Genomic DNA, 72,089 nt, shown 5'->3' on the forward strand with positions numbered 1-72,089 from the left:
CGAGAACTTCCAGATGTTCAAGCTGGATTCAGAAAAGGCAGAGGAACCAGAAATCAAATTGCCAACATCCGTTGGATCATCGAAAAAGCAAGAGAGTTCCAGAAAAACATCTATGTCTGCTTTATTGACTACCCCAAAGCCTTTGACTGTGTGGTTCACAACAAACAGACTGGTTCCAAATTGAGAAAGGGAAAGGAGTACATCAAGGCTGTATATCATCACCCTGCTTCTTTAACTTAAATGCAGAGCACAGCAGGAGAAACGTTGGGCTGCATGAAGCACAAGCTGGAATCAAGATTGCCAGGAGAAATATCAATAACCTCAGATATGCAGATGACACCACCCTTATGGCAGAAAGCAAAGAGGAACTGAAGAGTTTTTTGATGAAAATGAAAGAGGAGAGTGAAAAAGCTGGTTTAAAAACTCAACATTCAGAAAACTAAGATCATGGCATCTGGTCCCATCACTTCATGGCAAATAGATGGGGAAACAATGGAAACAGTGACAGACTTTATTTTCTTGTGCTGCAAAATCACTACATATGGTGACTGCAGCCATGAAATCAAAGGATGCTTGCTCCTTGGAAGAAAAGCTATGACCAACCTAGACAGCATATTAAAAAGCAGACATTGCTTTGCTGACCAAGGTCAAAGCTTGGTCAAAGCTTCTTTCATAGCTTCTAGTCAAAGCTATGGTTTTTCCAGCAGTCATGTATGGATGTGAGAGTTAGACCATAAAGGAAGCTGAGCGCTGAAGAATTGAGGCTTTTGAACTGTGGTGTTGGAGAAGACTCTTGAGAGTCCCTGGGATTGCAAGGAGATCCAACCAGTCAATCCTAAAGGAAATCAGTCCTGAATATTCATTGGAAGGACTGATGCTGAAGCGTAAGCTTAAGCTTAATACTTTGGCCACCTGATGGGAAGAGCTGACTCATTGAAAAAGACCCTGATGCTGGGAAAGACTGAAGGCAGGAGAAGGTGATGACAGAGGATAAGATGGTTGGACATGAGTTTGAGCAAGCTCCAGGAGTTGGTAATGGATGGGGAGGCCTGGCATGCTACAGTCCATGGGGTTGCAGAGATACGACTGAGCAACTGAACTGAACTGAACACTATTTTAGCATTGTACGATTCCTCATTCCTGATTTTTCTTGCACTATTTTTTTTCCTGTTATTTCTTGCACTATTTCCCCCTGGTAGCTCAGACAGTAAAGAAGCTGCCTGCAAGATGGGATCCCTTGAGCCCCACCTTGAGGATCTCCAAGAGCTCCTGGAGAAGGGAATGGCTACCCACTCCAGTATCCTTGGACAGAGGAACCTGGCAGACTATAGTCCATGGGGTCGCAAAGAGTCGGACATGACTGAGCAACTAACATTTCACTTCAACCCTAAATGGTCCTGTGTTCCATATGTTATTTGGGATTCCTTGATGCCTCAGGTGGTAAAGAATATGCCTGCAATGTAAGAGACTGTGTTCGATCCCTCAGTCGGAAAGATCCCCTGCAGAAGGGAATGGCAACCCACTCTAGTATTCTTGCCTAGAGAATTCCACGGACAGAGGAGCCTGGTGGGCTACGGTCCATGGGATACCAGAGTTGGACATGACTGAGTGACTTCCACTTTTTTTTTAATACAGCTCATCATTTTCTGTGATATGGAGTAATTTATGTATGTATTATTTTATTGTGTGTTTTTCCCTGCCAGAGTGTAAGCTCTAGGAGGGCAAGATCTTTGTCAGTATATCCTAAGCGCCTAGGGTTGAGCTTGGCACATAGTATTTGTGCCAAATATTTGCTGAATAAGTGAATTACTGAGATAAACATGGGACATAAAAGAAAAGATATAAAAATCATCTAGGTAAAATATATACCCACAAGCAAATCTCTTGTTTTTTCCCTACCTGATAAAGTCCAAACTCCATATAGTCATTCCTTCTGTGATTTAGACACTGATTGCTGCTACAAGATTGAGCAAGGAATAAGTTTTCCTCTTTTGACAGGTCAGCAGAAGAGGTACTTGACTGTGGTCTGGTGGCCTGTTGCTTGCATGCCTTTGGTTAACCTAACACTGCTATTGCTAAGTCACTTCAGTTGTGTCTGACTCTGTGCGACCCCATAGACGGCAGCCCACCAGGCTGCTCCGTCCCTGGGATTCTCCAGGCAAGAACACTGGAGTGGGCCGCCACCTCCTTCTCCAATGCATGAAAGTGAAACATGAAAGTGAAGTCGCTCAGTTGTATCTGACTCTTAGTGACCCCATGGACTGCAGCCTACCAGGCTCCTCCATCCATGGGATTTTCCAGGCAAGAGTACTGGAGTGGGGTGCCATTGCCTTCTCCGAAGCTAACACCAGTGCACTTTGAAAACAGCTAGAAGACAGCATTCTCCAGTACTCTTGCCTGGAAAATCCCATGGATGGAGGAGCCTAGTGGGCTGCAGTCCATGGGGTCTCGAAGAGTTGGACACGACTGAGTGACTTCACTTTCACTTTTTACTATCACGCATTGGAGAAGGAAATGACAACCCACTCCAGCGTTCTTGCCTGGAGAATCCCAGGGACAGGGGAGCCTGGTGGGCTGCCGTCTATGGGGTCACACAGAGTCGGACACGACTGAAGTGACTTAGCAGCAGCAGCAGAAAACAGCATTAAGCCGGCTACCTCGGCATTTATAGGATTTCAGGACAGGCATGGAGCCCTTGGAGGACAAAAACAGAATCACAGAGCAGAGGTCTTCAACGTGGAAGAGGCATACTCCTGCACATCCTGGAAGACAGTCCAAGGGACTGTGATTTTAAGGAAATTGCTTCCACCTTTCAGCTTCCGTTTTACTCTTGCCTGAAATTGGTCTGCTTGAGAAGTCTGACTACACACTAGTCCTCCTTCCATTTTACAAAAGAAAAACATCTTTTAAAATTCAGAGAAGGATACATCAAAATACTGGTTTCAAAGAAACCTTTTAGAAAAGTAATCAAGGCATTTTGTCCCTTGACAGATGAATGGAAAACAATGTGTATTATATACATTCCTATCAGTTCAGTCGCTCAGGCTCAGTCGTGTCCGACTCTTTACGACCGCATGGACTGCACATCAGGCCTCCCTGCCCATCACTGACTCCGGAATTTGCTCAAACTCATGTCCATCGAGTTGGTGATGCCATACAACCATCTCATCCTCTGTCGTCCTCTTCCCCTCTACATACATATAATACAATGAAATTATTCAGCCTTAAAAAGGAAGGCTGAGGCCTACAACAGAGAAAGCTTGAGGACTTTATATTGAATAAGCTCATCATGAAAGGAAAAAATGTTTCCACTTACATAAGGAACCTAGATGGTCAGATTCAGAGACAGAAAGTAGAAGGGTGCTTTCCAGAAGTCAGAGCAAGCAGGAGGGAATGGGGTGTTTAATGGGTAGAGTTTCAGTTTTTCAAGATGAAGAGTTCTTGAGACTGATGGTGGTGATGGTTTCACCCTGAACTGTACACTTAAAATGGTTAGAATGGTTAAAAAAAAAAAAGTACCAAGGCATGCTAAACCTAGGACTTTCTATCAAATATATATTTCTGTAAAGGACTTGGCTTTAGAAATCGATACTTGAAAGCCTGTATTGAAATACTCTGGAATCACAATGGCCAAAGCAGTATTAAATATTTAAAATATAAGTGCCGATGTTTGATAGGCTTTTGAGAACCAGTGGATAAAACTCACCAATAAGAACTTTACACTTCGATTGTGGCTGCTTTTAAAACGATAAGTTTTAAAAAAAGGTTAAGTAATAAATATTTATTCCATATTCAATCCATATTATTCAATCCAATTATTATTCAATATTCAATCCATATGATTCCACCTATTTAAAAAAATCCGTTTACTATTAATAAGAAAATCCTTTACTTAAAACTTGCATTTAGAAAGTTGCTCCGTCAAGTTCAATATGTTAGATGCTAAGCTGCTAAGTCACTTCAGTCGTGTCCGACTCTGTGCGACCCCATAGACGGCAGCCCACCAGGCTCCCCCGTTCCTGGGATTCTCCAGGCAAGAACACTGGAGTGGGTTGCCATTTCCTTCTCCAATGCATGAAAGTGAAAAGTGCAAGTGAAGTCGCTCAGTCGTGTCCGACTCTTAGCGACCCCATGGACTGGAGCCTACCAGGCTCCTCCATCCATGGGATTTTCCAGGCAAGAGTACTGGAGTGCGGTGCCATTGCCTTCTCCGAATATGTGAGATAGTTTTTCCCAAATGTTCTTGGGCGACACGCCATTAAACCCCTCTCGCTTTCAAAGCTCGGGAAGCTCTTTTGCGCTTTCCTCGGTTCGGTTCTGCCCAGTTCCCAAGCCACAAGGCAGCGCTCGAAGCAAGGAAATCCAGCGGACTCCTGGGCTCGCGTGGGCCCGCGCTTCCGAGGCGGGGGCGTGCCTCCGCGTGACCGCCTCGCCCCGTCCCGCCCCGTCAGGTTTCCCGCGCGTGCGTCCCACCGCGTTCGCTCATTTCCCGCTACATTTTTAAGTTTCATTTCCTACCGCGACTGCCGATTCTTCCTTCGCCGCCAGTTCCCGGAGCTGGTCTCCCTCAGGGGAACAAGAGAACGCCAGCCATGGCCCCACCGCGGCGAAAGGCGACGCGGAAAGCTCCGGAAACCGCCTCCGGGGTCTCGGCGCCGTGTGTGGAGGGCGGCTTGTCCGCGGAGCCCAGCGAGCCCTCGACTGTCCCCGAGACCGCCCGGCCCGGCGCGCGCAGGTGCGGTCCCGCTGGGGTTTCGGGCTCCCGGAGGGAGAAGAGCCGCCTGGACCCTCGGGAGAAGCCGCAGGTGCGCGCGCGGGCGGCCCGCGCCGAGGACCAGGCGGAGGGCCCGGCGGCTCCGACCGCGGACGCAGAGCCTCCCGCGGCTCCCGGGCACCCCCTGCCCAAGGCTTCGGCTCGCAGCCGGGCAACCGCGAGCTCCGCTCGGGCGCGGAGACCCCAGTCCGGGCCCCCGGAAGGCCCCGGCCTCGGCCCGCGGGCCCCCGCTCCGCATCTCGGGCCAAGGGAGGAGGCGCCCGGTGCCTGGAAGCCCCGGGCCGTTCTGGAGAAGTTGAAGCTGAGCCGTCAGGAGATATCCGTAGCGGCGGAGGTGGTGAACAGGCTGGGGGACCACCTGCTGCGGCGGCTGAACAGCCGCGAGTCGGAGTTCAAAGGCGTCGACCTGCTCCGCGCCGGGAGCTACTACGAGCGCGTGAAGGTGAGCCGCCGGACGCCTCCTCCGCAGTTCCCGGGAGAATACCCACCTCCTGCGCGCCCCTCACTTCCTTTCGGAAGTAATGCTTGAGTGGTCTGTGACACCTCATTAAAACGCTGATTTGTTTTGGCTTTCCATTTAGATTGTAAACTGCACCGTCAGAGAATGTTTTACACCATTTTGAACCCTATACGGCTGCTTATTTTTATTGGTCACAACTTGGAACGCTATATGGCTGCTCATTTTATTGGTGTGAACTCAGTGCTATTTGAAGTTCATTGTTAAAGCTGAAACTCCAATACTTTGACCACCTGGAAGAGCTGACTCATTTGAAAAGACCCTGATGCTGGGAAAGATTGAAGGCGGGAGGAGAAGGGGACGACAGAGGATGAGATGGTCGGATGGCATCACCGACTCAGTGGGCATGAGTTTGAGTAAACTCCGGGAGTTGGTGATGGACAGGGAGGCCTGGCGTGCTGCAGTCCATGGGGTCGCAAAGAGTCGGACACGACTGAGTGACTGAACCGAACAGTGCTATTTGAGCTTCCCTGGTTAGCACAGTGGTTAAGAATCCGCCTGCCAATGTGGGAGACCTGAATTCGATCTCTGGATGGCGAAGATCCCCTGGAGTAGTTCTTGTTCGGTCACTAAGTCGTGTTTGTCTGACTCTTTGCCACACCATGGACTGCAGCGCACCAGGCTTCCCTGTCCTTCACCATCTCTGGGAGTCTGTCCAAACTCCTGTCCATTCATTGTGTGATGCCATCGAACCATCTCATCCTCTGTCTCTCCCTTCTCCCCCTGCCCTCAATCTTTCCCATCATCAGTCTTTTCTTATGAGTCAGCTCTTCCAGGTGGCCAGGGTATTGGAGCTTCAGCTTTAGCATCAGTCCTTCTAATGAATTTTCAGGGTTGATGGTTGATGGTTGATGGTTTACTTTAGGATTGACTAGTTTGATTTCTTTACTGTCCAAAGGACTCTGAAGAGTCTTCTCCAGCACCACAGTTTGAAAGCATCAGTTCTTCACAGGTCCAACCTTCTTTAAGGTCAAACTCTCACATCCATACATGACTACTGAAAAAGCATAGCTTTGACTAGATGGACGTTTTTTGGCATAGTGATGTTTCTGCTCTTTAATACACTGTCTAGGTTGGTCATAGCTCTTCTTCCAAGGAGCAAGTATCTTTTAATTTCATGGCTGCAGTTACTGTCCACAGTGATTTTGGAGCCCAGGAAAATAAAATCTGTCACTGTTTCTATATTTTCCCCTCTATTTGCCATGACGTGATGGGACCGGATGCCATCATCTTAGTTTTCTTAATGGTGAGTTTTAAGCCAGCTTTTCACTTCGCTTTCAGCTTCATGAAGAGGGTCTTTAGTTCCTCTTCATTTTCTGCCATTAGGTGGTATAATTTGCCAGATGGTGATATCATCTGCATATCTGAGGTTATTGATATTTCTCCCTGCAATCTTGATTCCAGCTTGAGTTTCATCCAGCCTGTAATCTGCATTATGTACTCTTCATAGAAGTTAATTAAGCAGAGTGACAATATACAGCCTTGACGTACTCCTTTTCCTATTTGGAACCAGTCCGTTGTTCCATGTTCCGTTCTAACTGTTGCTTGTTAACCTGCATACAGATTTCTCAGGAGGCAGGTAAGGTGGTCTGGTATTCCCATCTCTTTAAGAATTTTCCACAATTTGTTGTGATCCACACAGTCAAAGGCTTTAGCATAACCAGTGAAGCAGAAGTAGATGTTGTTCTGGAATTCTCTTGCTTTATCTGTGATCCAGCAGATGTTGGCAATTTGATCTCTGGTTCCTCTGCTTTTTCTAAATCCAGCTTGTACATCTGGAAGTTCTTGGTTCACTTACTGCTGAAGCCTGACTTGAAGGATCTTGAGCATTACTTTGCTAGCATGTGAAATGGATGCACACAGTTTGAACATTCTTTGGCATTGTCCTTCTTTGGAATTGAAATGAAAACTGATCTTTTCCAGTCCTGTGTCCACTGCTGAGTTTTCCAAATTTGCTGCCAGTTTGAGTGAAGCACTTATAACGGCATCATCTTGAAGAATTTTAAATAGCTCAGCTGGAATTCATCATCTCCACTAGCTTGCTTTGTAGTAATTCCTCCTAAGGCCCACTTGACTTCACTCTCCAAGATGTCTGGCTCTGGTTAGTGACCACACCATCGTGGTTATCCAAGTCATTAAGACTTTTTTTTTTTGTACCGTTCTTCTGGAGTAGCAAATGGCAACCCACTCCAGTATTCTTGCCTGGAAAATTCCAAGGACTGAGGAGCCTGGCAGGCTACAGACCACGGGGTCCCAACGGGTTGAACAGGACTCAGCAGGCACACGTGCAGTGATATTTATCACAGGAAGATGTAGTATATGTACCTGGTTTTGGATCTTAAATGCTTGTAGCACTGAAGACCACTCATAATTTCATCTAAAGCTACTTGAAAGCCAAATGAGCAAAACTTACATCAGACTGTCTAGAGCATGATTCTTATTACATAAATATCAAACTGTTCAGTTCTATGCATGGTTCAAAGGAGAATAGAAAGTTATTAGTTAGAACTCAAGGACAATTAAGACATTTAGAGAGCAGTGTCCAGTCAGAATCACTCTCCTTTTTATTTATTTTTTTAAAAACTTTATTTTATATTGGAGTATAGTTGATTAACAGTGTTGTGATAGATTCAGGAGTACAGCAAAATGATTCATTTATACATATATATGTATCTATTCTTTTTCAAATTCTTTTCCCATTTAGGTTGTTATATTGAGCAGAGTTCCTTGTTATCCATTCACAAGTCTCCTTTTTAAAATCAAGCTGATGAAAAGAAATCCAATGAAATTTGTTTTATCTAAAACATATATTGATTTTTAAAAACTGATTATAAAAGGTCTTCATGTTCATTTTAGAGTTGACCCACTGCCTGCCCTCCAGTAGACCATGGCACGGCAGTACTAACCCTCCGTACCTCTGTCCTCAGCCTCTCCTGTATTTGCCACTGTTCTGTGTTGATTTCCCTGGAAAATTCAGAAAAGCACATAAAAGAACAATATTATTGCTTTTTATTTTGTTCACCGTTACTTTGGTGTATTTTTTATTTTATGCATGCACTTGAATTTCAAAATGGGGTTCCAAACTTTGTGAATTGATTCCATTACTTTGAGAAGTAAAAGATACTTCTCATTAACTCTTTCACTTGGATTCATATTGATGCATTTCCATTCATGCATTTTATTGTATGTAGTATCAAATTCTCGGTGAAAATCTGGAAATTTTCTTGTAGAAATTCCCTGTGGGATTGCCAGTTCATATGTTCTTTTTGTCAATCCCCAGCACCTCACCCCCACCCCCATCTAAGCCACCATCTTTCACCTGAACTTTTGCCTTTCTGATCTCCTTATTTGCCTTCTTGTAATATCTTCTCCACAGAGGCCAGAGTAAATTTTCAAAAATATAAAGCTAAAACCTGCATTCTCAATGAACACAGTGGAATAAATCTGAACTCCTTTCCAGGATCTACATGTCCTCGAAGAATCTGGGTCATGGCCTCCTCTTCAGCTTTGTTTCATGTCATCTTCCTCTTGTCCACATGGACCTATTTTTTGCTTATTGAGCTAAAATTTTAAATGTTAAATTTTAAATGTTAAAATTTTGACAATTCCAAGTTTGAGGAAGATGTGAAGCAACTGAAACTCCTTTATGTTGATGATGGGAGGGTAAATTGGTACTTCCTCTTTTGAAAACTAAAATTTTTTTCTAAAGTTAAAGGTTTGCCTATCCCATGGTCCAGCAGTCCTATTCTGGGTGTATATCCAATAGAAATGAGTGCCCATGGCCATCCAAAGATATATGTAAGAATGCTCAGAATAACTATAATAATTAAACTCAGAACTATTTGTAGTTAAAATTGGCAACAATATTCAACAACAGAATACATAAATCTATTTTGGTATATTCCATTAATTGAATGGAATACTGTAAAGAATGAGAACTGCCACTATAGATACAATGATATGGATGAATCTCACAATGATGAAGAAGTCAGATGTAAAGAGTTCCTACTATATGATTTAGTTTATATGATGTTCCCAAACAGGCAAACCTAACATTTGCTGTTAGAAGTCCAGGGTCATGGCTACTCTTGATGGAGGTTTCTGATCAGAAGTGGGAATGCTGCTGGGCATGGCGGTAGAATGTAGAATTTAGAATGTCCACAAGGCTCACTGTCCTTACTGAGATTCAGCCATTTTTCTTGAATAAATCCTCCTTGGATTGTTGCAGGCCATTTGGTTAATTTACAGAGATCTTAAAAAGCTGAATTTGACCATTTCTGCAGGAGTGGATTTTCAGAGGCTTGTACTTCATTCCCATGGATGGCACTTCAAGTGTTTGTTTAACCCTTGTAGTATCTCCTAGTCAGCCTGGGCTACCATAACAAAATGTCATAGACTGAGAGGCTTAAACAACAGACATTTATTTTCTCACAGTTGTGGAGGCTGGAAGTCCATGATTGGGGTGCCAAAATGGCTAGGTTCTGGTGAGGGCTCTCAGCCTGCTTTGCAGACCTTGTCCCTGTAGCCTCACTGTGTTCCTCAGCATGTGTTCAGAGAGACATGACTGATCGCACTTCTTATAAGTCCACCAGTCCTGTCAACTAAGACCCTACCCCTTATGATCTCATTACCTTCATTAATTCCTAAAAGCCCTGTCTCCCAAGTATAGTCACATTGAGGGCTAGGGCTTCAGTGTATGAATTTGGAGAGGATATAGTTCACACAGCACCTGGTACATCTCAATGTGGACTAGCCACATTGATGTGGGGGGCAAAACACATAGGGCCACCAGATAATTGTGTTCGATAAGACAGTCCAGTAGCTGTATTTGAAGCTTACCACTAATGAGTGAAAGACTTGTGCATTTAAAATATTATTTATTTTTAGTCTATTTTGGCTCCATGGGGTCTCCGTTGCAGCACATGGGATCTTATGCGGTGGCACGTGGGCTTCTCTGGAGTTGTGGCGCACAGACTGGCGTGCGCTGGCTCTGTAGGCGAGGGTCTTGGGCCCAGCTGCCCCACGGCGTGTGCACGCTGAATCCCTGACAAGGATTGAACCCATGTGCCCTGCATTGCGAGGCAGAGTCTTAACTCTGGGGAAGTCCCTGCATTTTTAATATAAGAAAGTAATCACCGATTATAATTGCTATCATTATTATTGTGGTGATGAAGAAGATTCTTTGATGCTCTTTATATATATGATGATATTTATTTTTTAGCCATGCTGTGCAGCTTTCGATATCTTAGTTCCCCCCCCCAGGGACTGAACATGTGCCCTTGGCAGCAAAAACTTGGAGTCCTAACCGCAGGACTTCCAGGAAATACCCTGAAGCTTTTAAAATGCTGTGGTTCAAAGACACTATTTAGTTAGTGTGTGACTTGGAGCTAATACTTAATTTGGATGACAGCTATAAGGCAAGGGGCCTTGATCAACTAGCCAGGAGGTAACTACACACATTTTTGAGACCAGTGACAGGAGGGTGGCTCAGTGTGTAGCTTGTGACATAAAAGGTGGCATCTTAAAGGTCTTTCATTTTATCTAGCTTTGAACTCAGGGAAAAAAACTGGTACCGATTTTAAACCTTGAATATTATTTTAAATTGTTTTTAAAAATGAGTATAAATGAGTATAGAACCTGAAAATTGAAACCAATAATATTTTCCCAGCTCTACTAGTCTCAGTGGGTATAAATATTAGGAATCTTGCTTTTCACAGTATGATTTTAAGTGGAAATTTCATGAAAAAGATTGTAGTGGGTTGGAACATATTTACAAGCAAACACAATCAGTGCTATTTTTCCTGTTTCTTAGATTTCTGCTCCTAATGAATTTGATCTTATGTTCAAACTGGAGGTTCCCCGAATTCAGCTGGAAGAATATTGCAACAGTAGTGCTCATTACTTTGTGAAATTCAAAAGAAATCCCAAAGGAAGTCCTCTGGATCAGTTCTTAGAAGGGGGAATCTTATCGGCTTCTAAGATGCTGTTCAAGTTCAGGAAAATCATTAAGGAAGAAATTAAACATATTAAAGGTAAGATCTTTGACTTTTGATTCTTTAAGGTCTAATCATATGCACTAATTTCTTCTCCTGATCTTTTCTGATTTCCCTGCAGCAGACTGTTGACTACATGCATGCCAAGTCATTTCAGTTGTGTCCGACTCTTTGAGACCCTACAGAAACTGTAGCCCACCAGGCTCCTCTGTCCATGGGATTCTCCAGGCAAGAATACTGGAATAGGTTGCCATGCCCTCCACCAGGGGATCTTCCTGACTCAGGGATTGAACCCGTGTCTCTTATGTGTCCTGCATTGGCAGGTGGATTCTTTACCACTAGCACCACCTGGGAAGCCCAGACTACCTTCTAGAAACAAGCTTTTGCTCTTAATTTTAGTCTACTACATTTTTCTGGTATTTATCCTGAATGTTGATTGGCTCTATTTTGTTTGTTTTTGTTTTTTTTAGCCGTACCATGTGGCCCTGTGGGATCTTAGTTCCCTGATCAGGGAACCTGGGCTCCTGGTGGTGAAAGCACAGAGTCCTAGCCACAGGACCACCAGAGAATTTCCAGTTGGCTCTATTTTGATCTTCACTGAATATTTGCTGAGAAGCTGCCTGCACCCTTGGGTATAGGTGGTTGAGTAAAATCAGTGGGACTCCCCTCCTGAATTTGCAAAAACAAATTACAGTGTGTGCTTTGAAGGGAATGAACTGGGAGACGTGGTAGCAGTTGGGATAGAGTGGGTGGTGGAGTAAAGCCCTGTGGCAGAAAAGAGCTTGATAAGCTCAAGGAGCAAAAAGAGGGCCATGTGGACAAGGGAAGGAGTGACATGAAATGAAGTAAAAGTGGCTATGGACCAGATTCTAGGAGGACTTGTGGATCCTGGAAAGGAGTTCAGATTTTATGTCATGTTCCATTGAGAATTCAGGTCTTAATTAGAGGGTAATTGATTCCCTTGTGGCTCAGCTGGTAAAGAATCTGCCCGCAGTGCGGGAGACCTGGGTTCATCCCTGGGTTGGGAAGAGCCCCTGGAGAAGGCAAGGGCTACCCACTCTAGTATTCTGGCCTAGAGAATTCCATGGACTGCAAGGTCCATGGGGTCACAAAGAGTCAAACATGACTGAGTGACTTTCGTTCATTAATGATTGATTGGCTTCACGCTGTTAAAAATTTGCTCTGACTTCTGTGAAGAAGATAGTTTAAGAAGGCAGTTGAGAGTTTGGCTTTGGATAAGTTAAGAGAATCCTATGGTGAAAAAGTATAGTAAAATGAGAGGGTTCAGGAATGCTGGGGATGGCCTGGGGGGAAATTTCAGTATTAAGCAGAGTGATAAGAAGAGGATCTCATTAGGGGCTGGAGAGAAGAGAGGGAGCAAAAGGAGACTATGCGTGTTCTGCAGGAGTGCTCAGTGTTTACAGCACACTAACATCCAGATCATGTTTGCACTTGGTTCGGTTTGTTTTTTGGGGATTGTTGGTAAGTTTGACTCAGAAGTTTCAGTGGAGTCCTCAGCACGTGAGAGAGAAGGGTCGGGATGCTGTAGAAACAGCATAATGGTAATTCTTTAGAAAGTGTTGGCTGCAAAGGAAGTGGAAGGATGGGTAAGTGGGGAGGCAGCATAGATGCAGGGTCAACGGAGAGTGTCCTTTAGGATGAGAGACACTGGATCCCCTTTGTGTGAAGACAGGAATGATCCGGTAGGAGGGGAGGCCACCAATGCAGGAGAGGGAGCGATGGAAGGAGCGAGGTAAGAAGGAAGGGATCCAGAGACATGTGTTGGGGGGGCCTCTGAAAGGTGGATGGACACTCCTAGGTGGTGATAGGACTAAAGGAGACGTCATGGGTAAGAAGGAAGTGGGTTTCTGGATTTAGTGACAAAGAAAATGAGGGTATGCGGTGGGATTTTCTCTTTGGAGATATGTCCTCTCTCCCATTGTGGTCCTTTCCGAAAGTCTTACTGGGAGAGGTCTTTCACTACTGCTTGTACACCCCGCCCCCCAAAGCCAGTATCTCTCCTCTAGAAGCCTTTCCCAAATTTCTAGTCAGTGGCCATCTCCAGTTGGGTGTCCCACATGCACCTAGAACTCAGTGTAGATGAAATGAAGTTCATCTCAGTCCAGTCTTTCTTCCTTCAGCCAACTCTGTGCTGAACACTAGACTCAGCGTCGACCATTTCCCAGGTCAGCATCATGAGATGGCCTCCCCGACTCCTACCTTCTCCCTTACCTCACAGATTCAGTTTTATCTACCAGTTCTATTAATTTGAACCTCTTTATTGCTTTCACTTCCAATACATGGGTCTTTTTTTTTTTTTTAATAAAAATTGTCCATAATCAAGGTGTACAACGTGATGTTTTGATACACATAATGAACTGACTAGCACGGTCAAGCTAATTAGCATCTTGTCCCAGAGTTGCCTTTTTTGTGTGTGAAGTGAGAGTATCTGAAACCTACTCTCTTGGCACATTGCCCGTAAACAGTACAGTTGTATTAACAGTACTAAGAGTACTGTAAGATCTGTCTGTTAGATCTCTAGACTTACTCGCCCTATATAACTGCAACTCTGTACTCTTTGATGAAAGTCTTCCCGTTTTCCCCACCTGCCCACCACTGGTAACCACTGTTCTACAGTCTGCTGCTATGTATTCGACTTTTTTAGATTTTTTGTATAAATGAGGTCATGCATTTTGCTTAGCACAATGACTTCCACTGCTGACCTGTACCTCCGCAGGAGACACTCAAACACAGTTCTGTCTCAGTCTCTGTGGGGTCTTTGGGTCCTGGTGTGCACAAGGTTTGTTTGAGCCCTCTGAGCATCTCTGGCAGGTATGGGGTTTGATTCTAAATGTAATTTTGCCCCTCCTCCCGTCTTGCTGGACGTGGGGTAGCTCCTCAAAGATGCTCCAGCGCTTCTCAGCCTCTGCATTGGGAGCGAGGCATCTTAGCCACTGGACCGCCAGGGCTGTCCCCGAGTGTCTTCTGAGTGGTGCGCATGTTTCCTGAGATGGAGGGGTCATGCTCAAACCTGGAAAACAGGGCTGAGTGACAGCTGAGTTACCTGCTCCCACAAGCAGGGTTTCAATGCGGGCGTTACACACACTGACACATGGGAAGCACTCAGATGGCCTGCCCAGGACGCTGAGACTGGATAGGAAGTGGGGGGGGCGGTGCTCCTGTCTCTCGCCCTGCTCTGCCCCTTCCTTGGGAGGGGACTCCAGCATTCTGGTGGAGCTTTGTTCCCCAGGCTCTAGCTCCCTCTCCCTCTGTGTCACTGGCTGGGCAAGGGTCCATCCTCCCCAAAGGTTTGCTTGTATCTGGTTTACTCTGCTCCCTCTTCCTTTCTTTCCTTTCATACTTTCATCTTAATCCCTTTAAGACCTTGAGGCCTCAAGCCTAGACCGTGTCAGCCTCTCTTAAATGTTCAAGCTGGATTTAGTAAAGGCAGAGGAACCAGAGATCAAATTGCCAACATCTGCTGAATAATCAAAAAAGCAAGAGAGTTCCAGAAAAATATCTACTTCTGCTTTATTGACTATGCCAAAGCCTTTGACTGTGTGGATCACAGCAAATTGTGGAGAATTCAAGAGATGGGAATACCAGACCAGCTGACCTGCCTCCTGGGAAATCTGTATGCAGGTCAAATCTGTATCCAGTTAGAAATGGACATGGAACAACAGACTGGTTCCAAATCGGCAAAGGAGTAAGTAAAGGCTGTATATTGTCACTGTGCTTATTTAACTTACATGCAGAGTACATCATGTGAAATGCTGGACTGGATGAAACACAAGCTGGAATCAAGATTGCTGGGAGAATTACCAATAACCTCAGATATGCAGATACCACACTTAAGGCAGAAAGCAAAGAATAAAGAGCCTCTTGATGAAAGTGAAAGAGGAGAGTGAAAAAGTTGGCTTAAAACTCAACATTCAGATTATGGCATCTGGTCCCATCACTTCATGGCAAAGAGATGGGTAAACAGTGGAAACAGTGACAGACTTTATTTTTTTGGGCTCTGAAATCACTGCAGGTGGTGACTGCAGCCATGAAATTAAAAGCCACTTGCTCCTTGGAAGAAAAGCTATGACCAACCTAAACAGCATATTAAAAAGTAGAGACATTATTTGCCAACAGCAATCCATCTAGTCAAAGCTATGGTTTTTCCAGTAGTCATGTATGGATGTGAGAGTTGGACTATAAAGAAAGCTGAGCACTGAAGAACTGATGCTTTTAAACTGTGGTTTTGGAGAAGACTTTTGAGAGCCCCTGGGACAGCAAGGAGATCCAACCAGTCTATCCTAAAGGAAATCAGTCCTGATTGGAAGGACTGATACTGAAGTTGAAACTCTAATACTTTGGCCACCTGATGCAAAGAACTGAGTCATTTGAAAAGACCCTGATGCTGGGAAAGATTGAAGGTAGGAGAAGGGGATGACAGAGGATGAGATGGTTGGATGGCATGACTGACTCCATGGACGTGAGTTTGAGTAAGCTCTGGGAGTTGGTGATGGACAGGAAAGCCTGGCGTGCTGCAGTCCATGGGGTCGCAAAGAATTGGACACGACTGAGTGACTGAACTGAATGACTTCCACATTCATCCACATTGTTACAAATGGCAGGATTTTCTTCCTTGTTAAGGCTGAATCATATTCCATTGTCTGTATATGCCACAGTCTCTCTACTTATTCATCTGTCAGTGGATTGTCTCCATATCTTGGCTATTGTGAATCATGCTACAGTGAATGACAGTTGCTCCCTGTGTCTTAATGCTCACTGCCTCTCTGTACGACAGGCCTCTGCCCTCTGGGTTGGTCTGTTACTGTGATCTTTTTTTTTTTTTTTTTTTAATTTGGCTGCCCCACATGGCTTGTAGGATCTTAGTTCCCAGACCAGGGTTTGAACCCCCACCCTTGACAGCATCAGCTCGGAGTCCCAGCCACTGGACTGCTAGGGACTTCCTGGTGAGGTCTTCTGAATCACTTCTCTCCTTCGTGCTGCTCATCCGACCTCACATGCAGGCCTTCCTCCAACTGCCAAACACAAATTGAAATGAAAATTTAATCACAGCACTCCCAGATCCCACAATCCTTGGGGGCTCCTTGTTTTATATATGAAACAGAATCTTCATGATACCCCCACTGCATGAGGGGTATCAATCAATACTGGTTAAATGAGTAAAACACTGCCTTGTGGGGTCATTTGCTTCTTTAGAACTAATTTTTGTCTTACAGTTAGTATTTACAGGTCTCCAATTATAGTTATTTTTCCTGTGTTGTCAGAGAAAAATGGATTGATAAGCCCTTTCTTCCTTATTATATCTTTAAACAGATACTGATGTCATTATGGAGAGGAAGAAAAGAGGGAGCCCTGCTGTAACACTTCTGATTAGAAAACCTAGAGAAATATCTGTGGATGTAATCCTGGCTTTGGAATCAAAAAGCAGCTGGCCTGCTAGCACCCAGAAAGGCCTGCCCATCAGTAACTGGCTTGGAACAAAAGTTAAGGACAATCTAAAACGACAGCCATTTTACCTGGTAGCCAAGCATGCAAAGGAAGGAAGTCTTTTCCAAGGTATCTTGATGATGAAGCTTTACGTAGAGATATCCATAGATAAGAGAGTCGTTAATGTTACATTCTAGGGCAGTGAAAGATCAACTGGTGCTGTTGGCATTTCAAGCACCATTGGGCTAAGACGGGAGTTTGGTGAGAGATGGAATTGCAAAGGGCATAATTTTAATAGTAATATCGAATACTCAGCTTTAAAATGTTTACTAGCCCGCGTTTGAATGTTGTTTTTGTTTGTTTCTTGCTAGTAAAGAAAAGCAGGACTGGCCTTGCAATCTGACTGCCCTGGATTTGAATCCTGAGGCTTTTTCCCTCATTAGGTGTGTGATCTGGAGCTAGTTATCAAGCCCCTCTAAACCTGTTTTGGTCATCTGCATATGTGGGTTAATCAAAACTACTTGAAAGATTCTGTGAAGATAAAAACGAGGCGGTGCTTGTAGAATCCCTAGTTAAGTTGATGGCAGCTGTGTATTCCTGATGTTATCACCAGAGCCTCAGCTGTCACCCCAGCCTCCTTCCTCTCTCCTTTGCTTCCACTGCTCCCCATGCCGCTGGTAGAACTTCCTTGCAGCCTCAGCTGCGATTCTGCCCACTGGCTGGGTCTCCTCACCCATGTACCCTGGCCTCCTGGGTCAGGACAGGTTTTCAGGTGGTGGTCTTGGGTAACATTCAAGTTGTGAAGACTGGGCTGAGATAGTCTACAGGTGAAGCTGAATAATGGTGATATCTTCTGAGGGAGAAAAAAAATTCACCGATTCTTTTCTTTTTCTCTCATAAATTATAAAGGACTTTTAGCACCTACTACTGCTGGACTCCAAGGAAATTGGAGGACAGATAACAAAAGAAGCCAAGTTATCTGATAACAAATGAGATCAGATAACAAATGAACATATCCAAGAAATTGTCCATCATGCTTAGTTTGATGGCTTGTTTTGTGGACACACCTCATAACTTTATATTGCATATATGTAGGAGTCATTTTCTGTAAGAAAAGTTGTTTATAAGAAGGAATTACATGTATCATTATGATTTTATGAAAGGAATATAACTTTCTGGAGAAGGGTGTACACTTTCTAGCAGGGCTATCCCAAGAAACCCTCATTGCATGTGATACAGAAATCTCAACAGGACCCATACTGCTCTCTTTGTGGCCCTTGGCCAACTACCTTGGGGGTGACTGGCAGACCCATCAGCCTAGAGATGAGGAAGCATGCTTCAGTGGCCATGTGGCTATACAAAGGCCAGTGTGGTTGGATAGTTCCTCATATCCATGCCTAAGATAAAAGTGGAGGTGGTCAGGCACTCAGCTGACCTCTGCTTTGGTACCCTTGGCTGGTCTCCATCTCTCCTCATTTCAGATTATTCATATTTAGGCAAAACCCTGTGGCTATGTCTGTGTGTATGTGTGTATCTGAGTGGCTAAGAGGGGCAATGAAAATAACTTGTATTATCAATAGATAGGCATGTATTACACCTATTTTAGCTTTTTTCTTTTCAAATATCTTATTAAAAATGTCCTGGTCACAAGGTATATTTTAAAATATATACTTTGATTTTTTTATCAAAAATTTCAATCTGTTTTTTGAATCAAAAATAATATGATTTTGATATTATCAAAAAATGAAAAAAAATTGTTATCAAAATAATAATACAGGTGTTGTTACCAAGAATATAATTATTTTTTAAAAGTATAAACTTTAATTGCAGTTCCTTTTGTTAAGATAAAAAGACAGTCAAAATATTAAGTTTATTTTTGACCTTAAGACTTGAAACATAATAGTTTTTATTACACTAAAATGTACAAACATTAAAATACAAATTCCTTCAAACTGGTAATCATCCATAGTTGACTTTATCTAACAAAAGAGATTGAACATCAACTAAATACAAGTATTATTATGTATAAAATAAAACTAGAAGATATTTCTTTGCATTAAAGATCATTTTCAGAATGATACTTAATGAGCATGGCAAGGACTATACATTTCATCACATTTATCAATACCTCATGTCAAAATGTATGCAAAGAATGCTAAAATAGAAAAAAAAAATCAGTAAAACTGCAGTGTTCTCAAATATCTAAATTGTCTGCCTGCATTTTAAATTCATTTAAATGCAAAAAAGTTATTCATCAATTTCAGTTCTGATATTCCAGTCAATGAACATGAAAAGCTTTATTTAAAAAGAATAATCCATACACTGTTGATGGAAGTGTTAAATGGTACAATCACTTTGAGAAACAGTCTGGCAGTTTCTTATACAGTAAAACATATGTCTTCCCTAATCCAACATGAAGTCCATAACACATTTATACAAGAATATACATAACAGCCAAAATCTGTAAATAGCCCAGAAGTCCATCAAAAGATAATGGATATAATATTTATAAACTAGAATACTACTCAGCAACAGAAATCAATGAACTACTGATAAAAGCGGGTCTTAAAAACATTAAGACAGGTGAAAGAAAACAAACAAAAGGTCCTTACTATATAAACTCAATTATATTACTTTTGAGAACAGGCGAGATTTATCTACAGTTTTTTATTTTTAATTAGAACATTGGTTGCCTGAGGTGACTGCGGATTGATTAGGCAGGGACACAAGAGAACTTTCTAGAGTGATGATAACTTTTTAACTCCAGATACGGCTTAAATTACACAGGTATAGTCATTTGTCAAAACTCATCAAATGCAATATTTAAGATTTGTGTGTTTCACTGTTTGCAAATCTTACTGTAAGTATCAAACACACACAGATAAATACTGACCTCCAAAAATCATGCTGAAATGTTTATGGGTAAAGTATTCTAACTAATTCCACAACTTGTTTTAAAATAACATTTTTCTCGGGCATCCCTGGTAGTACAGTGGTTAAGAATCCACCTGCCAGTGCAGGGGACATGGGTTTGATCCCTGGTACGGGAAGATCCCACATGCCACGGGGCAGCTAAGCCCAGGCACCACAAACTACTGAGCCTAAGCTCTAAGACCTGGAGCAGCAACTACCGAGCTCATGCTCTGCAGCTACTGAAGCCCAGTGGGTTAAGCTAACCAACTCAGCATGCTTAAAATTCATTTTCATTATTGTTTCTAATTTTAGACGTTGGATTTTAGTTTTGTTTTTTAAATTTATAAAGCATTCATATGGTCCCAAAGTCAAAGCTACAGAGAAAAGTATTCTTAGGGAAACACAGCTTCCCTGTATGTTTCTTCTACCCTCTTCTCTCCTTTCCCGATTGGAAATCCATTAATCATTTTGGGTTTACCTTTCGTTTTTAAAAAGTACAAGCATTTTTTGTCTGTAATATATATGCGTATATATATATATTTATATGCAACCCCCTTTTTAAGATAATGAGTACAATTTTTATATTTTTACTTAATATCTTGGCTATCATGCCATAGCTCTATATAGAGATAGCACTCATTCCTTTTTTTGTTTTTTTAAAATACTTCTGTGTATTTATTTTCTTTTGGCTGTGTTGGGTCTTCATTGCTCCTTAGCCTTTTCTCTAGTTGTGGAGAGCTGAGGGCTCCTCTCTAGTTGTGGTGCGCAGACTTCTTGTTGCGGCCGCTTCTCTTGTGGTGCACGGGCCTCAGTGGCCGTGGCCTCCAGGCTCTAGGGCACAGGCTGTATAGTTATGGTGCACGGGCTTGGTTTCTCCATGGCCTGTGAGATCTTCCCAGATCAGGGACCTAACCTGTGTCTCCTGCCGATCCTTCATTGCCAGGCGGATTCTTTATCACTGAGCTACCATGGAAGACCAGCACTCATTTCTTCTTTTAACAAAATTTTTATGCTCTTTTTAAAGGTTACTTTCTATTTAGAATTATTACAAAGTATTAGCTATATATTTCCTGTGTTGTATGATGATACATCCTTGTAGTCTTATGCCCAGTAGTTTGTCTTTCCCACTTCCTCACCCCTGTATTGCCCCCTCCACTGGTAACCACTCATTTGTTGTCTTTTATCTGTGAATCTTATTGTTACTTTCACTAGTTTATTTTTTTAAATTCCATGTATAAAATCATGTCATATAGTGTTTTTGTCTTTCTCTGTCTGACTTATTTCATTTAGCATAATGCCCTTCAAGTCTGTCCATGTTGCTGCAGATGGCAAAATTTCATTCTGTTTTTTAATGACTGAGCAGTATTCCACTGTATATATATCACAACTGCTTTATCCATTCATCTGTTGATGGACACTTGGGTTACTTTCATATCTTGACAATTGTGAACAATGCGGCTGTGAACATTGAGGTGTGTGTACCTTTTCAAAAACCCCACTAAGGGTTTTTTTGAGCACACATTCCTTTTTACAGTCTATTTTTGCAGTTTGTCAAGGAATAGTAAATCCGTATCTAATTTTGCTAGTATTGCCAAAGTCACCTCCATACAGAATTACCAATTTGCATTCCCAACAGCTATGTGTAGGAGAGTGCCCAATTCACCCTCAACTTCATCAACAGAACTCATTAAACTTTGGAATGTTTGCCAATAACTCAAAAAAGGGAGAAATGATACCTCAATGTCATTATTTAAAATAAACTTTTAATTTTAGAATAGTTTAAGATTTGCCAAAAAAGTACAAAGATAGTATAGAGAGTTCCTATATACCACATAACCAATTTTCCATTTTAGCATCTTACATTAATATGACACATTTGTCACAATTAATGAACCAATATTAATGTAGTCCTGTTACTCAGATTTCCTTAGTTTCTACCTGAAGTTCTCTTTCTGTTCCCGGAGCCCATGTAGGATGCTACGTTCCATATAGCTGTCATATCTCCTTAGTTCCCTCTTGACTGTGACGGTTTCTCAGTCTTGCTTTGTTTTTGGTGACCTTGACAGTTTTGAAGAGTACCAGTCAGATATTTTGTGGAACAGCCCTCATTTGGCATGTGTCTCATGTTTTTCTTGTGATTAGATTGCATTTCTGGGTTTGGGGGAGGAGGACTGCAGAAATGAAGTGCCGTTCTCATAACATTGTATCAACGGTACATCATGGGCCTGACTTAACACTGCTGGTGTGGACCTTAATCTCCTGGCTCAGGGAGTGTTGGCCAGGTTTCTTCCCTGTTAAGATCTTCTCTTTCCCCCTTTTCATACTGTGCGTTTTGGAAGGAAGTCACTGTGCACAGCTCACACTTAAGCTCACCTCTTTAAGAGCAGAGTATTTACACAAATTATTCAGAATTCTTCTGCATGGGAGATTTATCTCTTCTCTCTAATCTGTTTACTTAAACCATATCAGTATGGACTCATGGGTATTTGTCTCATATTTTGGGCTATAATTCAATACTGCTTTCATTTTGTTGCCTAAATTGTTCTAGCTTTGGTTTTCAGGAGCTCTTGCAGTTGGCTCCTGTATCCTTTGGACATATGTCCCATAATTGTGGGTTTTTTGGTTTTTATTTTCAGCACTCACTCACTTTCTGGCACTACAAGATGCTCCAGGCTCATCTTGTGTAATTCCTGCTTCAGTCCTAGAATCAGCCATTTCTCCAAGGAACTCTCTGGATCCTTTTATTGTAGAATGTATACTAGAACTGTAGAAGTGTGATCTGGGTGCTATGTGTGTTCTGCTGCTAGGGTGTCATCCCTTTCAGCTAGGGGAGCAAGGAAATATGTGTATGTATACTATCCCCAGGATATGCACAGCTCACCACCTGTATTTGTATCAAGTGGTACATGAGTTCATGCTGATGCCTCTAACTGTAATCCATTACCACGTGGGTCATCCTGCCTTCTCTCCTTGCTATCTGTAACCTTTCATTCCAACAGTGAGAAACCTGGCTCCTACCATCTGCCACCCACCTAGCCCATCGTTCCTTGTTCAATTCCCACCCACACATATGAGTGCTTCAGAATTGCAAACCCATTCCCCCGTGTGCACGGGGCACATGTACCGTTCCTTTCACCTTCAGTCTTACAGACCCCATTTCCAAGCAACTTCAGTCAGCACCTTTTGCCCCCAGCCCCTTCAGGGAGGTTGTGTCATATGTTTGTGATACAGTTAGAGCCCCTTTTCACAGTGTGCATTCCTTCCTGAGATCCCTTGACCATCTAAATGACTTTTTAACAGTTTGTGTATGTTAAGGTTCACTCTTCATGCCATGAAGTCCTATTGGTTTTGACAAATGCATTGCATCATTATCTATAATTACATAATACTTTCACTTCCCTGAAAAGTCCCTCTACTTAACCTTCCCCATCCCAAATCTCTGGCAACCATTGATCTGTTTACCATCTCTGCAGAGTTTGCCTTTTCCAGAATGGCATGAATGGATTGTTGTAAATGGATTTATATAGCAGCAGTGAGCACACCTCTCTCTGTGCCACCTTTTCCATATATTTATTATCTGTATATTATGTATGTATTATATGCTTTTTTCTGTCCCCCCAAAATCTTTGTCTGTCCATGGGCTATATACCATTATGTCATACATAATGTCACTTTATAAGTCTCAATAGTTGCTTTCCCACTCTGTCCTTCTTCAAGAGCATTTTAGATATTCTTGACCCTCTGTTATTTTTATAAAAATGTTGGTATTGTCAAGTTCCACAAACATTTTTTTCTGGAGTTTTGATTGTGAGAGCATTGAATCTACAGATGAGTTTGGGGAGATGTGATGTGTTTATAATAATGAGTCTTTAATTCATGTGCAGGTGCACATCTGTGTTTATTTGGATTGCCTCTAATACTTTTCAGTGAAGTTTTAGAATGTTCTCCACAGAAATTCTGTATATCTTTTATCAGATTTACTCATAGGCAGTTGTAACATTATGAAAAATTGTAAAACAGATAAGTAGACTGAAGAATATATGGAACTCACACATACCTGTCATTATGTTTCTTTTGTATTTTCTATATACACGATTATATCATCGATCAGAAATGATGGCTTTGTTTTTCTCTTTCCAGTGCTATCACCCTATTTTTCCTTCTCTTACTGTGCCTGGTACGATAGCTATTGCATGTCAAGCGGAATGAGGATAGCAGCCTACCTTCCTGTTTTCAAAGAAAAAACTTCAACTTTTTATGTTAGATTATCATATTGCTATCATCAGATCAAGGTTCCATCTGCATTTAAATTACTGAAAGGTGTTTAAACGATGAATGAATATTAAATTTTATTGGCTGCATTTTCTGCATCTGTTGAGTTGGTCATATGTTTCTCCCCTGTTCTGTTAATGCTACAGGTTGTGTTGATTGACTTTTAAAATGAAAAACCAATGCCTGGTATTAAAACTCAACAGTGATAGGATGGGTCAGAGCTATCCATGGTAAAACTTGGGGAGACAGGGGAAATCATTCTATTACGTAAAATTCCAAAAAATAGAAAAAAAGGAAACGTTCCCTGATTCATTTTGCATAAATACTAAAACTTTGCAAGGATAGTATAAAAGAATAAACAATGTAGAGACAAAACATCAGCAAACAGAATTTAGCAACACATAAAAAGCAATAGATCTTACCATAGCTCACTGTGTTAAGCTCTGACTTTTTCCCCTAATTGTTCTCTATCTTGGCCCATTGTTTGCTTGGTCAAATCACTTGCTTTAATATGTAATCACATTATTTATCTGTTCACTTCTTTTGGTCTGTCTCCTCCTAGAAATTTTTCAGAATTATATTTTAATGAAGGAAATCACTTAAATATTTGTTGTTTGTAAATGGATGCTTTTGGTAAAGTGCTTTTCTGTCTTTCTTTTGGATATTAAGAAGAAACATGGCGGCTGTCCTTCTCTCACATTGAAAAGGCCATTTTGACAAATCACGGACATACTAAAACATGCTGTGAAACTGAAGGAGTAAAATGTTGCAGGTAACCTCCTTATTTTGTAAATGACAGACATACCAATAGAATGCTTAGTTCTTTGCTGACTCCATAGTTGAAACCTGAAGATTACCACTGCTGGGTTGAGTTCTGGGGGCAGCACATGGCTGGATTGACCAGGGGTATTGGAGTGTAAACATGAAACCAAGGACGCCAGGTCCAAGGGACTAAGAAAAGAATGTTGTTAGAAGCAATGCTGGGACCTCCCTGGTGGTCCATGGTTAAGGCTTCAGCTTCCAATGCAGAGGGTGTGGGATCAATCCCTGGTCGGGAAGCTAAGATTCCCATGTGCCTTGAGGCACAAAAACTAAAACATAAAACAGAAGCAGCATTGTAACAAAATTCGATAAAGACTTTAAAAATGGTCCACATTAAAAAAATAATCTTAAAAATAAAAGGGACTGCTGGGGAGCATAGACCTGAGCCTGGATGCTATGGACGTCTAAGAGGAGGAAAGAATGGAGGGTGTGAATACTAGCCATGACAGTTGGGTTTGCCTTAGCATTCTGGTTGGTTCAAGGCAATGAATAATAATGTTGCATAATGGGAAGACACCAAAGGACCACTCTTATTGGGTGCTGGTGCTTGCTTTGAGATGGTTTAGCTATGAGGAAGGCCAGGAAATGACAAGCCAAGTTTGAAACAACACTAAGATGTGGGTAATTATTTTTCTTGATTAGCATACATACCATAAAGAACTGAGTTTTGAAAAGAATCATTCATTTCAGTTTCTCAAGTTGGGCTTTCCTGATAGCTCAGTTGGTAAAGAATCTGCTTGCAATGCAGGAGAGCCCAGTTTGATTCCTGGGTCCTGAAGATCTACTGGAGAAGGGACAGGCTACCCACTCCGGTATTCTTGGGCTTCCCTTGTGGCTCAGCTGGTAAAGAATCCGCATGCAATGTAGGAGACCTGGGTTCGATCCCTGGGTTGGGAAGATCCCCTGGGGCAGGGAAAGGCTACCCACTCCAGTATTCTGGCCTAGAGAATTCCATGGACTGAATATAGTCCATGGAGTTGCAAAGAGTCGGACACGACTGAGCGACTGTCACTTTCACTTTCAAAGCTGAATAGAATAAGGGTCACAAAAGTTAAAAGGTTAAACCAAGGATACCCAAAGTGTGAGCACAGAGGGTTCTTTAAGGCTTCACATGCAGGCTTTGAAGCAAGCATTAAGAAAAGTATATTGTTGATAAGGCTTAATAATTTTATAAACATTAAATTTTGTCAGCTACCAAAATAACTGAATGATTAATGAAAATCAAAATAAGACAATGATTTTATAAAAATTAAAACAAGATTTTTCCAAATACTAAACTGGATGAATAATGTAAAATATCTGTTAGTTTTCATGTAGTTGAATTAATCCTAATAGAATAAAAACAAGCTATGAATGGGGAAGAGGGAAGGAGAAAATATGTTTTTGAAACTTTTAAAGTATGTATTTGAAAAAAATAATTAGGTTTTAGAATGACTCTAATTATATTATTTATACATATCTTTGGGCTTTCCTAGTAGCTCAGCAGTAAAGAGTCCACCTGCAATGCAGGAGATGTGGGTTCAATCCCTGGGTTGGAAAGATCCCCTGGGGAGGATATGGCAACCCACTCCAGTATTCTTGCCTGGAGAATCCCATGGACAGAGGAGCCTGGTGGGGTTCAGTAAATAGGGTCAGAAAGAGTCCTACAGGACTGAAGTGACTGAAGTGACTGAGCATGCATGCACACATACATACCTTTATTGTTTTTGTGTGTCTTTATAAAAAATGTATTATATATCTGTATTGATTATTACATCTTTGTATGTTTTTCCTGTAAGATGCCTAAAGTTCTTTGTGGAATGAAAAAGGTTGTAAAGAAATAAAAATAAATGCTTCTCTTTTCTATTCAACAGGAAAGAGTGTTTAAAGCTGATGAAATACCTTTTAGAACAACTGAAAAAAAAGTTTGGAAACCAAAGGGGACTGGATAAGTTCTGTTCTTATCATGTGAAGACTGCCTTCCTTCATGTTTGTACCCAGAACCCGCATGACAGTCAGTGGCTCTACATAGACCTGGAGCTCTGCTTTGATAACTGTGTGACATACTTTCTTCAGTGTCTCAAGACAGAACACCTTGAGCACTATTTCATTCCTAATGTCAATCTCTTCTCTCGAGACGAAATTGGCAAGCCAAGTAAAGAATTTCTGTCAAAGCAAATTGAATATGAGAAAAACAATGGATTTCCAGTTTTTGATGAGTCTTGAAATTTTATTTTTAAGAAGAGCCCAAGAATTAGAGTGACTTTATAATAATTGAAATGTATCACAACAGTGATTGACTAAAATGAATATAATTATTCAGCCATCAGTTTGTCTTCATAAAGTCTAATCAATATAAAAGGATGGATTATCCTAGAAAAGAGATTATTTAATAGAAGCAAAGGAGTATTTAAGGGTCTCCCTGGTGGTCCAATGGTTAAGAATCTACCTGCCAATGCAGAGGACATGAGTTTGATCTTTGCTCTGAGAAAATCGCACATGTCCCGGGGCAACTCACCATGTGTCACAACTACGGAGCCTGAGCTCTGGAGCCTGCAAGTTGCAACTGCTGAGCCCATGTGCTGCAGTACCCCCTAGAGCCTATGGAGCCTGTGCTTTATAACAAGAGAAGTCACTACAGTGAAAGGTCCTCAAACTACTAGAGAAGAGCTCTCATTCTCTGCAACTAGAGAAAGCCCTCATGCAGCAACAAAGACCCAGCCATAAATAAATAAGTAAATCTTTTAAAAACAAAGAAGTATTTAAAATATAAAAGCTTTATCAGAGTGGGGTGAAAAGAAGGACGAAATACAGATCACCTCAATTAAATTCATCAAGCACTTACTGAACGACACTCCTCACCTAGCACAAATGTGTGGAAGGTGGCAAGGGACAATGTTAGAAATGATCATTGCCTCTGTGAACGGGGTAGATTTTATTGAACATACGAATATATTTGGAAGCAGTGTCCTGTCCTATGTGATAGGATAGGTAAAGAAATGAAAAAATCAGTTCTGCATGTCTTGGGAAATTGATTATCTTTTATAGAAAAATATAGGATACTTTACTACATGGCTAAATATAAAACATAACTTATTTTCTTTTACTTTCAGTAATACTTTATATGTATTTCTGAAAAAGCAATAATACACATATGGTACAAAACTCAAAGAGTATGAAAATGTTACCCTCTCTCCTCTGTACTCAGCATTCAACTTGAGGGAGCTGCTGCTTGTTAACTTTTTTCTATTTATGTATTTTGCACATTTTCTTATTGGCTGTTTTATTGTTTTCTCATCGTTATTTAATTTTGTTATCATTTTGTGTCTTTTTGTGAGTGAGGTTTTAAAATTTACTTCTTGAACTTATCAGTCTTTATGCTTATATGCAATTTTATGTATCTTGTTTAACAACCTAATGTGTTTGAACATACTAATCATTGGACGTTTGGAGAAGAGTTTCAGTGATAAATAGAAAATAGTATGATAAATAAATAGAAAATCGGGCAAACAAAAAAATCCAAGCTTCTTTTAACTCCAGGAAAAATTGTGTCCAAGAAAAGAAAATTAATCATAGTCTAGTTTGAGAATATTTCTCAGCTGTATTTATGAAGTCAAAGTAATATTATAACTACTGGCTATTAATTTTATCAGAATTATGATTAGTTATATGGAGAAGATAGGGTAAAACAGTCCAAGTGCTTATGTGTAACAATGATGGTGGAGTTGGGCTATATTGGTTTTCTACTGTTGCATTAAACTTACCATGAAATTAGTGGCTTAAACAATACACATTTATTATCTCACCATTTCTCTGGGACAGGATTCTGGGATGGGTCTGCACAACATCTCACAAGAATTCAATCAAGGTGTAAGTGGGGGTTGCAGTCTTTTATCTGAGGCTTCCCCAGAGAATTCAGATTCTTATAGTTGTAAGACTGAAGACTTCAATTTCTTGCTGACTGTTGGCCAGAGATGGTCCTCAGCTGCTAGAAACTGCCTTCAGTTCCCTGCCATGTGAACCAGCCAGCATTGGCAGCCCCCAGCATGTCAGCAGTTCACTGCTGGCAAGGGAGGGAAAAACTCCAGCAAGAGGGTGCAACAGTCTTATTTCACCTATCAGCGAACATATAATCGTATGTATCTCATAACCTTTACCACATAATTGGTTGAAAGCAAGTCACTATTTCCACCCATATTCAAAGGGAGGGGAATCACTGAAGAGTGTTAGGTCAGTTTAAACAACCGTATAGTTAGGGGGAAGACAGTTCCCCTGAGACCAATCCTGACACCAACTGCAGCTTGAGGAGGTTCTCCAAATCATTCTTAGGTTTGATAAGTCACTGGAAGATAGAACTCAACTGAAACCAGTATATTCATGGTTACAGTTTATTACAGGGTAAAGATACAGGTTTAAATTAGCCAAGGGAAAGAAAATGTCCACAAGGGTACCAAACACTGAGGTTCTGTTCTTTTTTTCCTGGGAAGTCATGGATATGTTTTTATCTCTTGTCATTAGTGAATAACAATAAACACAAATACTGCCAACCAGGGAAGCTCACCTGAGTTGAGAGTTTTTATTGGACCTCAGTGATTGTCTTGATTTAATGCTATGTTTTCAGTTTTGTTATCAGTTATCCTAGCTTTTGGGCTTCCCAGGTGGCTTAGTTGTAAAGAATCCACCTCCCAATGCAGGAGACACAGGTCTGATCCCTGGGTGGGGAAGATCCCCTGGGGGAGGAAATGCCAACTCTCTCCAGTATTCTTGCCTGAAAAATCCCATGGATTAGGCGCTTGGTGGGCCCTAGTCCGTGAGGTCTCAGAGTTGGACACAACTGACTAATACTTTGACATATGTATATGCATATGCTAGACGCAACTGAGCGACTTTGACGTTCACATACATGTATAATTTTACTTACATGTACATACATTATGTGTTGGCAAAATATTTCAAAGTAATTTATACATATTACTATACTTCATCCCTAAGTAGATCAACATCCTCCCCAAACCAGTAATTTCCTACCTCATACTATTCTCATACTAACAATAATTATCTAACATTACCTGATACCCTTTTTTCCAACTCTTGAGATCTGAGAACTTTTAAAGGCAGAAGTCCTATCCATAAGTGATATTTCCTTAAAGTTTAATAAATGCAATTGATAAATCATGGTTGGTAATAGTTGGGTATAATGAAAAATGTTCTGGTCTGTCACAGCACAGCACACAGCACATCCTAGCTTTACATGAGTTGGAAGAGTTTTCATCTTTTATTTCTGGTATGCTAGATTTACCCTCTTGAAAGCCCTTGATTACTTTTCCTGTTTCTTCTGTTTTATCTATTCAATTTAACTACCAGCTTAAATTTGCTAATTTAGGAAGATATAGTCACACTTGTGAGTTTATATTTGACATACAGTGTTCCAGTGGTTAGGAGTTGGCCTTGCAGTACAGGGGACATGGGCTAGATCCCTGAATTGGGAAGATTCCACATGCTTGGGGGCGACTAAGCCCGTGTGCCTCAGCCACTGAGAGCGCAGCCTAGAGCCCGGCTCTGCAGCAAGAGACGCCACTGCAATAAGTCTGCCCGCCCCAACTGGAGAAAACAGGTATAGCAAGGAAGACTCCGTGCACACAAAAATAAAAGGAGTCCGTCGTTTTTCACTGAACTCGTATTTTCTAATTTGTTAATTTCTACTTTGACCTTTCCTTTTCTCTCCAATCTGCCTATCAGTAATACCAGGAAACTTACTGCATAAATAAATAATGTAAGATTAGGCAATGAGGGCCTAACTCATTATACACAAATATAAATACTAAATGTTAATATTAGTAATTGTCATATAGGGAATAGAAAACACACAAAACTTTAGGGGAAAGTAAGGGAACATGATCAGTCATATGTTTTCATGGAGATGAATTTATCCAGGATTTATTCTAGCATGGGGTGCTAGTCTAAAATGTAAGAAATAGCTGTTGCATATTTTGGTCCCATGAAATCCTTTCACTGTTTCATCTCAAAGTAGGTTAAGTATTAAAGTACTAAATACTATTTGGTAAATATAAAAGGCTATTGAAAAAGATCAGCTTGTTTCTTTTATCATAAAAAAATTTATTGTGTTAACAGCTTTTTCACTGCTTTGATAACATTGAAAAAGTTTTTAACTCTAAAGACTGCTATTGAAGAGTATCAATTTGTTTCTTTTGTCATAGAAAAAAAACTTACTGTGTTAGCTTCTTTTTCACTGCTTTGACAACATTGAAGAAGCTTTAAACTCTTTAAAGACTGACCTTAACACAGCAATATAGGAGATAAAATTTACTTTTCTTTAAATATAGTAAAACCCTATGTAAAAATGTACATACTCCTTAAAAAATGCTATAGTCCTTAAGATCCATACAAGAAATTTCAACTCAAATTTAAGTACTTGGGGTTTTACAAAAACATAAAATAACTGAATTCTACATTTTTAAACCCTTGTTTTAAGAATCAGTCAAGTCTCTTCATACTGCCATCATGAATCCAGTACTTCCATATATTATTTAAAATTTCTCCAAGAAAACTTGAGAAATGTTAAAAAAAAAACCCATAAATTGATGTTCCCAAATCCTTTAAAAATTTTTAATTGAGAACAAAGTTTACCATTCTAACCATTTCAAAGTATATAGTCCAGTAGTATGAAGTAGCAGCTATCCTAATTGAGGTGTGGTGATCTTTAATTTGCATTTCCCTAGTGATACGGGCAGAGAAGGCAATGGCACCCCACTCCAGTACTCTTGCCTGGAAAATCCCATGGATGGAGGAATCTGGTGGGCTACAGTCCATGGGGTCGCTAAGAGTCAGACACGACTGAGCAACTTCACTTTCACTTTTCACTTTCATGCATTGGAGAAAGAAATGGCAACCCACTCCAGTGTTCTTGCCTGGAGAATCCCAGGGGCGGGGGAGCCTGGTGGGCTGCCATCTATGGGGTCGCACAGAGTTGGACACGACTGAAGCGACTTAGCAGCAGCAGTGATAAGTGAACATCTTTTCACTTGTTAGCCATTTGTATGTCTTCAGGAAATGTCATTCAAGTCCTTTGCAAGTTTATTATTTTTTACTGTTTTAATTGAAGTTTAGTTGATTTACTATGCTGTGCCAATCTCTGCTGTACAGTATCTTTGCACATGTTAAAATCAGGTTGTTTTTGTTCAGTTTTAGTTCTCCATGTTGGTATTAATCCCTTGTGCTATATGATTTGCAGGAGTATTTTCCCCACAGTTTGTTCATACGGCCCCCTACTGGGCATTTATGTTATAGTCTTCCTGCTACAAATACTGCTGTAATGTGTAAATCTTTACTTGCATATACAGAGATATTTATAGATTACATTCCTAGAAAGGGAATTGCTGGGTCAAAAGGTATATGCACTTAAAATTGCTGCATTACTACCTAATTGCAGACGAGTTTCTACCAAATTATGCCTCCACCAGCTCTATTATGCTCTTAATGATCTTTCTGTACAACTTAACGTTTTTTTTCTCACCTCTGAATTGATACTGCTAAGATATATTAACTAGAATTTGGGTAACAGATAAAGAATAATATCTGTTAGTGACTCTTAGAGATATACTGATTGCAATAAACACACCTAACAAAGCCTAGTTAAGGAAAATAGGTATTTTAAGATCCATGTGTTCAAATTTTACCTCTTTTAAGTAGGCTGGTACCACTTTTCAACAGACAATAAAACTTGGGTTTTCCTTGAGGTCTTCCTAATTTGTTTTCCATTTCTTTTTTCAGTTTATTTGCTTTATATCTCTCACACAAGATCCTCTGAAGCCATTTAAATATATTATTAGGATTGAGATGATTCTTTCAGTGTAACAGCTTTTCTACAATATGCTGAAATGCCTCCAGATCTTGAGAGAATCTCCACAGTGATTACAGGACATCTTCCAAGCAAAGTGAAACATGTCCCTCTGTGCATTAAGCACTGAATCCTCAAGCTCTAAAATCCGGATTGATCTTACAAAACACCCATCAGTAAGTGTACTGCTCTCTTGCTCACATGGCCCATCAGTTGCTTCCCAGTGCCCCTACCTGGGGCCACTGTCTGACTTCTAGGCCTGAGGATGGCCCCTGCTTCCTCTAGAAAATTAATTCACTGGTGATCTTCTAATTATTTCTGGTGATAAGGGTAATAGATACCCTCATACTCTTTCAAAGGGGAAAAGAACTTCAATGTAATTTGATTTATACTCATTATGGTTCAGCTAGCAAAATAGAATAAAAACAGCAGCAGCAAAACTTCAACTCTGCCATTCAAACAGCAATTTGGAATCTAAATGATCCACACTTATTTAAACAGCGTGTTTCAAGGGTTTTATGATCATGCTCACAGGGAAAAAAGGTCCCCTTACATATGCCAACTTTGACACTGAGTATAGCTAAGTTGAGGCACTATAGAAATAAAGCCAAGACTGGAGTCGGACACAGCTACATGCCACTAATCATAGAGGGGTCTGATGGTTCTGAAACAGGCCAAAAAGACAGGAATAACATAGTAAAGCAGGTTATGGGACAGCTAGAGAGTTGGCTTTACTGCTCAGCAGTAAAGAATCCGCCTGCAATGAAGGAGATGCGGAGACACGAGTGATCCCTGGGCCAGGAAGATCTCCTGCAGGAGGAAATGGCAACCCACACCAGTATTCTTGCCTGGGAAATCCCATGGACAGAGGAGCCTGGCAGGCTACAGTCCATGGGTTTGCAAAGCGTTGGACACCACTGAACGACTTAAAATGAAAAAAAGAAGGTAAGAATTGTCAGGAAAATGAAGAGCCAGGGTTAGCTCTTTTTGTGGATAGACTATGCTTACTTAACCTGCTCTTCCATTATGCCCTATTCTGTGCACATATTCATCAATGTTCCGGGGAAAATCGTAATTACAGATGTGTGACATCATGGACATCGAGACCACAAGATGCTAAATCCATAGCAATCAGTATTTGCATTTTACCCAAAGAGTAAAGCCAAAAAAATGTAGACACATTCTGGTAGAAACCAACCCAAGACATATCTGTTGGCCAATATCTAATCTGGTAAACTACTACTAATATTAAAACACTTAATGAAACTGGGAGGTGATGGTTATAGTATTCAATATTGTGCTGGCAAATTACAACACAATAGATACTGCATTCAAATGGTCCTGGATCATCTGAACCATTCAAAGATATATGCCTTTCAGGTAAATTAGGAGAATGTCTCCCACTGCCAACTATTACCTTAATATCCAAGTTTAAACATTAGCCTGAGATATTTCTCAGAATCTGATTAATATTCAGAACTCTAACAATTACAGTTCTTGGATCTGCAAATGAGGGCAGATCTCAGAAATGGATTCTATAAAAAGGTGCTATCACTCAGGCAAGCACAGACACTGTACACTTTTAAACTGCAATATTGTATAACTGTAGCTGGTACAAGGTTTTTAAATGCTCTCTGTCGATCACTCTGTTCTCTGTTACCATGCAGAAACTACTGATAGACATGGATACCCAGATTGCTTGATAAATGATCAGCCCTGAAGCAAAAGATAAAGTCAGGGATCTAAGTGTTTATTCTTTGTTTTTTAAATAAATAAATTTATTGATTTATTTTTGGTTGCACTGGGTCTTTGTTGCTGCACGTGGGCTTTCTCTAGTTGAGGCGAGTGGGGGCTACTTTTCATTGCGGTGTGCAGGCTTCTTATTGCGGGGGCTTCTTGTGTTAAAGAGCACGGGCTCTAGGTGCATGGGCTTCAACAGCTGCAGCACAAGAGCTCAGTAGGTGTGGCTTGGGAGCTTAGTTGGCTGGCGGTTATGTGGGATCTTCCCGGGCCAGGGTTGGAACCCGTGTCCCCTACATTGGCAGGTGGATTCTTAACCACTGGACCAAGAGAGAAGCCCCTGAGTGCTTATTCTAATACCACCATCAAGTCATTAGTTTTACTTTCATTAGCAGGAGTCTGAAGTAACATATTGGGATATGAATTAAGAGTTTGGTTTTGACTATGTTACCTTAGAGATTCCTATGATACATTGAAATGAATGTTGAGAATGTAGTTGGATATGAATTTAGAGATCAGAGGATCCATTTGGGCTGCATGTAAATATAAATGGCATTGATGATGGATGAGACCATCTAGGTAAGAGTGTAGATTCATTTCTCATTAATCAGTGGTCATTGATCATCTGATGTGCTAAGTGTTCTAGGTGTCTGCGATCTAGTCTGTACCTTATAATCATGTAGGATAGACATGCTGTTAGTAACAAATGGAAAAAGAATTATCTTGTAAAGCAGAAAGCAGAAAGGCCTGTGGTGAAACATGAGAGGGTTCAGGCATGCTGTTTGTATAATATTCTCTGGGACACGAGTTCCAGAGAAGATTCCAAGGAAGCAACAGCTATCTGAAGCAGAGGAATACAGCTGGGAAGTCTTGGAGCTTGTCAGGGAGGGGATCAAACTGTGCTTCTCTCTCATCAATTGCTCTCAAAATATAAAGAAATAAGGAAGAACATTAAGCTCATGACCCTCTTACTTAATTATATTTTATACACTACAAAGTAAGCAGCACTCATTCCAGCTGTAAAACATCTGAAGACAAAACAATAGCAATAGATTTGAAATATGATACATCTTGAATATCCAAACAATTTCTTAGAACACAATCTAGTTTCTTAAATAAACGAACCCAAGAATTTTTTAATTTATCCTTTTTCAGAACCTCAAGCAATATATGCTGTTTTCAGATTTTGGCACAAACTTTTTCTTGAAAAACTCTGCAAAATTATTTTGTTTCTAAGTTAGTTAGCTGCTGTAACAGATGTATATGAACATATTAGTTGAACTTTTTATAAACTTCTATTTACTTCACATAACACACCTCAACAGAGGCTCTCAAATAACAAATGATTCTGCTTGTTGATTTCATTCAGTAAGAAAATTACAAATACCAAGGGAACATTTCATGCAAAGATGGGCTCGATAAAGGACAAAAATGGTATGGACCTAACAGAAGCAGAAGATATTAAGAAGAGGTGGCAAGAATACACAGAAGAACTGTACAAAAAAGATCTTCACGACCCAGATAATCATGATGGTGTGATCACTCACCTAGAGCCAGACATCCTGGAATGTGAAGTCAAGTGGGCCTTAGAAGGCATCACTACGAACAAAGCTAGTGGAGGTGATGGAATTCCAGTGGAGCTATTTCAAATCCTGAAAGATGACGCTGTGAAAGTGCTGCACTCAATATGCCAGCAAATTTGGAAAACTCAGCAGTGGCCACAGGACTGGAAAAAGTCAGTTTTCATTCCAATCCCAAAGAAAGGCAATGCCAAAGAATGCTCAAACTACCACACAATTGCACTTATCTCACATGCTAGTAAAGTAATGCTCAAAATTCTCCAAGCCAGGCTTCAGCAATACGTGAACCGTGAACTTCCAGATGTTCAAGCTGGTTTTAGAAAAGGCAGAGGAACCAGAGATCAAATTGCCAACATCCGTTGGATCATCGAAAAAGCAAGAGAGTTCCAGAAAAACATCTATTTCTGCTTTATTGACTATGCCAAAGCCTTTGTGTGGATCACAATAAACTGTGGAAAATTGTTCAAGAGATGGGAATACCAGACCACCTGACCTGCCTCGAGAAACCTATATGCAGGTCAGGAAGCAACAGTTAGAACTGGACATGGAACAACAGACTGGTTCCAAATAGGAAAAGGAGTACATCAAGGCTGTATATTGTCACCCTGCTTATTTAACTTATATGCAAAGTACATCATGAGAAACGCTGGGCTGGAGGAAGCACAAGCTAAAGTCAAGATTGCTGGGAGAAATATCAATAACCTCAGATATGCAGATGACACCACCCTTACGGCAGAAAGAGAAGAGGAACTAAAAAGCCTCTTGATGAAGGTGAAAGAGGAGAGTGAAAAAGTTGCCTTAAAGCTCAACATTCAGAAAACTAAGATCATGGCATCTAGTCCCATCACTTCATGGGAAACAGATGGGGAAACAGAGGAAACAGTGTCAGACTTAATTTTTTTGGGCTCCAATATCACTGCAGATGGTGATTGCAGCCATGAAATTAAAAGACTCTCACTCCTTGGAAGGAAAGTTATGACCAACCTAGATAGCATATTGAAAAGCAGAGATATTACTTTGCCAACAAAGGTCCGTCTAGTCAAGGCTATGGTTTTTCCAGTGGTCATGTATGGATGTGAGAGTTGGACTGTGAAGAAAGCTGAGCACCGAAGAATTGATGCTTTTGAACTGTGGTGTTGGAGAAGACTCTTGAGAGTCCCTTGGACTGCACGGCGATCCAACCAGTCCATCCTAAAGGAGATCAGTCCTGGGTGTTCATTGGAAGGAATGATGCTGAAGCTGAAACTCCAATACTTTGGCCACCTCATGCGAAGAGTTGACTCATTGGCAAAGACTCTGATGCTGGCAGGGATTGGGGGCAGGAGGAGAAGGTGACGACAGAGGATGAGATGGTTGGATGGCATCACCGTCTCAATGGACATGAGTTTGGGTAAACTCTGGGAATTGGTGATGGACAAGGAGGCCTGGCATGCTGTGATTCATGGGGTCACAAAGAGTCGGACATGACTGAGCGACTGAACTGAACAGAACTGAAATGAACCAGCAACCTTCAATGTGTGGATGTGCCATAATCAACATGTGACTTCAACTCTTGTTGCATTGGTTGGGTTTATTCCACTTAGTCCTAAGGGGGATATGAGCCTGTACATGGGTAAATGTCACTTCCACCCCCATTGTCTCACTGAGAACTACTTACATGTAAAATTATGTTTTCCCTCTGGAATCCAGAGGATGTGAGGTACTTAAGAGACTGCATGTGGGAGGACTGCAAAGAGTTTACCTCCTGAGCAGAACAGAGCCCTTGGTCCAGGGTGCGTGTTTGTGCAAGGAGGTGGGTTTCAGATGCACTCACTGTCGTGGGGCCTGTCCGTGGCCACTTGTTTCAGCTGGGACCTCAGCAGGAGTCCTGGCCACTCCTGCTACAGATCTACCTGCATCCGCCCACATTAGGAGGCCTGTGCACCTGTGTCTCCTGAGCCCACACACACCAGCAACCCATACAGTGTTGATGGAGCCTGAGAATATGCCCACCTATGCATGTGCTTATGCAATTCTGTGTCCAAACAGTCTGTGTATAATTGGGAAACTGAGACCCCCAAGAGGTAGAGACTGGTTTAGAGCTCAGTTTGTGGGCAGAAGGGGCTTCCCAGCTGGCTCAGCGATAAAGAATTCACCTGCCAGTGCAGGAGATGCAGGAAATGCGGGTTCAGTCCCTGAGTTGGGAAGATTCCCCTGGAGGAGGAAGTGGCAACCCATGCCTGTATTCTTGCCTGGAGAATCCCATGGACAGAAGATGCTGGCAGGCTGCAGTCCATGAGTCGCAAAGAGTTGGACACAACCAAGCGAGTGAGCATGCATGCACGTGTGTGGGCAGAATCCAGAAGAAAAGTGATGATTCCAGCTTCATAGGCCACCACTCAATCCCTCCGTCATATTTAGTTTGGAAATGAAACCCCTTAAGATCTTGGTGAACACGAGCCATCCCCTTACAATTCAGGCCGTTTATCTCTCTGCATTACCATAACCGCAGAGGTGTGCACAAACAGAAACAGACTCTGCACTTGGGGACCGTGGGAGGGTAGTTAAGGAAGAACAGACACAATAGAAGTGACAAGTGAGAGAGGAGAGAGAAGTTGGAGACAGCTCTGCCATGGATCAGGCACACCTACTGCCCTGGCGATCTGTCTGGAGGTCCACAGCATGACGGGGATTCTCGAAATACTTACAGTCCTGCCTGCGCTTGGGCCATTTCCATAGTGTCCTCCAGGGGACAGGGCCTGGGGCTTTACAGCCCACCACTCTCAAATCTGAGAGACTGAACACACACCCTATCCTAGGATAGACAAGCTACACGCAAGAGGGACTGTTTCTTTCCTTGAATGCTTATGTTGGCTGACCCCAAGGGTTCTGTGTGCTTGAAAGGTCTGTTAACCTTAGTTCTCCAACCATGACCCACTGTACTGTATAAGCTTGGGAAAAAAGCTTTCCGCTCACGGAGGTCCCTCAGAGGAGAGAGAGCTTGGGCCTTGGGAACCAAGAGCGTGCAAAAGCAGAAAGGCAGGCACACACGTGGAGTGGTGGGATGGAGGGGGTCACCTGCCTTGTCAGCCAGGTCAACTTTGGTGATCACTAGGGTGACAGGTGTGCCCGTCAGCTGGCCCTCACATCTGGAGGTAAGACTTTGAATTCATGGATATTATTGATAGTAAAGGTTAGAAAGTGCTCCCTGGGGGTCATAGTAAGAGTCACATCGGGCAGAACCTAAATCTACATTAAAGATCATTTAAAGGCCCAAGGGCAACAGTGGAGTTTAATAATATGGAAGGAGACATACCTGGTTTTCTCTCCAAGCTAAAGGTACTGTTCACGGCATTTTATGTGTAGAAAAATTCACTTAAATAATTCATATTATGGCTATACACATCTGGCTTCTGGATTCTACAAGGCCATGTCTTAATAATTTTAAAACATCTTTTTAATCAAGTGGGCACTTGATTATATGCCCACTGAATCTCAGAAGCACAGACTTTTGGAAAATATTTAGCATCCCTATTCACCCCCATTTACAAATAATTAGTGCAGTCACCACTTTAACAATGACACAAAGTTTCCTGATGCAAAGATTATGTTCCTCGATCACTGAGGAAGGAAAAATGAAGAACTTTCCTTTTTTAAAGTTCAATGAACATATCCTTTAGTGAAAGGATATGCGTCTTATTTTAAAAAGAGTGACATTCAGTAAATATTTGAAAGATACAAACATATTGTCTTAAAGAATAGTTAAGATTTGTGGGTTTTTTCCCCCCAAACACAAAAATGCAAGACAATTTTATTCTTCCCATTAGCATTGAAACAAATGGGTTATTTGAGATGCAGGAACTCTCACTAAATGTTGACATTTTCAGTTCAGCCCTCAATAGGTGTTTTTATTTATTTATTTATTTTATAACTTTCTAATATTCTTTTGGTGTTTTTATTTATTTTATAACTTTCTAATATTCTTTTGGTGTTTTTATTTATTTTATAACTTTCTAATATTCTGTTAAGCTTTTTTTAACTTTAAACTTTTTATTTTGTATTGAGGTACAGCCAATTAACAATGTTGTGGTAGTTTCAGGTGAACAGAGAAGGGACTCAGCCCTATACGTACGTGTATCCAGTCTCCCCCAAACACCCCTCCCATCCAGGCTGGCACGCAACATTGAGCAGAACACCACACGCTACACCATAGGTCTTTGCTGTTTATCCATTTTAAACACAGCAGTGTGTACATGACATTCCCAAAGTCCCTAACTATCCCTTCTCCTCCCACAATCATAAGCTCGTTTTCTAAGTCTGTGAGTCTCTTTAATAGGCGTTTTTAAATGTCCTCAATTTCAACCCCCGTGCTCTTTGTGTGAATCAGGTGCATCCTAATTGGATTGTGAGGCACTTCCCTGGCGGTCCAGGGGTTAAGACTCCATGCTTCCACTGCAGGGGGTGTTGGTTCCATCCCTGGTCAGGGAACTAATATCCTGTATGCCATATGGCCAAAACAAACAAAAAAATAACTGGGTTGTAACACAGTTTTTCCTTCAATACAAGTCACCTTGCTACTACAGGTGTACACCTGACGCCACCTGTAAGTCTCTTCTCAGTTTCCCATTGCACGTGGCACAATCAGTGGTTTTACCTTTAGTGACATCGATCAGTTCTTCACCTACAGGCTGACGGGGGTCAGTGTCCATATCACATTCATAGAGGAGAAATGGCACTGCAGCTCACCTTTACATATAAGTTCATCTCTCCCATGTACAAACTAGAAGAAATCAGTGAAAAAGAACAGGGGCTGATGAGCCAATGTCTCAAGTTCTCACCTCAGTCCAGCTTTGTTGTTGTTCAGTCATTCAGCTGTGCCCAACTCTTTGCTACCCCATGGACTGCAGCATGCCAGCCTTCCTGTCCATCACCATCTCCCAGAGTTTGCTCAGTCATGTCCATTGAGTCAGTGATGCCATCGAACCATCTGATCTTCTGTTGTCCCCTTCTCCTTCTGCCTTCAATATTTCCCAGCATCAGGATCTTTTCTAGTCAGTCAGTTCTTCACATCAGGTGGCCAAAGTATTGGAGCTTCAGCTTCAGCATCAGTCCTTCTAATGAATATTCAAGATTGATTTCCTTTAGGATTGACTGGTTGGATCTCTTTGCAGTCCAAGGGACTCTCAGGAGTCTTCTCCAACACCACAGCTCAAAAGCATCAATTCTTTGGTGTTCAGCCTTCTTTATAGTCCAACTCTCACATCCATACATGACTACTGGAAAAACCATGGCTTTGACTACACGGACCTTTGTTGGCAGAGTAATGTCTCTGCTTTTTAATATACTGTCTAGGTTCATCATAACTTTTCTTCCAAGGAGCAAGTGTTTTTTAACTTCATGGCTGCAGTCACCATCTGCAGTGATTTTGGAACCCAAGAAAATAAAAGTCTCTCTCTGTTTCCATTGTTTCGCCATCTATTTGTCATGAAGTAATGGGACCAGATGCCATGATCTTGGTTTTTTGAATGTTGAGTTTTAAGCCAGTTTTTTCACTCTCCTTAGCGTGTTAATAACATACAGTTCATCCATTGGGCTTGAACTGGGTCTCTTCCAGTCATTCTAAACTCTTTTAAAATTGACTCCATACACTGGAAACATCACACTGAGGAGGATCATGAGTTCTTGGATTTAGGAGTCACCCCACACTCTCATTATTACCCTACAGTTAAGAGATAAGCCCCCCTCTCATGGCATTAAGAAACTCTACACATCAGTGCAATCAGTGAAATGAATGGCTAGCTTTGAAGATGAGCTGACTTGGGGACAATTCCAGCTGTGTCTCTCACAGCTCCCATCATTATGTAGAGAGTATAAACACTGGAGAAGCTACCATTCTCTGTGCACATCTCACATGTGCCCACCAAGCATATTCCTCTCACCATGCTGTCACATGTCATGGCCCCATCCCTCATGCCATGGGCTCTAGAGGCTGCTGTCTCTAGACAGCACCAACCAAACTTTTTTTTTTTAATATCTGGAAATGAAGTTCAATAGTAATCATTTTTAGCAACTTGGCAAAGTAGGCTTTAGTAATGATTTAATGGATAGGACACCCTAGACACAGGCCACAAAATTTTTTAAATGCACACACTGGACTTCATAAATATTAAAAACTTTTGTGCCTCAAAGACATTATCAACCAAGTGAAAATGCAACTGACAGAATGAGAGATCATATTTACAAGTCATAAATTTGATAAGGGCTTAATGTCTGGAACAGAGAACTTTTAAACTTAACTGTAACAAGCAAACAATGTGAAAAGACATTTTCTTAAAGAAGATATGTGCAGGGTTAATAAGCAAATGAGAAGATGTTCAACAGGACTTCTCTGGCGGTCTAGTGGTTACGACTCTGTGATTCCACTGCAGGGGGTATGGGTTTGATCGCTGGGCAGGCAACTAAGATCCAATATGCCATAAGGTGTGGCCAAAAAGAAAAAGAGTGGGAAAGAAGTATTGACAAAGTGTGGAGAAACTGGAACTCTTGTGCATGGTGGTGGAAACATAAAATGGTACAGTTTTGTGGAGATGAGTATGAACATTTCTAAAAAGAAATTTAAAAAATTGCCATATGATCTAGCAATTCCACTATGGATAGTGTACTGTTAGTCACTCAGTCGTGTCCAACTCTTTGTGACCATATGAACTGTAGCCCACCAGGCTTCTCTGCCCATGGGATTTCCCAGGCAAGAATACTGGAGTGTGTTGCCATTTGCTTCTCCAGAAGATTTTCCAGACCCAGGGATTGAACCCCAATTTCCCACATAGGAGGCAGGTTCTTTACCATCTGAGCCACCAGGGAAGCCCCAAACCTCAGGTACGGATATACATCCCAAATAATTGAAAGCATAGTCTTGAAGACATAGCTGAACACCATGTTTATAGCATCATTATTCATAATAGCTAAAACATGGAAGCAACCCAAGGATAAAACATGGAAGCAATCATCCAGGGATGAATGGATAAGTAAAATATGGTATATACATACAAATAATGAAACATTATTCCTCTTTACAAAGGAAGGAAATATTGACATATGCCACAACATGGATGAATCTTTAGGTTGTTATGCTAAGTGTGACGACAGTCACAAAACACAAACTTGTGTGATTCCAGTCGTGGGAGGAACCTAGATAGTCAAATTCACAGAATCAGAAAGTAGAATGGTATTTGCCAGGGGGCTGGGAGGAGGGGGTAATGGAAAGTTGTTGACTAAGTGGTATACAGTTTCCATTTTGCAAGATGAGAGTTTTGAAGATCGATAGTGGTGATGGTTGCACAGCAATATTGATGTATTTAATAATTCTGGAGAAAACTCGTGAAAGTCCCCTGGACAGCAAGGAGATCAAACCAGTCAATGCTAAAGGAAATCAAGCCTGAATATTCTTTGGAAGGACTGACGCTGAAGCTGAAGCTCCAGTACTTTGGCCACCTGATGCGAAGAGCCAACTCATTGGAAAAGACCCTAATGCTGGTAAAGACTGAGGGCAGGAGGAGGAGGGAACAACAGAGCATAAGATGGTTGGATGGCATCACTGACTCAATGGACATGAGTATGAGCAAATTCTGGGAGATAGTGAAGGGCAGGGAAGCCTGGCATGTTTCTGTCAATGGGGTTGCAAAAAGTTGGACACAACTTAGCAACTGAAAACAACAATATACTTAAAATGTACGTAATGACTTGTACACATAAAATAAGATGATAAATTGTACATTATGTGAATTTTACATCAATATAAATATTATTTTTAAAGTACAAATACAGAGAAATGAGGCTAGGAAAATTTAGTCTTGCCATTTTCATTCTTCTGTTTTGACCCTGCTGTTTTGCCCAAGCTCTTTTACTTGAGACAACTTTGATCAAACAAAGTATTCCGATTCTGTACCTACAAAAATCTTAAAATTAGGGTTATATAAAGGAGTAAAATATTTGTTGAAAATTTATTTTTCAAAGGTAACAATAAAACATTTTAATTCATGGATCAATTTTTTTCCCTAGCTAACATACGCTATTTATGTCTTATACCGAATAAAACACAAGCTTAAGGAAATTGGCTTAGGTATTCTGTAATATGTTCAATATACATTTCACACACTATCAAAGTAATGCTCAAAATTCTCCAAGCAAGGCTTCAACAGTATGTGAACTGAGAACTTCCAGATGTTCAAGCTGGATTTAGAAAAGGCAGAGGAAACAGAGATCAAGTTGCCAACATCCGTCTGAAGAGCAGGAGTTCCAGAAAAACATCTACTTCTGCTTTACTGACTACACCAAAGCCTTTGACTGTGTGGATCAAAACAAACTGGAAAATTCTTCAAGAGATGGGAATACCAGACCACCTGACCTGCCTCCTGAGAAATCTGTACACAGGTCAAGAAGCAACAGTTAGAAGTGGACATGGAACAATGGACTGGTTCCAAATTGGGAAAGGAGGATGTAAAGGCTGTATATTGTCACCTTGCTCATTTAACTTATATGCAGAAGACATCTTACAAAATGCCAGACTGGATGATGCATAAGCTAGAATCAAGGTTGCAGGGAGAAATATCAATAACCTCAGATATGCAGATACCACCACCCTATGACAGAAAGTGAAGAGGAACTAAAGAGCCTCTTGATGAAAGTGGAAGAGGAGAATGAAAAAGGTGGCTTAAAACAACTCAACATTCAAAAAACCAAGATCATGGCATCCAGTCCCATCACTTCATAGCAAATGGGGAAACAATGGAAACAGTGACAGACTTTATTTTCTTGGGGTCCAAAATTGCTGCAGATAGTGGCTGCAGCCATGAAATTAAAAGACATTTGCTCCTTGGAAGAAAAGCTATGACCAACCTAGATAGCATATTAAAAAGCAGAGACATTAGTTTGCCAACAAAGGTCTGTATAGTCAAAGCTGTGGTTTTTCCAGTAGCCACGTATGGATGCGAGAGTTGGACTATAAAGAAAGCTGAGCAGTGAAGAATTGATGTTTTCGAACTGTGGTGTTGGAGAAGACTCTTGAGAGTCCCTTGGACTGCAAGGATATCCAACAAGCCAATCGTAAAGGAAGTCAGTCCTGAATATTCATTGGAAGGACTGATGCTGAAGCTGAAGCTCCAATATTTTGGCCACCTGATGTGCAGAACTGACTCATTGGAAAAGACCCTGATGCTGGGAAAGATTGAAGGCTGGAAGAGAAGGGGACTACAGAGGATGAGATAGTTGGATGGCATCACCAACTCAATTGACATGAGTGTGAACAAGCTCTGCGAGTTGGTGATGGACAGGGAAGCCTGTTGTGCTGCAGTCCATGGGGTCTCAAAGAGTCGAACATGACTGAGCGACAGAACTGAACTGATACCAAAAAGTTAATATTAATAATAGATTATTCATTCTAAATTTGGTACGATTTGTCCTCATTGTTAAAATGTATAATTCTGGCCAAAGTAGTTGATACTTGAGCACATAATATATTGCAGCAAATTCTGGATTAATAAGATAGCGTCTTTTTTGTATTACCTTTCAAATATGTTTAATAAATCTTTCCCTTACTATTTTTTGGTTTGGGGCATTTTGATTAACCGTATCATAATGTTTGATTTATTATTAGCTTTAACTTTTCTAAAAACATTCTGTTGAAAGATGAAAATTATGTTAAACTAAATAAAGATTTTACTAAGAGAGCATTAGAGAGAATATCCTGGGGGTTCAGTGGGTATGACTCGAGGCTTTCACTGCTGGGACCCTGGTTTGATTTCTGGTCTGGGAACTAAGATCCCTTAAGCCACACACAGAGATTAAAAATAAAAGGCATTAGAAATTTATAGAGCAGTCCCTAAATTTTGACTATAGACTTGCTTTTACAGTCAAATATCTGTAAAAATGCTTTCCTCTTTTAATGTAAAGCTATGGTTCAAATATATTATTAAGTCATTTTCAATTACAGACAATACATTTCAATTTTGCATGGTTAGTGTACTATTTCCGAAAAAACTTTTGTAGTTTATGACCATATCTAAAATAAAAAATAATCTAGAAATCTTCGTAATAACTGATTCATTATTTATTCATTTTGTTGTCTTAGAACAGATCTTAATAAGGCCAGTTTTCCTAGAAACAGACCTTCTCATAAAGTGTTTGAAATAATGGTGAAATGAGCATGAGAATCAGATGATGCTCCTTTTGTTATATCTATTCTTTCCCTTGTCTTTTTTTTTTTTTTTTACAGAGTATAATATAGTTGACTTACAATACTGTGTTAGTTTCAAGTGTACCAAGAATGATTCAGTTATATATATTTCAGATTATTTTTCATTATAGGTTATTATAAGATATTGAATATAGTTCCTTGAACTATAAAGTAATGAATTGTTGCTTATTTTATATATGGTAGCTTGTATCTATTTATCCCATACTCCCAATTTATCCTTCTTCATAAGTTTGTTTTCCATGTTGGCCAATCTGTTTCTGTATATAGATTCACTGTATATATATTCATTTGCATTATTTCTTTAGATTTCACATATAAATTACATATATATAATTTGCCTTTCTTTGTGTGACTTATTTCATTTAGTATAATAACCTCTAGATCCATTTATATTGATGAAAATAGCAATATTTAATTTTTTTATTGTGTGCATGTAAGGTCACTTCAGCCATGTCTGGCTCTTTGCTACTCTATGGACTGCAGCCCTTCAGGCTCCTCTCTGTCTATGGGATTCTCCAGGCAAGAATTCTGGAGTGGGTTGCCATTTCCTTCTCCAGGGAATCTTCCCAACCTAGGGATCCAACCTGAGTCTCTTATATTCTCTTTAGGCTGAGTAATATTCTATTTTGTGTATGTGCATATATGCATGTATATATATGTATGTACGTGTGTGAGTGTGTATATACACATTTCACACCTTCTTCAACCAATCATCTATTGATGAGCATGTGGGCTGTTTCCATATCTTGGCTATGGTAACTAATGCTGCTATGAACATGGAAGTGCAAGTATGTCTTCTCCATGGTTATTTTCACTTTTTTTTTGGATGCAATACCCAGAGATGGAATTGTGAGATTATATAGTAGTTATGAGAAGAGTGGAGAAACAACTCCAGAAACAATGAAGAGATAAAGCCAAGGCGAAAAGAATGCCCAGTTGTGGATGTGACTGGTGATGGAAGTAAAGTCCAATGCTATAAAGAGCAATATTGCATAGGAACGTGGAATGTTATGTTCATGAATCAAGGCAATTGGAAGTGGTCAAACAGGAGATGACAAGAGTGAACATCAACATTTTAGGAGTCAGTGAACTAAAATGCACTGGAATGGGCAAATTTAATTCAGATGACCATTATAAATATTACTGCGGGCAAGAATCTCTTTGAAGAAATGGAGTAGTCCTCACAGTCAACAAGAGTCCGAAATGCAGTACTTGGGTGCAATCTCAAAAATGACAGAATGATCTCTGTTTGTTTCCAAGGCAAACCATTCATTATGACAGTAATCCAAGTCCATGCCCCAACCAGTAATGCTGAAGAAGCTTATGTTGAACAGTTCTATGAGGACCTACAAGACCTTCTAGAATTAACACCAAAAAAAGATGACCTTTTCATCATAGGGGACTGGAATGAAAAAGTAGGAAGTCAGGAGATACCTGGAGTAACAGGCAAGTTTGGCCTTGGAGTACAGAATGAAGCAGAGCAAAAGCTGACAGAGTTTTGCCAAGAGAACGCATTGGTCATAGCAAACACTCTCTTCCAACACCACAAGAGATGACTCTACACATGGACATCACCAGATGGTCAATACTGAAATCAGACTGATTATATTCTTTGCAGCCAAAGATGGAGAAGCTCTATACAGTCAGCAAAACAAAACCAGGAGCCAACTGAGGCTCAGATCATGAACTCCTTATTGCCAAATTCAGACTTCAACTGAAGAAAGTGGAGAAAACCACTAGACCATTCTGGTATGACCTAAATCAAATCCCTTATGATTATACAGTGGAAGTGACAAATAGATTCAAGGGATTAGATCTGATAGAGTGTGTGAAGCGCTATGGATGGAGGTTCGTGACATTATACAGAAGGCAGTGATCAAGACCATCTCCAAGAAAAAGAAATGCAAAAAGGCAAAACTGTTGCCTGAGGAGGCCTTAGAAATAGCTGAGTAAAGAAGGGAAGCTAAAGGCAAAGGTGAAAAGCAAAGATATACCCATTTGAATGCAGAGTTCCAAAGAATAGCAAGGAGAGATAAGAAAGCCTTCCTCAGTGATCAGTGCAAAGAAATAGAGGAAAACAATAGAATGGTAAAAACTAGAGATCTCTTCAAGAAAATTCAGTTCAGTTCAGTTCAGTCACTAAGTCATGTCCAACTCTTTGCAACCCCAAGAACTGCAGCACACCAGGCTTGCCTATCCATCACCAACTTCCAGAGTCCACCCAAACCCATGTCCATTTTGTTGGTGATGCCATTCAACCATCTCATCCTCTGTTGTCCCCTTCTACTCCTGCCCTCAAACTTTCCCAGCATCAGGGTCTTTGCAAATGAGTCAGCTCTCTGCATCAGGTGGCCAAAGTACTAAAGCTTCAGCTTCAACATCAGTCCTCCCAATGAACACCTAGGACTGATCTCCTTTAGGATGGACTAGAGATACCAAAGGAATATTTCATGCAAATATGGGCACAATAAAGGACAGAAACTGTATGGACCTAACAGAAGCAGAAGATATTAAGAAGAGGTGGCAAGAATACACGGAATAACTGTACCAAAAAGATCTTCACGACCCAGATAACCATGATGGTGTGATCACTCACCTAGAGCCAGATATCCTGGAATGCTAATTCAAGTGGGCTTTAGGAAGCATCACTATGAAAAAAGATAGTGGAAGTGACAGAATTCCAGTGGAGCTATTTAAAATCCTGAAAGATGATGCTATGAAAGTGCTGACTCAATATGCCAGCAAATTTGGAAAACTCAGCAGTGGTCACAGGACTGGAAAAGGTCTGTTTTCATTCCAATCCCAAAGAAAGGCAATGCCAAAGAATGCTCAAACTACTGCACAATTGCACTCATCTAACATGCTAGCAAAGTAATGCTCAAAATTCTTCAAGCCACGCTTCACCAGTAGGTGAACTGAGAACTTCCAGATATTCAAGCTGGATTCAGAAAAGGCAGAGGAACCACAGATCAAATTGCCAACATCCACTGAATTATCTAAAAAGCAAGAGAGTTCCAGAAAAACATGTGCTTCTGTTTTATTGACTATGCCAAAGCCTTTGACTGTGTGGATCACAACAATCTGTGGAAAATTCTTAAGAGATGGAAATACCAGACCATCTGACGTGCCTCCTGAGAAATCTGTATGCAGTTCAAGAAGCAACATTGAGAACTGGACATGGAACAACAGACGGTTCCAAATTGGGGAAGGATTATGTCAAGGCTGTATATTGTCACCCCGCTTATTTAACTTATATGCAGAGTAAGTGTAAATAAGTGTTAGTCGCTCAGTCGTGCCCAATTCTTTGCAACCCCATGGACTGCAGCCCACCAGGCAGGCTCCTCTGTCCATGAGATTTTCCAGGCAAGGATACTGGAGTGGGTTTCCATATCCTTCTCCACATATGTGGAGTACATCATGTGAAGGGCTAGGCTGGATGAAGCACAAGCTGGAATCAAGATTGCTGGGAGAAATATCGATAACCTCACATCTACAGATGATACCACCCTATGATAGAAAGTGAAGAGGAACTAAAGAGCCTCTTGATGAAAGTGGAAGAGGAGAATGAAACAGCTGGCTTAAAACAACTCAGCATTAAAAAAACCAAGATCATGGCATCCGGTCCCATCACTTCATGGCAAACAGATGGGAAAACAATGGAAACAGTGATAGACTTTATTTTCTTGGGCTCCAAAATCGCTGCAAATAGTAACTGCAGCCATGGAATTAAAAGGCACTTGCTCCTTGGAAGAAAAGCTATGACCAACCTAGACAGCATATTAAAAAGCAGAGACATTACTTTGCTAAGAAAGGTCCGTCTAGTCAAAGCTGTGGTTTTTCCAGTAGCCACGTATGGACGTAAGAGTTGGACTATAAAGAAAGCTGACTGCTGAAGAATTGATGCTTTTGAACTCGGTGTTGAAGACTCTTGAGAGTCCCTTGGACTGCAAGGATATCAAACCAGTCAATTGTAAAGGAAGTCAGTCTTGAATATTCACTGGAAGGACTGATGCTGAAGCTGAAGCTCCAATATTTTGATCACTTGATGTGAAGAACTGACTGACTGGAAAAGTCCCTGATGCTGGGAAAGACTGAAGGTGGGAGGAGAAGGGGACTATAGAGGATGAGCTATTGGATGGGATCACTGACTCAATAGACATGAGTTTGAGCAAGCTCCAGGAGTTGGTGATGGACAGGGAAGCCTGGCGTGCTGCAGTCAGGAGTCGCAAAGAGTCAGACACAACTGAGCGACTGAACTGAATTATGTTTTTATTTTTATTTTTTTAATTTAAATTTATTTATTTTAATCGGAGGCTAATTATTTATAATATTGTATTGGTTTTGCCACACATCAACATGAATCCGCCACGGGTGTACACATGTTCCCCATCCTGAACCCCCCTCCCACCTCCCTCTCCGTATCATCCCTCTGGGTCATCCCAGTGCACCAACCCCAAGCATCCTGTATCCTGCATCGAACCTGGACTGGCGATTCGTTTCTTATATGATATTATACATGTTTCAATGCCATTCTCCCAAATCATCCCACCCTCTCCCTCTCCCACAGAGTCCAAAAGACTGTTCTATACATCAGTGTCTCTTTTGCTGTCTCGCATACATGGTTATCATTACCATCTTTCTAAATTCCATATAGATGTGTTAGTATACTGTATTGGTGTTTTTCTTTCTGGCTTACTTCACCCTGTACAATAGGCTCCAGTTTCATCCACCTCATTAGAACTGATTCAAATGTATTCTTTTTAATGGCTAATACTCCATTGTGTATATGTACCACAGCTTTCTTATCCATTCATCTGCTGATGGGCATCTAGGTTGCTTCCATGTCCTGGCTATTATAAACAGTGCTGCGATGAACATTCGGGTACACGTGTCTCTTTCAATTCTGGTTTCCTTGGTGTGTATGCCCAGCAGTGGGATTGCTGGATCATATGGCAGTTCTATTTCCAGTTTTTTAAGGAATCTCCACACTGTTCTCCATAGTGGCTGTACTAGTTTGCATTCCCACCAACAGTGTAAGAGAGTTCCCTTTTCTCCACACCCTCTCCAGCATTTATTAGTTGTAAACTTTTGGATCACAGCCATTCTGACTGGCGTGAAATGGTACCTCATTGTGGTTTTGATTTGCATTTCTCTGATAATGAGTGATGTTGAGCCTCTTTTCATGTGTTTGTTAGCCATCTGTATGTCTTCCTTGGAGAAATGTTGTTTAGTTCTTTGGCCAATTTTTGGATTGGGTCATTTATTTTTCTGAAATTGAGCTGTAGGAGTTGCTTGTATATTTTTGAGATTAGTTGTTTGTCAGTTGCTTCATTTGCTATTATTTTCTCCCATTCTGAAGGCTGTCTTTTCACCTTGCTTATAGTTTCCTTTGCTGTGCAGAAGCTTTTAATTTTAATTAGGTTCCATTTGTTTATTTTTGCTTTTATTTCCAATATTCTGGGAGGTGGGTCATAGAGGATCCTGCTGTGATTTATGTCAGAGAGTGTTTTGCCTATGTTTTCCTCTAGGAGTTTTATAGTTTCTTGTCTTCTGTTTAGATTTTTAATCCATTTGAGTTTATTTTGTGTATGGTGTTAGAAAGTGTTCTAGTTTCATTCTTTTACAAGTGGTTGACCAGTTTTCCCAGCACCACTTGTTAAAGAGATTGTCTTTTCTCCATTGTATATTCTTGCCTCCTTTGTCAAAGATAAGGTGTCCATAGGTGTGTAGGTTTATCTCTGGGCTTTCTATTTTGTTCCATTGATCTATATTTCTGTCTTTGTGCCAGTACCATACTGTCTTGATGACTGTGGCTTTGTAGTAGAGCCTGAAGTCAGGCAGGTTGATTCCTCCAGTTCCATTCTTTTTTCTCAAGATTGCTTTGGCTATTCATGGTTTTTTGTATTTCCATACCAATAATGAAATTATTTGTTCTAGCTCTGTGAAAAATACCATTGGTAGCTTGATAGGGATTGCATTGAATCTATAGATTGCTTTGGGTAGTATACTCATTTTCACTATACTGATTCTTCTGATCCATGAACATGGTATATTTCTCCATCTATTAGTGTCCTCTTTGATTTCTTTCACCAGTGTTTTATAGTTTTCTATATATAGGTCTTTAGTTTATTTAGGTAGATATTTTCCTAAGTATTTTATTCTTTTCATTGTAATGGTGAATGGAATTGTTTCCTTAATTTCTCTTTCTATTTTCTCATTAGTGTATAGGAATGCAAGGGATTTCTGTGTGTTGATTTTATATCCTGCAACTTTACTGTATTCATTGATTAGCTCTAATAATTTTCTTGTGGAGTCTTTCGGGTTTTCTACATAGAGGGTCATGTCATGTGCAAACAGTGAGAGTTTTACTTCTTCTTTTCCAATCTGGATTCCTTTTATTTCTTTTTCTGCTCTGATTGCTGTGGCCAAAACTTCCAGAACTATGTTGAATAGTAATGGTAAAAGTGGGCACCCTTGTCTTGTTCCTGACTTTAGGGGAAATGCTTTCAATTTTTCACCATTGAGGATAATGTTTGCTGTGAGTTTGTCATATATAGCTTTTATTATGTTGAGGTATGTTCCTTCTATTCCTGCTTTCTGGAGAGTTTTTATCATAAATGGATGTTGAATTTTGTCAAAGGCTTTCTCTGCATCTATTGAGATAATCATATGGCTTTTATTTTTCAATTTGTTAATGTGGTGCATTACATTGATTGATTTGCGGATATTGAAGAATCCTTGCATCCCTGGGATAAAGCCCACTTGGTCATGGTGTTTGATCTTTTTAATGTGTTGTTAGATTCTGATTGCTAGAATTTTGTTAAGGATTTTTGCATCTATGTTCATCAGTGATATTGGCCTGTAGTTTTCTTTTTTTGTGGCATCTTTGTCAGGTTTTGGTATTAGGGTGATGGTGGCCTCATAGAATGAGTTTGGATGTTTACCTTCCTATGCAATTTTCTGGAAGAGTTTGAGTAGGATAGGTGTTAGCTCCTCTCTAAATTTTTGGTAGAATTCAGCTGTGAAGCCCTCTGGACCTGGGTTTTTGTTTGCTGGAAGATTTCTGATTACAGTTTCAATTTCCATGCTTGTGATGGGCCTGTTAAGATTTTCTATTTCTTCCTGATCGAGTTTTGGAAAGTTGTACTTTTCTAAGAATTTGTCCATTTCCTCCACGTTGTCCATTTTATTGGCATATAATTGCTGATAGTAGTCTCTTATGATCCTTTGTATTTCTGTGTTGTCTGTTGTGATATTTCCATTTTCATTTCTAATTTTATTGATTTGATTTTTCTCCCTTTGTTTCTTGATGAGGCTGGCTAATGGTTTGTCAATTTTATTTATCCTTTTAAAGAACCAGCTTTTGGCTTTGTTGATTTTTGCTATGGTCTCTTTTGTTTCTTTTGCATTCATTTCTGCCCTAATCTTTAAGATTTCTTTCCTTCTACTAACCCTGGGGTTTTTCATTTCTTCCTTTTCTAGTTGCTTTAGGTGTAAAATTAGGTTATTAATTTGACTTTTTTCTTGTTTCTTGAGGTATGCCTGTATTGCTATGAACTTTCCACTTAGCACTGCTTTTACAGTGTCCCACAGGTTTTGGTTTGTTGTGTTTTCATTTTCATTCATTTCTATGCATATTTTGATTTCTTCTGTGATTTGTTGGTTATTCAGCAGTGTGTTGTTTAGCTTCCATATGTTGGAATTTTTAATAGTTTTTCTCCTGTAATTGAGATCTAATCTTACTGCATTGTGGTCAGAAAAGATGCTTGGAATGATTTCAATTTTTTGGAATTTACCAAGGCTAGATTTATGGCCCAGGATGTGATCTATCCTGGAGAAGGTACCGTGTGCACTTGAGAAAAAGGTGAAATTCATTGTTTTGGGGTGAAATGTACTATAGATATCAATTAGGTCTAACTCGTCTATTGTATCATTTAAAGTTTGTGTTTCCTTGTTAATTTTCTGTTTAGTTGATCTATCCACAGGTGTGAGTGGGGTATTAAAGTCTCCCACTATTAGTGTGTTATTGTTAATTTCCCCTTTCATACTTGTTAGCATTTGTCTTACATATTGCAGTGCTCTTATGTTGGGTGCATATATATTTATAATTGTTATATCTTCTTCTTGTATTGATCCTTTGATCATTATGTAGTGTCCTTCTTTGTCTCTTTTCACAGCCTTTGTTTTAAAGTCTATTTTATCTGATATGAGTATTGCTACTCCTGCTTTCTTTTGGTCTCTATTTGCATGGAATATCTTTTTCCAGCCCTTCACTTTCAGTCTCTATGTGTCCCCTGTTTTGAGGTGGGTCTCTTGTAGACAACATATATAGGGGTCTTGTTTTTGTATCCATTCAGCCAGTCTTTGTCTTTTGGTTGGGGCATTCAACCCATTTACGTTTAAGGTAATTATTGATAAGTATGATCCTGTTGCCATTTACTTTATTGTTTTGGGTTCGAGTTTATACACCCTTTTTGTGTTTCCTGTCTAGAGAATATCCTTTAGCATTTGTTGGAGAGCTGGTTTGGTGGTGCTGAATTCTCTCAGCTTTTGCTTTTCTGTAAAGCTTTTGATTTCTCCTTCATACTTGAATGAGATCCTTTCTGGGTACAGTAATCTGGGCTGTAGGTTATTTTCCTTCATCACTTTAAGTATGTCTTGCCATTCCTTCCTGGCATGAAGAGTTTCTATTGAAAGATCAGCTGTTATCCTTATGGGAATCCTCTTGTGTGTTATCTATTGTTTTTCCCTTGCTGCTTTTAATATTTGTTCTTTGTGTTTGATCTTTGTTAATTTGATTAATATGTGTCTTGGGGTGTTTCACCTTAGGTTTATCCTGTTTGGGACTCTCTGGGTTTCTTGGATTTGGGTGATTATTTCCTTCCCCATTTTAGGGACGTTTTCAACTATTATCTCAAGTATTTTCTCATGGTCTTTCTTTTTGTCTTCTTCTGGGACTCCTATGATTCGAATGTTGTAGCGTTTAATATTGTCCTGGAGGTCTCTGAGATTGTCCTCATTTCTTTTAATTCGTTTTTCTTTTTTCCTCTCTGATTCATTTATTTCTACCATTCTATCTTCTACTTTACTAATCCTATCTTCTGCCTCAGTTATTCTACTATTTGTTGCCCCCAGAGTGTTTTTGCTCTCATTTATTGCATTATTCATTATATATTGACTCTTTTTTTATTTCTTCTAGGTCCTTGTTGAATCTTTCTTGCATCTTCTCAATCCTTGTCTCCAGGCTATTTGTGATTCCATTTTGATTTCAAGATTTTGGATCATTTTCACTATCATTATTTGGAATTCTTTATCAGGTAGATTCCCTATCTCTTCCACTTTTGTTTGGTTTGGTGGGCATTTATCCTGTTCCTTTACCTGCTGAGTATTCCTCTGTCTCTTCATGTTGTTTATATTGCTGAGTTTGGGGTGGCCTTTCTGTATTCTGGCAGTTTGTGGAGCTCTCTTTATTGTGGAGTTTTCTTGCTGTGGGTGGGGTTGTATGGGTGGCTTGTCAAGGTTTCCTGGTTAGGGAAGCTTGTGTTGGTGTTCTGGTTGGTGGAGCTGGATTTCTTCTCTCTGGAGTGCAATAAAGTACCCAGTAATGAGTTATGAGATGTCAATGGGTTTGGAGTAACTTTTGGCAGCCTGTATATTGAAGCTCAGGGCTGTGTTCCTGTGTTGCTGGAGAATTTGCATGGTATGTCTTGCTCTGGAACTTGTTGGCCTTTGGGTGGTGCTTGGTTTCAGTGTACGTATGGAGGCATTTGATGAGCTCCTGTTGATTAATGTTCCCTGGAGTCAGGAGTTCTCTGGTGTTCTCAGGATTTGGACTTAATCCTCCTGCTTCTGGTTTTCAGTTTTATTTTTACAGTAGTCTCAAGACTTCTCCATCTATCCAGCACCGTTGATAAAACATGTAGGTTAAAGATGAAAAGTTTCTCCACAGTGAGGGGCACCCAGAGAGGTTCACAGAGTTACATGGAGAAGAGAAGAGGGAGGAGGGAGTTAGAGGTGACCCGAATGAGATGAGGTGGAATCAAAAGAGGAAAGAGCAAGCCAGTAATCACTTCCTTATGTGTGCTCCCTAGTCTGGACTGCTCAGAGATGTTCACGGAGTTATACAGAGAAGAAAAGAGGGAGGAAGTGCCAGGGTCCAGCCCCGGTTGGATCCAGGGATTCCCTCGGGAGGACAGCATTGGCGATTAAAAGGATAGATAAAAGGAGAAAGATCAGAGACTCAATATAACTGGTTTATGCAGAAAGCCAATAAAACCTGTGACACCAGGTTTGCACAGACCACGGAGGCCACAGGTGCCCTCTCGAATAGCGGAAGGTGCCCCACCTTGGGCACCTTCTCGAGTGGGTCTTAGAAGCCCAGGCAAATAAGTGGTCTCAAAGGGCCCCCGCACTCCAATTATTTGTCCTGAAGAAAGAACAGAGAAGAAAAGGAGAGAAAAGGAAACAAGAAAGAACGACACCGGGAGACCAAGCCTGATGAGCAAGGCTCACACTTTATTTTCCAAAGTAGTTTTTATACCTCAAGTTGTGCATAGAGGTTAATGGGGAGGGAGTGGGGGTGCGTGTAGAGTCATGCAAGATCAGCAGTCCTTGATCCTTATCGAAGCCAGGCTTTCTTTCTGCAAACTTATATGCAAAAACTTTAGGTGATTTACATCATCTTCTGGCCAGGAGGCCTGTTAACATTTTATGACCCTTTCTTCAGAAAACGTATTCTTCTCTAAAGATGATGATTCTAAAGTCAGGCGCCACCCTCCGAAAGCATTAGATAAAGTTGCATTCCTATAGGGCAAAAGTGTGGTGGGCTATAACAAGAAAAGAATTAACTCAAGGGTCCAAGGTTACAAACATTAAAGCTACTACTTACATTTCTATATACCAACTATATTAATCAATACACTCCCAGGGACACAGTAGGTAAGGGATATGGAAACTTGGCAGCAAGCATTAGCTCAACAAAGAAATCCTCTACTAGTTCTATTCTAACAATTTTAACTCTCTGAGAAGCTCTGCATTGTTAGAATATCTTAAGCTTCCCGTGCCTCTCGTGGTTGGGAGGCTGTGAACAATCACATGCGTAGCTGCAGGAATCTGAACAAACCTGTCAGGCAAGCTAGAAAGTCATCAGAGGGGTTTGAATTGAAACACTCCTATTATGCCCAGGAGACTTATTAACTAGAGCTGTAAGTTAATTTTCTTCAGAGAAAGGTGGTCGGGGATAAGCCCCCATTAATGTCAGAGGAGTTGGTAAAAGTCATAAAATAGTAAAACAGACAGATTCTGGGTTTGGGGTAGACGCTCAGGCAGATCCAGGGGGGCCCTCGAGCCCTGACTCACCTTGCCCATCAGGGCATTCCCGCATGACCTTGTCATGGGTGGGAACTCCCATGCTGGCTCCCGGCATCTCCCCCTTTTTATTTCTTAAGACAGCCATATGTAATTCAGTTGCAAGCTTCTGAGTGCTCTGTCGAAGAGTTCTGACAATACAAGGAAGAATAATTATGAGAAGCAGAATTAGAGCGGCTACAGCAGCATAGCTAAAAATAGTAGAAAGCATGTTTTTTCCTGAAATAAAGTTAGAGAATGTATGGGAAAGGTCATTTGCTACTCCTGCGGCAGTAAAATCTAATCAGGAGTGTTCTATGGTCGTTATTTGATTATGAAGTTTCCCTAAATCCAAACTAATCTCAGAACTCTTCCAGACACCTGAAATACGATTTTTAATTTTCTCCCAGTTATAATCTGTCTCGTTTACTTTCAGGGGTGTGACACATATCCACCAGTAGTTGGCATTACAGGACAGTGCCAATTTCACTTTTAAAGCCTGCAATTCAGTTCCAATATGCATTATTGCTTCTTCTAGGGCGTCTATCCTCATCTCTGGCTTCCTGTCTATAGCTTCCTGTGTTGCCAATGTTAAAGAAACATTTTTGGACACAGTATCAACATATTGAGCAGTATGTACTTGTTGAGTCAATGATATTGCTGCCACAGTAACAGAAGTAACTGAAGTTATCAAAGCTGCTATTCCCAAGATAAGTAAGCCCACAAACCATTGTGATCGCATTAAATCTTGTAGTTGTTGTAATACAGCAAGACCATAATTATCATACCAGTGTGTGGTTACAGTTGCAGGCACCATAAGATAGGGTGGACGTTGTAACACAACAAAAGAGCAAACATTATATTGGGGGGTCAAACAGGATGAGAGGATACATTGTTCACAAGACACTATATGAGGTCCACCTGAATAATTCATTTGTATATTAAGTCTTTTGGAGTCATTAGTGAAGAGAAAAACATAAGGAGAGGGTAGACAAGCTGAAATAGAGTAAATAGAATTATTTTCTGGCCAGGTTAAAGTAATAGGGGCAGTAGTGGCAAGGGCTCTCCAAATTTCTGGTTGCCAATAGGTCTGCCCTTAGCTGTATAGGACAACATTGGAGGAACAAATTGATTATGATGCCATCTAGTGGCGGCTAGTGGCCAAGGAACTGAATATTCTTTCCAATTGATCAAATTTACCAGTAAATTCATCATTGGACTTTGGGTCCTGACCTGGATTTGGGTTGCTCCAGTCCTGAATTGCATAATTTCCTCCTCCCAATATTCTGTAATCAATTTTCAAATTATAAGTGCAAGATTTCCAAATCAGATACTCTAAGCGACCATCTATGGTGTTCCATATGACATCTGAAGGGGCAACATTATTACAATTTGGATATTCTGGTGGAGATTTGAAAAGCAGGGATTCATAGGGGTCAAGGACCCCAGGCATACGAGCCTGTAATATCCAAACTGACCGATATCTTAAGGATGAGGAATCTGTCAGAATTGCTTTTTTAGAGGCTCCAAAACATCCTTCTTTGGTAGGAGTAATAAAGCTTCCTGTATGACCAAAGGGGAAGTTATAACAAACAGGAAGGTCGTCTGTTAATCCCCTAAAGGTATACTTGAAATTAATAGGGTATTGATCCTTTGTATAGGAAGCATATGATCCTCCCAAAAGATGAGGCTGATTTGTGTGGACCCATATAGGGTCACTGTTCCAAGTAACTACTTGGAAGGTCGGAGGATTTGGGAAATATGCCCAGTAATTTTCTGGAGCAGGAGAGGAGGTGCTTACCTGGCAAGATAGCAAGGCAAGCATAGCAATAAACACTCTCTCAGGGGAAGTTGAAGAGCCCTGCGGAGAAGCTATCATATGTGCCTGGTGACAGAGCGTCTTAATCTGTCCCCAGGTGGGTATGGAGGCTTGTTGAGTTGCATGAGCTGGGCGTCCTGTGGGGTAAAGAATTAGGGGGAACAATATCTTTTATATGGAGTTGTGACATCTGTCTGGTGGGTGGTTCATCTTCCTGTTCATCCGGGATCTCTGGTGTCATTTGTCTAGAGGTCAGCTGGACTTCCTGTAGTGGTGGAGGGAGTGGAGGTAGAGGAGGCCCCTTCCTTTTTTGTGGTCAAGGCAATGGGGGGACCATGTGTCTGGGGGGCTGCGACATGACGAATCAGTCTGTCCGAGATCCAAATTGGAAAACCTGCGTCCTGTGGAAAAACAAGCATATCCTCGGCCGCTAGTTAATAATGGGTCGGGACCCCTCCATTGTCCAGAGAGGAGGTCCTTCCACTTCAACCGCTTTTTATTTTGTTGTTCTGGGCACCAATGGCGAAGTATTGCTGTGGCTCCAGATGAATCAACATTCAGGTTATTTATTACAAAGAGAGCATGCTGCAGGACCTGGTGGGGGGAACTATACTTAAATTCCCCTTCTTGTAATTTTTGAATTTGTATTTTTAATGTTTGATGTGCTCTTTATACTATAGCTTTTCCCTGTGGGTTATAGGGGATGCCTGTGTTATGTTTTATATGAAACTTTATACAAAACTCTTGGAAAGACTTAGAAGTATAAGCAAGGGCATTATCAGTTTTTAAAGCTTTTGGCAAACCCAAATATGAAAAACAAGTAAAGAGATGTACTACATCTTATATGCCTCTCCAGTGAGAGCAGTTGCAATAATGACATGAGAAAAAGTATCTACGGTTACATAAACAAAAGACAATTTTCCAAAGGAGGAGACATGAGTTACATCCATCTGCCAAAGTACATTAGGTCTGAGACCGCGAGGGTTAACTCCCATAGGTAAATTATTTACAGCAGTGGGACAGTGAGAGCAGGAACGAACAATCTCCTGAGCAGATTCTCGAGGAATCTGAAATTGATATCTTAATGCAGTAACATTTTGATGGTGAAGTGAATGAAAAGCTAGGGCTTCTTCAAAAGCAGAAGCCACCGTGAGCTTAGTTAGTGAATCTGCCAGATCATTTAAGGCATTTAAAGGTCCAGGCAATCCAGAATGAGCCAATAAAATATGCTCGGTTTCGTTTCCAAATTTGCTGCTGTAATTTAGTTAACAAGTGAAATATTGCAGTTTTGTTCTCGGGAAGAACCGCAGTCTCAATGTGTGGAAACAGCCTGACCACATACTGAGAGTCAGCGTAAAGGTTAAATTCCTCCTCTGCAAACATAACAAAAGCCTCTATAACAGCTGTGAGTTCAGCTCTTTGGGCTGAAGTCTCCTGTGTTTGTAAAACCTTATGCTGATCTCTTGTAACTATAGAAGCTCTGCTGTTAGCTGACCCATCAGTAAAAACCATTTGAGCATCTGGAATGGGGGAGTATTTACACCTAACAGGGAAAATAACTGAATGTCTAGATATAAAATTTAGCAAAACATGTGAAGGTAAATGGTGTAAAATTTGACTGACATAATTTCCTATAGCAATTTGCCAATTTTCATCAAACATTAGAAGAGCATCAAGCTGTTCTTTATTATATGGAATTACAATTTCTGATGGCTCTTTACCAAATAACTCAATGCTTCGTTTTCTCCCCTTTAATATTAAAGTAGCCACTAAACCTGGGTAAGAAGCCACTACCTTTTTAGCTTGAGCGGGAAGATGGATCCACTCTAAGGGGCCGTTTTGCCATAAGACTCCCGTCGTCAGTACAGTTGGGGTAGCCAGGCAAAGGAATTGCCAGGCAGTTGCTAATTCATTCTTTTTACATAGCTATCAGATAAAGCCTTTTCTACTTTGTCTAGGGCTTCCTGAGCCTCAGCAGTTAATTGCCTTTTTGAAATTGGATCAGGATCCCCACGTAGAATGTTAAAGAGAGGTTTTCGCTCAGCAGTGGTTAATTTTAAATAGGGCCTTATCTAATTAATATCACCTAAAAGTTTCTCTTGAGAAATTTGTATGCAGGTCAGGAAGCAACAGTTAGAATTGGACATGGAACAACAGACTGGTTCCAAATAGGAAAAGGAGTACACCAAGACTGTATATTGTCACCCTGTTTATTTAACTTCTATGCAGAGTACATCATGAGACTGGAAGAAACACAAGCTGGAATCAAGATTGCAGGGAGAAATATCAATAACCTCAGATATGCAGATGACACCACCCTTATGGCAGAAAGTGAAGAGGAACTAAAAAGCCTCTTGATGAAAGTGAAAGTGGAGAGTGAAAAAGTTGGCTTAAAGCTCAACATTCAGAAAACGAGGATCATGGCATCCGGTCCCATCACTTCATGGGAAATAGATGGGGAAACAGTGGAAACAGTGTCAGACTTTATTTTTCTGGGCTCCAAAATCACTGCAGATGGTGACTGCAGCCATGAAATTAAAAGACGCTTACTCCTTGGAAGGAAAGTTATGACCAACCTAGATAGCATATTCAAAAGCAGAGACATTACTTTGCCAACAAAGGTTCGTCTAGTCAAGGCTATGGTTTTTCCTGTGGTCATGTATGGATGTGAGAGTTGGACTGTGAAGAAGGCTGAGTGCCGAAGAATTGATGCTTTTGAACTGTGGTGTTGGAGAAGACTCTTGAGAGTCCCTTGCACTGCAAGGAGATCCAACTAGTCCATTCTGAAGGAGATCAGCCCTGGGATTTCTTTGGAAGGAATGATGCTAAAGCTGAAACTCCAGTACTTTGGCCACCTCATGCGAAGAGTTGACTCATTGGAAAAGACTCTGATGCTGGGAGGGATTGGGGGCAAGAGGAGAAGGGGACAACAGAGGATGAGATGGCTGGATGGCATCACTGACTCTATGGACGTGAGTTTGAGTGAACTCCGGGAGTTGGTGATGGACAGGGAGGCCTGGCGTGCTGCGATTCATGGGGTCGCAAAGAGTCAGACACGACTGAGCGAATGATCTGATCTGATCTGAAAAGTTTCTGATAATCATTTAAAGTAACAAGATGGTCCTTTCTTAGTTGTATCAGCGCATGAGTCACTGTTTCAGAGTTTATAACCCTTCCCAAATAAGTTATAGGTGGATTGATTTGAATTTTCTCTGGGGCAATTTTTAAGCCTCTGGCTGACAGTGCCTGAGTCAAATCTTGGAGAACAGTTTGCAAATGAGCTCTATCTGGATGAGCTACTAAAATATCATCCATATAATGAATCATATATACTTGTTTATATTTAGCCCTAATATCTTCTATAGCGGCATTGACAAATTTTTGACATAAAGTAGGGCTATTTTTCATTCCCTGGGGTAACACTTTCCATTGAAACCTTAAATAAAGCTGTTTAAAATTCTCTGATGGCAAACTAAAGGCAAACTGCTTTTTGTCTTCAGCGCTTAAGGGAATGGTGAAAAAACAGTCTTGTAAATCAATCACAATGATATTATGTCCTTTTGGAACAGCTACTGGGGAAGGAAGCCCAGGTTGTAAGGCCCCCATATCTTCCATAGTGGCATTAATAGCGCTTAGATCTTGTAAAAGTCGCCACTTGCCAGATTTTTTCTTCATGACAAAAATAGGAGTGTTCTAGGGGCTATTGGAGGGTTCAATATGTCTCAATTGTAGTTGTTCAGAGATTAACATTTTAGCTGCCAGTAATTTTTTCCGAGGCAGAGGCCATTGTCCTACCCACACTGGGTCCTGAGATTTCCATGTAATGGGGTTGGCAGCAAAAACAATGGTATCCATTATAAATTTGGATACCCCAATCCAGCGTGTAGTTGTCGAGGAGTTGAGCAAATTGACTCAATTATTCCTTCCTGTTGTTTACCTAATCCTTTTGATGGATCACAGCCCATATGGAGCATTTGGGAGGTCACCTTTTCATCAGGGCTAAAAAGCAGCACTCCCATTTGAGACAGTATGTCCCTCCCCCATAGGGTAAAGGGGAGTGAAGGAACTACATAGGGTTGGAAAGTTCCACAGGTATTTTCAAATTGCCAATCCAACATTTTTGCGCTTTTAACTACTGCGGGGGCTCTCCCTATTCCCACTAATTCATTTTCAGTAGTATGTGTTGGCCAGGATCTGGGCCAGTCCTTTCCAGCAATACAGGAAACATCTGCTCCTGTATCTAACAGCCCCACAATAGACTTGCCACAAACCAAGATAGTTTTCATAGGGCATTTCTGGGTAATCTTTGTCACCCAAAAGACCATATCACTGGACCCAAATCCTCTCTCTTGTCTCTCACTTGGAGTAGCAATGTGACCTATGGCAGTGTGATAAGGTAAAAGTAAAAGTTGAGCTATTTTTTGTCCTTTATAAATTTGTATAGTTTTAGTTGGGGGTGAAATAATTATTTGAATTTCTCCTGTATAATCTGAATCAATTACTCCAGGGATAATTGTAAGTCCTTGCATGGCTAAAGAGCTTCTGCCTAATATAATTCCCACCAAGCCTGTTGGTAATGGGCCTTTAACCCCTGTAGGGATTTTTATAGTGGGACTATCTGGTGTTAATATTGTTGAGGTGGTGGAACTGAGGTCCAGTCCTGCGCTGCCTGGGGTTGCTCTGATGAGCTCTGTGATGGGACGAAGTGTATGAATGGGTTCATTGTTGTTGCCCCAATCGTTATAGGGGCCTGAGGCTGGCCCCTCAACCCGTTTCCCGACTGCTGGTCAGGAACTAGCAAGGTTTCGTTTTTATGGAATCTTGATCTGCAGTCTTTTGCCCAGTGATATCCCTTCTGACAATGAGGACAGGTGACTTAGGGAGATTAGGAGTCATAGCCGTGGAGGCAGGGTTTGGCAGAGAAGAATTAGCTGCTCTTTGGGGGCAGGTGTGCGTAAAGTGCCCCTCCTGGCCACAAGAAAAGCAGGCTTTGGACAAGCCAGCATTCCGGCCTTGATTGCTGGAATTTTTGCCTGTAAGAAAGGATTGAACTGCTTGTTGACAAGAATCTCCTTTTATGGCCGCTGCCATGGCAACACTCTGCATCATTGCTGGTCCTACGTCTGCACATTGCCTGATGAAATCTCCTACTTGCCCAGATTTTCTTATAGGGTGTAGGATAGCCTGGCAGGTAGAGTTAGCATTTTCAAATGCCAGTTGTTTTATCAGTATTTCAGATGCCTCCGTACTAGAAATTACCCTGTTGATTGCCTCTGTAAGTCGTGATACAAAGTCCTCATATGGTTCTTCTGGTTTTTGTTTAATGTTTGAAAAGGAAGAGGTTGGTTCCTTTTCTTGAGGCAATAATCGCCAGGCCCCAAGGGCACAGAGTGGTACTAGTTGTAAAATTTCTTTGCCTAGCTTCATCTGATCTTCGAGTGCTGCATAATCACCAGTTCCTACCAACTTCTCTTTTACAATGTCGTTTCTGCCACGTTTGAGGTTAGTGCTAGCCTGCTTTTGGGCAAGGTCCTCATATTCAGCTTTCCAAAGTTTAAATTGCCCTCCAGATAGACAAGCCTTGGCAACTGTTTTCCAATCATGAGGTGTCAGCCATCTGACCGCCAAGGCTTCTAACAATGTTAAAGTATACGGGGCTGCAGCCCCATATAAGGCACAAGCCTGTTTGAGGTCTTTAACTAATTTCATTGGAAAAGGTTCCCAGAAAGGGACCTGTTGTCCACTTATTTTATGAAACATTACTGGAAAACAAGCTTCAAGGTGGGGATCAAATTCATCTTCGGGGCTAGAGAGGACCCTTCTCTGGGGAAGTTCTAGTGGAGACCCGTCACCCTTATGGGGGGAGGGGGCAAGCGGGGACCGAAGCATTCCCTGTTTTTCCTCTCCTGCTCCGGGGATGCTCTATTTTAAATCTTATGGATAGTCTGATTGGGGATGTTTCCCTCAGGCTCATAGGAGTGGATGGTGTAATTGGAGATATTTCTGTCAAGCTCTTAGGAGCGGATGGTCTAAGCGGATGGAGATGTTTCTCTTAAACCTTTAGGAGGATTTTTTTTGCTAAAAGAGGCCAATCCTCGTCAGAATGATATTGAGCTGCTGCCTCCTCTAAAGCTTTTTCATCCTGAGGGGAAACCTGATCTTTCTTTTCATCTTTATAACTATTGGTTTTCATGGCAGCTAACATAGCCCTTAATTCTTGATGGGTATGTATAAGCTCTTTATTTTCACTTTCCTTTTTATCAGGTACCATTTCATTTTCACTGTCTTTTTCAATAGGTGCCTTTTCAGACTCACTTTCCTTTTTAACAGGTACTTTTTCATATTTACTTTCCTCTTTAAAAGGTACCTTTCCAGATTCAAGAGCTGGATCTAAAGCATCTCTAGTCATATTCCACAGAGAAAATGTGTTAGTAGGGATTTTCTCTGGGCCGTGCTGAGCGCAATAAGCTTTTAGTTGTTTCCCTACTTTTTCCCAGGTATCTAGGTTAACAGTGCCCTCTTGTGGAGACCAAGGACATTGCTCTTGTACAAATGCAAAAAAAGATTGAATATTAGTTTTCTTAACCTTAATTCCTCTTTTACTTAACAGTTTCAAGATTACTTGTACAAAGAGTTGCCGTTCTTTAGTTTCAGTGTTACCCATTTCAGAAAATCTACTATCTTTTCTACTTTTCCCTTTGAAAAGATTTCACTATTTCCCACTCCTGTTTACCCTACCTATTTTCTACAGATGGGTCCCGGGCACCCTGAGTGGGGTCCTAGCCATCCAAAAACTGCACAGTTGGGGGCTTACCTTACTGGGAGCCTGGTTCGGGCGCCACTTGCCAGGGTTCAGCCCTGGTTGGATCCAGGGATTCCCTCTGGAGGACGGCATTGGCGATTAAAAGGATAGATAAAAGGAGAAAGATCAGAGGCTCAATATAACTGGTTTATGCAGAAAGCCAATAAAACCTGTGACACCAGGTTTGCACTGACCACGGAGGCCACAGGCACCCTCTCGAATAGTGGAAGATGCCCCACCTTAGGCACCTTCTCGAGTGGGTCTTAGAAGCCCAGGCAAATAAGTGGTCTCAGAGGGCCCCCACGCTCCAATTATTTGTCCTGAAGAAAGAACAGAGAAGAAAAGGAGAGAAAAGGAAACAAGAAAGAACGACATTGGGAGGCCAAGCCTGATGAGCAAGGCCCACACTTTATTTTCCAAAGTAGTTTTTATACCTTAAGTTGTGCATAGAGGATAAGGGGGTGGGGGGGGGGGGTAGAGTCATGCAAGGTCAGTAGTCCTTGATCCTTATCGAAGCCAGGCTTTCTTTCTGCAAACTTATCATATGCAAAAGCTTTAGGTGATTTACATCATCTTCTGGCCAGGAGGCCTGTTAACATTTTATGACCCTTTCTTCAGAAAATGTATTTTTCTCTAAAGGTGATGATTCTAAAGTCAGGCGCCACCCTCCGAAAGCATTAGATAAAGTTGCATTCCTATAGGGCAAAAGTGTGGTGGGCTATAACAAGAAAAGAATTAACTCAAGGGTCCAAGGTTACAAACATTAAAGCTACTACCTTCATTTCTATATACCAACTATATTAATCAATACACTTCCAGGGACACAGTAGGTAAGGGATATGGAAACTTGGCAGCAAGCATTAGCTCAACAAAGAAATCCTCTACTAGTTCTATTCTAACAATTTTAACTCTCTGAGAAGCTCTGCATTTTAGAATATCTTAAGCTTCCCATGCCTCTCGTGGTTGGGAGGCTGTGAACAATCACATGTGTAGCTGCAGGAATCTGAACAAACCTGTCAGGCAAGCTAGAAAGTCATCAGAGGGGTTTGAATTGAAACACTCCTATTATGCCCAGGAGACTTATTAACTAGAGCTGTAAGTTAATTTTCTTCAGAGAAAGGTGGTCGGGGATAAGCCCCCATTAATGTCAGAGGAGTTGGTAAAAGTCATAAAATAGTAAAACAGACAGATTCTGGGTTTGGGGTGGACGCTCAGGCAGATCCAGGGGGGCCCTCGAGCCCTGACTCGCCTTGCCTGTCAGGGCTTTCCCACATGACCTTGTCATGTGTGGGAGCTCCCGTGCTGGCTCCCAGCAAGGAAGGAGACAGATGTGGCCAGGAGGATAAAGAGGCGAATCAAAAGGAGAGAGACCAGTTCAGCCAGTAATCAGTTCCCTAAATGTTCTCCACCGTCTGCAACACACAAAGAGATTCACAGAGTTGGGTAGAGAAGAGAAGGGGGAGGGAAGGGATAGAGGCGACCTGGTGGAGAAAAAGGAGAGTCTGAAGGGGGAGAGAGCAGTCAAGCCAGTAATCTCGCTCCCAAGTAAAAATGGGTACTGAAGATTGGGTTCTTAAAGGTACAAAACTGATAACAAATACCAAAAAGCAAAGATTAAAAATCTAGAGTAGAGGTTGGATTTTCAAAAATACAATATTAAAAAAAAGAAAAAAAGTCACAAAAATTATAAAAAATATATATATATGAAGTTTGCTTTAAAAAATAGGCTCTTTTTTTTTTCAAAGTAATAGTAGGTTATAAAAATGAAAATTAAAGGAGTAATAGAGGACTTAAAAATTAAAAAAAAAAGAATGATCATAAAAATAGTAAAAATACATCTAGGACTTTCTCTGGTGTTGTTGTGGGCAGTGTGGGGTCAGTTCATTTTCAGATAGTTCCTTGGTCCGGCTTATATTTGTCAAGATCTATAGGCCCCTTCCTATGTAGTTGGTACTAACTACAGGGTTTTAATCTATTGCACCTGTCACTTTCAAGGCAGTTCCCCCTGTTTTGGCTTCTTCTGTTTGCTGGTCTCTTGAGTGTCTGATTTCCACCCTGACACAAGGGGGGCAGTGGTGGACACTTTTTTAGGCTCACTTGTTCAGTCGCACTATAGGGAGGTAGGGACTCTGCAAACAAATAACACTGGCGTGTGCTCATAGTGTCTCAGCCACAGTGGGTCTGCCCCCACTCACCGCGTGTGTGCCCTTTCTGCCCACACTTCTCAGGCTCTATGTTGCTCCGCTGGGAACTGTCCGAGGCCAGCCCTGGGCTGCATGCACCTCCCAGGTCTAAGCCGCTCAGGTCCAGGCACTCAGGAAGTCCTCAGAGGCACAGACTCGGTCGGGCCTGAGTTTTGTGCCCTTCCCAGGTCTGAGCAGCTCAGGTGATGAGGTGTTTGGCAAGTGCTGTCGCTGCGACTTATCACCTCCCCTGTCCCTGCCGCTTGGTTTTCTGGGTGTACAACCAGCGCACCTTCTCAGGCAGATGTTGACTTTCCAGAACCCCAAGAAGTCTTAGTTAGCAAAGAAGCCAGCTTGCAGTTTGGTAGATAATGTCTCTCTGGGGCTGCGATTGCCCCCTTCTGGCTCTGGCTGCCTGTCACGGGAGGGGGATGGTCTGCAGCCGACTACCTCTGTACAGTTCTTTGTTCTGTGAGCATGCCTGGCGGTGTCTTAAGTTAGAGGTTTTCGCGTGGTAGCTATCCCAAAGTCTGGTTTGCTAGCCCAAGTTAGTTCCCTCAGATTGCCCTCGGGGCATTCAGGCCTGGTCCTTACTCTAAGCAAAGCAGCCCGCACCTCCCTGCCCAGCCCCTGCTTGCTAGTGGCGGGTGCAGGCGTCTGCGCTGCTTCTCTGCTGGGGGAGTTACCATTGGGCACGTAATGTGTGGGTTTTAATTATTTATTTATTTTTCCTCCCAGTTATGTTGCCCTCTGTGCTTCCAAGGCTCGCCACAGACTCAGCAGTGAGAGTGTTTCCTGGTGTTTGGAAACGTCTCTTTAAGACTCCCTTCCCGGGACGGAGCTCTGTCCCTACCTCTTTTGTCTCTTTTTTTGTCTTTTATATCTTTTCCTACCTCCTTTTGAAGACAATGGGCTGTTTTCTGGGTGACTGATGTCCTCTGCCAGCATTCAGAAGTTGTTTTGTGGAATTTATTCAGCGTTTAAATGTTCTTTTGATGAATTTGTGGGGGAGAAAGTGGTCTCCCCGTCCTATTCCTCCACCATCTTCACTGATGATTCTGAACTATGTTTTTAATATCTTGACTGTTTTCTATAGCAACTGCAGGAATTTACATTCCTACCAACACTGCAAGAGTGTTCCCTTTGCTGCAGGTTACTGCTAGCATTTATTTCTGATCATTTTTATGACAGCTGTTGCAAGGGGTGTAAGGTGATCTCTCAGTAGGGTTTTGATTTGCATTTCCCTGATGGTTAGTGATGCTGAGCACCACTTTATGTATCCGATGGCCATTTCTATAATCAGGTTAATGATCCAGTGGAGAATCTGATGGTGGAAATGCGCAGCTCTTTTCTAGGGACGGAATAGAGGGGATTTTTTTCAGGTGGCATAAAAAGCTGCTGACTCTTGTTCTCTAAGCTGTGGTTCCAAGGGGTGAGACACATGTCCAGCAGGAAAGCAGGCATGAGAGCAGGGCATCACCAGTGTCGTCAGCAGAGAGGTTGGGACATTGATACATTAAGTAATTTTATCAATCCTGGACAAGTGGGGTGGGGGGAGGGTGGGGAGCATGTCCCTCTCCAAATGCTGTTCTGAGCGTCCTGCTCTGCCATCAGATGGCTGGCAGGTGGTGCAAGAACCCGCCCTTTCTTCCGTGTGCAGGGCTCCAGTGCAACCTGTCCACTTACTTGCAGGCCATTCTTCCCTGTGGCCAAGAGATTTCCCGCCCTCCCCCGCTTCCAGGATGACTGAGGGGGCATCGCAGGGCCTTTGGGACAAGTGCCTGCGTGTGGCCACGTCTGAAGGAAAAGAGATCTCCCTGTTGGTGCCACGGCATCTGAGGAGAGGCTGTGGGGCTCTTGTCCAGGACATTATTTTCTTAAACAGCAGCACAGAATCAAGATTGCTGGGAGAAGTATCAATAACCTCAGATACACAGATACACAGATGACAGATGACACCACCCTCATGGCAGAAAATGAAGAGTAACTAAAGAGCCTCTTGTTGAAAGTGAGAAAGGAGAGTGAAAAAGCTGGCTTAAAACTCAACATTCAGAAAACTAAGATCATGGCGTCTGGTCCCATCACTTCACAGCGAATACATGGATAAACAATGGAAACAATGAGAGACTATATTTTCTTGGGTTCCAAAATCATTGAAGCTGGTGACTGCAGCCATGAAATTAAAAGATGCTTGCTCTTTGGGAGAAAAGCTATGAGAAACCTAGACAGCATGTTAAAAAGCAGAGACATTACTTTGCCAACAAAGTTCTGTCTAGTATAAGCTATGATTTTTCCAGTAGTCATGTATGTATCTGAGAGCTGGACTATACACAAAGCTGAGCACTGAAGAATTGATGCTTTTGAACTGTGATGTTGGGAAGACTCTTGAGAGTCCTTTGGACAGCAAGGAGATCCAACTAGTCCATCCTAATGGAAATCAGTCCTGAATATTCATTGGAAGGACTGATGCTGAAGCTGAAACTCAAATACTTTGGCCACTTGATATAAAAAACTGACTCATTGGAAAAGACCTTGATGCTGGGAAAGAGTGAATGTGGGAGGAGAAGGGGACGGCAGAGGATGAGATGGCTGGATGGCATCACCAACTCGATGGACATGAGTTTGAGTAAACTCTGGGAGTTGGTGATGGACAGGGAGGCCTGGCGTGCTGCAGTCCATGGGGTCGCAAAGAATCGGACATGACTGAACTGAACTGAGCAGCACAGAGCTTTCCTTTTCTGGAAGCTCCCCTGTGTTTTCCTCTCTACTTTCTATATTATTGTTTAAATTTTTTCATTTAAAATCTTTTTTATTGAAGTATAGATGATATACAATAAAGTCTGTGAGACACTGATTCACAATTTTAAAAGTATATACTCCATTTATGGGACCTGGCTCAATGGATAAAGAAGCCCCTTCAATGCATTAGATGCAGGAGACGCAAGTTCCATCCTTGGGTCAGGACGATCCCCAAGGAGGAAACGGCAACTCACTCCAGTATTCTTGCCTGGAGAATCCCAAGGACAGAGGATCCTGGCAGCCTACGGTTCATAGGGTCGCAGAGTCAGAGGCAACTGAGCATGCACTCTGTTTATAGTTATTATAAAACATTGGCTATATTCTCTGTGCTGTACATTATTTCCTTGTAGCTTAAACATAAAATTTTGTACCTCCTTATCCCCCAGTCTTATACTGTCCCTCCCTCTTCCCTCTTCCCACTAGTTTGTTCTCTGTATCTATGAGTCTTTCTTTTTTTGTTTTATTCACTAGTTTATTATTTATATTCAGGTAATATATTAACAAGGCTTATTTTATAGCTGGAGCTGGTTTTAAGGGGCTGGTTGGGAGGAAATGTGTGCTCTGGGGTCCGTTACAGACTCAGGGTTGTCTTGTGGGAGGAAACCCTGCACGATTCAGAGACAGAAACACGTGTGTAAAGAAAGGAAAGTATCAGTGACAAGGACCTTCCACTCCAGGGAGTTGAATGAGATGGGGACACGGAGGGTGGGCCTGGTGAGAGGCACATAATCCCTTACAATTATGAACATGTTGTCATTATTTTTTCTTCACATGCCCTCTGTCAGGTTATAAAAATGTCTATTTTCACTAGTGGCATAGAAGAGAGTTTGCCTCCCTGATCCTCAAGGGCACTGAATTATTCATTTATTCACTAGTGCAAAGATCTTTACTAAACATATGCTATGGGCAGACAATATGCATAGAATTTAAAAGTGGTTGAAAAAATTAAAAAAAAAAAACAACAACACCTAAGTTGGACTGTGAAGAAGGCTGAGCACCGAAGAATTGATGCTTTT

At 41.2% G+C, this 72,089-nt stretch overlaps 1 protein-coding gene across 3 annotated transcripts; it reads left to right on the forward strand.

Moving 5' to 3' along the window:
* The first annotated feature begins 4,398 nt into the window (after nucleotides 1-4,398).
* On the forward strand, nucleotides 4,399-29,275 carry CGAS (cyclic GMP-AMP synthase). Of its 3 annotated transcripts, none has more exons than XM_025294880.3 (5): nucleotides 4,409-5,216; nucleotides 11,146-11,323; nucleotides 16,616-16,858; nucleotides 24,584-24,686; nucleotides 26,590-29,275. In XM_025294880.3, exons 1-5 carry the CDS (start codon nucleotides 4,593-4,595, stop codon nucleotides 26,939-26,941), a joined length of 1,500 nt encoding a protein of 499 aa, XP_025150665.1. In that variant the 5' UTR covers nucleotides 4,409-4,592; the 3' UTR covers nucleotides 26,942-29,275. The 3 variants fall into 3 exon arrangements, with proteins under 3 accessions (XP_025150666.1, XP_025150665.1, XP_025150664.1); XM_025294879.3 differs by having other exon boundaries at nucleotides 4,413-5,216; nucleotides 11,104-11,323; XM_025294881.3 differs by lacking the exon at nucleotides 16,616-16,858 and having other exon boundaries at nucleotides 4,399-5,216; nucleotides 11,104-11,323.
* Nucleotides 29,276-72,089: the final 42,814 nt, after the last annotated feature.

The sequence above is a fragment of the Bubalus bubalis genome, chromosome 10 (assembly GCF_019923935.1).
Source record: "Bubalus bubalis isolate 160015118507 breed Murrah chromosome 10, NDDB_SH_1, whole genome shotgun sequence".
Classification (NCBI taxonomy): domain Eukaryota; kingdom Metazoa; phylum Chordata; class Mammalia; order Artiodactyla; family Bovidae; genus Bubalus; species Bubalus bubalis.

Coding starts and splice junctions, on each gene's coding strand:
- CGAS (XM_025294879.3), top strand. CDS start 4,593: ATGGCCCCACCGCGGCGAAAGGCGACGCGGAAAGCTCCGGAAACCGCC. Junction 16,859..24,583: donor GGAAGGAAGTCTTTTCCAAG/GTATCTTGATGA, acceptor TTGGATATTAAG/AAGAAACATGGCGGCTGTCC. Junction 24,687..26,589: donor GAAGGAGTAAAATGTTGCAG/GTAACCTCCTTA, acceptor TCTATTCAACAG/GAAAGAGTGTTTAAAGCTGA.